The sequence below is a fragment of the Lactuca saligna genome, chromosome 9, assembly GCF_052625555.1.
Source record: "Lactuca saligna cultivar CGN05327 chromosome 9, ASM5262555v1, whole genome shotgun sequence".
Taxonomy (NCBI): Eukaryota; Viridiplantae; Streptophyta; class Magnoliopsida; order Asterales; family Asteraceae; genus Lactuca; species Lactuca saligna.
The window spans coordinates 156,376,734-156,448,822 of NC_136425.1; the positions used below are offsets into that span (position 1 = coordinate 156,376,734).

At 38.7% G+C, this 72,089-nt stretch overlaps 1 protein-coding gene across 1 annotated transcript; it reads right to left on the reverse strand.

Moving 5' to 3' along the window:
• Window positions 1–25,117: 25,117 nt before the first annotated feature.
• Window positions 25,118–26,316, reverse strand: LOC145017308 (uncharacterized). Its single transcript, XM_078975359.1, has 2 exons — window positions 25,979–26,316; window positions 25,118–25,622 (listed from the first exon to the last, which is right to left on the reverse strand). Exons 1-2 carry the CDS (start codon window positions 26,217–26,219, stop codon window positions 25,309–25,311), a joined length of 555 nt encoding a protein of 184 aa, XP_078831485.1. The 5' UTR covers window positions 26,220–26,316; the 3' UTR covers window positions 25,118–25,308.
• Window positions 26,317–72,089: the final 45,773 nt, after the last annotated feature.

Sequence of the window (72,089 nt, forward strand, 5' to 3'; positions counted from 1 at the left end):
ATCATAAAACAGGCAACATTATCATGAAATCCTGAAGATCCCTAGCCTAGTACTAGCATGTTGTTCTATCAAATCTCAAAAACAAATATCATGTATGGTATTTTCGGGTTACTTACTGGCTCCGACTGATCGTACCTCCGCGTTCTCTTTTTACTTAATTTGAAAACCATTTTAATTTCTCTTTTAAAACTATCCTTGATTTGAGACTGGATTCACACGAATGTTCCTCCAATTCACTCAAACCAAGGCTCTGATACCAACTTGTAACGACCAAAATTTCAACAAAATTTGAACTTTTCGAAAACATCCCAATTCATTAAGTTATTACAAAAAGGTTTTCAATACATTTATTATCAGAGTATTCACAGGTCCATATCATAATGCATAAACACGAGGAGCGGTACGATCACGCCTTCGCCTTGTCACGGTCTCCTGAAGAACCTGAAAAACATTTAAACCACAACCGTAAGCCCGGAAGCTTAGTGAGATACCCCCAAAATACCAACCACATATACGCCCTTCCAGGCTACGACCTTCTGGTCCAAAACATATTGCCTTTGGGCCCATAACATAGTACCTTCCGGCCCATAACATAAATAGCATACATAACATAACAGAACATAGAACAGCCATGCATATCGGGTCTACTGTGTGACTGGTCCGCCGTATCGGGCATTCAGTCCACCGGGTCCACCCTCCGAGTCTAGTCATGTCCTTCGAGTCTGCAGTGTGGTTGGTCCGCCCGCACCGGGCCTTCAACCCACCTGGTCCACTCTCTGAGTCTACAGTATGACTGGTCCGCCCGCATCGGGCCTTCAGTCGGCCTGGTCCACTCTCCAAGCCTCGGCACGTCTGGTCCGCCCTCGTGGGGCCTACAGCCTATCCGGACCGCTCGCTGGGCCTTCGGAACAACCGGTCCGCCCTGGGTATCTTGGCCTACAACACAAAGCAGGACCCACCTCAACCCAACTCCAGTCCAAACAACCATGTGCACATAACATACAATCATATAACAGTTCATAGTCAACAAGCCGATCAAGCAGATCACATAACATATCATTACCCTAACCAGAATACCGACCTAACCGGTCACTAGCATAGCATCACCCTACATATCAGGAAACCGACCTTAACCAGGCTCTAACATATACCATCTTAGCTACCAGGATGCAGACATATCAAAGCAATAACATAACAACGAATATCCGAATCTCAATCCGATAAAGGGCCGGCCTTGGTGCCTTAGACCCTGTCGATATAGTGAGGACAACTCACCTCGCAAATGCCGATACTCTGAACTGAAGAAGCAGACTCTCGAATCACCAACTCACCGCCAATCCCGAACTAACCATCATAACAAAATAAACATTAGGCCAATCATACATCCACTTATCGGGCCAAGACCAAAGTCCAAATCTCATACAAAGTCCAATATTGGCCCAATTTACCAAATTAGGCCCACCTCACCAAAAGGGCCTAGATCCAATGACCATAACAATAATTGGGCCCTAAATACTCTATTCATAAATTCCAAGTCATGGCCCATAAACCAACAACCCAAAAGCATCCCAAACTCTAAGGCCCAAAATGAAAGTCCAACAGGAGGAGTACGCTGGGCGTACCTTCCTTGGTACGCGGGGCGTACAACATTGATTCGCAAAGGGAATCGAGGTTCTGGCCCGCTACGCGGGGCTTACTCACTTGTTACGCGAGGCGTAACTGCTCTACTCATAAAATCATATAACTTCTTAATGGTTTAAGCTCTTATGCCCAAACTTCAGATCCCTAGGCCAAATATGCCTAAGATTCATAAAGTCTCAAACTTTATTACTTGGGACGTCCATAAGCTCTTAATCCAAGGTCTTAATCCATTAAGACCCATATATCTCACACATGGAACAACTACAACCCTTGGGACCTCATTTTCTCACTCAAGACCTCTCCAAAGGTCTGAAAGGGCAGGTAATATTGACCAACTCGAAACATGCAACAAGGAGAGGACTTTTGGGACAAGAATGGTGTCAAAGCTTCACAATACTTAGATCTACACAATATGAATGTCAAGCAAGAAGCTTTATACCTCAAACAAGCTCCAAAGGATGGTATCTCTTCAGATCTACAAGCTCCAATCATTCCTCTTCTTCTTTGACAACTTCTCCTTTCTCCTTCTAGCCTTTCTCTTGCCAAAATGGGCTTTCCAAGGTCCAACACACTCAATAATGGAGGAAATACGAGTTCTAGGGTTTCTGAGGTTGAGGATGAGCTTTAAGGAGGCTAGGGTATGAACCAACATATTCCTTTTATAGTGGCTGACCCTAAATTAGGTTTTGGGGTTTCTGAGAGTACGCTGGGCGTACCTCCCTGGTACGCTGGGCGTACTCACCCGGCCACCCGCACACTTCTCGCCCCTTTACGCTGGGCGTACCCAGCCAAACTTCAAAAATGCATGCATGCATGGGACCTTTCCCACTTATTTCACAAAGGGCTATAACAATTATCAACTTCAAAACACCGCAACTCCTCTACTCTAAACCCGCTCCCAAATAACTTTTCATTCATACAAGGGTGACGAGAAGCCCAATGCTTCTAACAACATGCACCAACCCGAAACCTTCTCGGATGAAACCCATTTCCCGAAAAAGAACCAAAATTACCCTTCCTCTTAAATCACAGGGACTCATAGCTAAACATTTTAAGAGCGGGGTGTTACACTTTTCAAGGTATAAAGTCATGAGGTTGATGATTAATCTCTTAGATCTCTCTTAGGATGAGGTTATGGACTCTTTTGGTCCCAAGAATGGATCTTTATGACTCGAACACGTTTCAAGGTCCAGGGTTGCCACCCTTAGTAATACGTAAGTCCCATAAGCAATAAAGTTTCAATCTTTAGGGCTCATTTGTGGCCATGCATGAGATGTAGCCCTTTTTCATGGAAATTTGTTTTCACATTTCAAGTTTTGGCTCATTTGGTGGATTGCAAGCCATCAGGTAATCAACTTTATGGATTAAGATGTCAAAGAGGAATTGGATTTGTAATTGTAGCTGCTGGAATGGAGTATTAAGCACTTAACGGAAAAATAGCTTAACATAGGAGTACATTGGGCGTACATGCAGGTACGCACAATGTACACCACCTTCAGCCAGTATGCTTAGCGTACAAGGGAGTACGTGAAACATCCCAAAAATATAGTCCAAAAATTTCGTTTTAAATCTATAATAAAACCATAATTATTTTTCAACATATAAAAATCATAAATCGTATATCTAAAGAATATCATAACATCCGTCAAATATATCAGAGTATAAACATCCCAGGCTGAACAAATGGTGTGTGCACTGCAATCTTCCCAAGCTCCTCTTTTGAAAAATAAAGCACCTGAAACTGTAAGCACGAAGCTTAGTGAGCTCCCCCAAACTACCACATACCATACTCATAACAAATCACACATAAAACAACTATGGGACACCCCCCCCAGCTGCATCAGGACGAACCCGACATCGGACTCCTGTTCGGCATCAGGCTCACCCCGGCATCCGACCACATCGGGCATTGGGCTCACCCTGATACTCTATCTCAAATCCTCCATTGTTGGTGGTGTTTTGTGAAACATTTTATGCATCACATTTGGGGTGCTAGGCTCTTAAAGGTCCAACTTAACAAGCTACAACAAAAGGTAAATCATCCAACTAGTTTTTGTTGTGCAAGTATCCATGCTTTGTATGCTAGTTAGGATAATGCTTTGGAAAATCAAATTGCATGTATAATTAGAGAAAACACAGATCAAAAGCATTCAGGGTTGCATGTGCACCATAAGGTTGTTAGAGTGCTCAAAACCCTTCAGTGGTATCAGAGCCTAGGATTGTTTTCTATTATACTTGATTATTATTGGTTTTCAAAGTTGAAAAAAACGTTTTTCTGCATTCTGACTGGTGAACTCGTCAAGTCCACTGGCTGACTCAACGAGTCTACTCAGAAACTCACCAACTCGACGAGTCCAGTTCATGTACTCGCCGAGTTGGTGCTCCTGTGTGCAAAATTTCTAGTTTTTGGCCAGAATTGGATTATGATCATTACCCACAAACTGTTTTTTGAACCATGAAATATGTTTTTTGATATGGTAATGATCATGCTTATCAAATTAAAAGATAATTGTCATAATTTCAAGATTTGTATTAGTTTGTATGATTAGGCTAATTTCTTGAAGATTGTTGATATGAATTATCTTGTTCTTATGAATTTATCTAGATCATGGATGAATTATTTGATTATTGTGTTAATTAAAATAATGATCTAAATGGCTTTAATAGACTCCATAACTTGTCCTCAAGTTATGCAAAATGAAAAGTCTTTTCTTTATAAAGTCATTAAACTCATTAGTTATGGAAATGAAAAGTTTTGAAGAGTTTCAAAACTTGCCCTCAAGTTTTGAAATTTGTAAAGTCACACTTATGAATAGTTTAACTCCAAACCCTAGAATTTTAAAAGTTTAAAATTCAACCCTTATACTATTATAATATTAAAAGTTTAATATATATATATATATATATATATATATATATATATATATATAAGACAAGTCAGTCTTACCGTTAGTAGGCCTCATTCACGAAGTCGGTCTATAAGGGGGGTATAAGGTTACTGTCTATAAAATGGTGGTTTAATAAGTGTCCACTCTCACGTACCACTTCCTTGATTGGTGGAGGGGCGTTAGCCGAACTGGTAGGATAGGACATTAATTCTCATTAAAAGTATAATGAAAATTATAATGTAACTAAATGTTTTATTAAATTCCCAATCTTATTTACTTTAGGAAAAAATGTGAAATTGATGCTAATCTATGAAATTGCACTTTGCACCTTGCCAAGTCGTTAATGGAGCGTGTGTGGTTAACCGACACATTAACTTGGACTAGTAAGGGTGGCAAAGGGTAGCTTGATGTTTGTCATAGATCGATGGAGCGTGCGTTGTTAACCGGCACACTAATTAGGTGATAAATGACATCGAGTGTACCAAGCACATTTGCATGGTTATTCATACCTTGTTTGTGATCCTCAGTATCCCAGTCAGAAACTTGAAGGGCATAATTGAGATTTAAACATGTCATTGAAAAGTTCAATGAATCTCAAAGGAATCTAGGAATTTCAATCCAATTAAAACTTAATAATCAATTTCGATTTTCATGGTGGAAATTAGTAAATCGTCATTTACCTACCTTCAAATATTTTGCATTTGGATTACGATATCCTCTTCCTAATTGTAAAATATTGTGTTGGGTCCTAGCCTTAATATTTCATTTTGGGTGTTATATTAAGGATTATTATCTATTCTAAACTTTGTCTTTCTTTTTCAGATGTCTTCCAACACTGCTTCTGGCTCAAACCCTACTAGCTCCTTCTCTCTCATGAACTTGTGTGGGAGATTCATCTTTGATGGTACCAACTTCAATGACTGGATTAGGAACATCAGGATGGCCACTTGTTATGAGGACAACAAATATGTCCTCGATAAGGAGCTTAAGGAAATCGATGAGTCATCTGCTACTCCTGAGGAGATTGCTGAGTTTAGGACTCTTGAGAAGGATGCTACCAAGGTGTCTTGTATCATGTTGGCCACCATGACAGTTGAACTCCAAAAGTTCTATGAGGATTTCTACCCTTTTGAGATGCACTAAGACCTGATGGAAAGATACCATCAGAGTACTCGTCAAGAGAGGTACGAAATCATCGTCTCCATGAAAACAACAAAGATGAAGGATGGTGAACACATCACGACCCACTTACAGAAAATGAAAAGGTTTGTGGACCGCTTGCTGAAGTTGAATGTGAACTTCGATGAGGAGTTGGCCATAAATATCATTCTACACTCCTTACCTCCATGTTATGATCAGTTCCGTATGACCTATCATATGAACAAAGAGGAGGTCACTCTTAGCAAGCTTCAAGGCCTTTTAGGGACTGCTGAAAGTAGTCTCAATGGTAAATTTGTTGTTTCTACTCCTACTGCTACTGCCCCTATCTTGGAAATTGAACATGGGAAAGGGAAAAAGAGGAAGGCTCCTTCTAAGATCCGCAAGGGGAAGTCTCTTGATGGATCCTCTTCAAGTGGGACCAAGGCTGGTTCTGCTACTCCCTCTACCATTCCTAAGGAAGTAGAGTGTTTCTATTGTCATGAGAAAGGGCATTGGAAGCGAAGCTGCCCCAAATACTTGCAGGATGTCAAAGATGGGAAGCTTAAGGCCACCCAAGCAGGTATTTATACCATTATGTCTAATAACTCATCACAGTCTTGTTCTTGGGTCCTTGATACAGATTGTGGATTTCACATTTGTTCTGATTTGTAGGGACTAAGAATAAGTAAGGATACGGAGCACGGTAATATGAGATTGATCATGGGGAATAGGAAGGTTTCACATGTCACCAAGATTAGAGTTTATTCTTTATTGCTTAGTAGTGGGTTAGAATTAGATTTGAATAATTGTTGCTACTCGTCTGAAATGTCGAGAAATATTATTTCCTTTCATGGTTTGTACAAACAAGGTTTTAGTTTTTCATTTGATAATGAAATTGGTGCTATTAATGCTTTTTATAATGGTGTTTTTTATTTTAAAGCATTGCCTTGTAATGGTGTATATGAAACTATGATGGTTATAGACAACATAGGAAATAATGTGTTGCACATTGATTCCTCCAATGATTTGGATAAGGTGTGCTTGTGGCATTGTCATCTTGGACATTACAACAAGAAGCTCATATGACAACTCCAAAACGCTGGAGTTTTGGATTCATTCGACTTAAGGTCGAATGGCACTTGCGAATCTTGTTTACTTGGAAAGATGATCAAGTCACCCTTCATTGGTACTTGTGAAATGTGTGAAGGTTTGTTGGATCTCATATACACCGATGTGTGTGGACCTTTCAGAACCGCCACAAGGGATGCTAACCGCTTCTATGTGACTTTTATTGATGATTGCAGCAGATATGACTATAACTACTTAATCAAACATAAGTTAGAAACCTTTGAGAGATTTAAAGAGTTTAAACAGGAAGTGGAGAATCAGCTGGGCAGGAAGATAAAGATGCTCCGATCTGATCGGGGTAGTGAGTATCTCAGTATCGAGTTCCAAGACTATCTTAAGTAATGTGAGATTGTTTCACAATTGACGCCACCTACGACACCACAACTTAAAGGTGTAGCTGAGAGGCGCAATCGAACCTTGTTGGACATGATTCGTTCCATGTTGAGTCGAGCTTCATTACCTATCTCATTCTGGGGGTATGCCTTAGAGACTGTCGTCCATATCCTTAATCTAGTCCCAACTAAGAAGGTTGCCAAAACACCTCACGAGATGTGGACAGTGAAGGTTCCCTCATTAGCATACATCAAGGTTTGGGGTTGCGAGGATTTCGTGAGACACAAGACTCACGACAAGATCGAACCTCGTAGTGAGCGGTGTATTTTCATCAGCTGCCTACAGAAATCCTTTGGATATCTCTTCTACAGACTGAGTGAGAATGTTGTCTTCATTACGAGGAGAGGAGTCTTTCGCGAGAGAACTCATTGGCCAAGGAGATAGTGGGAGGCAAATTGATCTTGAAGAGCTTCAAGAGTCAAGCAGTGAAGGAACCTCAAACACTAGCAATCAACCTGAGGAGGAAACTCCTGTTGAGCCGATTGATGAGTCCGTACCTATGAGGCGTTCCAGTAGAGTTAGTGTTCCACATGTGTTGTATGGTTTCCATATAACATCTGAGGGTGATACATTTATCAGTGTGTAACGACCCAAAAATCAAGACCAAAAATTTCTTTTAATAAAACATTACTTAAGCAAGATCATCATTCCAAAACATAATCAGAGTAATAATTTTCAAAACACATGTTTGTTATTAGAGTAAACATTCCCAGGCTGTCTAATCTATGGTGTGTGCCATGTGATCACCCCAAGCTCTTCCCTCCTCTACCGGAAGTACCTGAAACCAAAACTGAAAACCGTAAGCACGAAGCTTAGTGAGTTCCCCACCCTACTACATACCATGCATAACCACATATTGCACATACCGGGCCACGCCTGCCATCCTGGGCCTCACCCCCTACCTCGGGCCTCTCCCGCTATAACGGCCCCGCCGCTCCAAGCCCCGCCTGGCTTTGAGCCCCGCTCGGATACAGATCAGTTTCACTTAGGCCTTTCCTGTCAAAGGGCCTCGCCTGCCAACAAATAATAACACATAAACATATCACAACACATAAGCTAAACTCATACGACTGATCCTGTCCTAAGGCCTCGCCTATCCTGGGCCTCGCCCTTGTCCTGCTACTGATGAGTCATGGAACCCCGTCCACGCTCCTACTGGTAGTGAGATACGGGCCCAACCCACTCTCACTCCTTCCCTAACTTGGGCCTCTCCCCTGTTCTGATACTAATGAGATATGGAACCCCATCCACACTCCGCTATTGGTGAGATATGGGACCTCGTCCACACTCACCTCCCTACCAGGCACATACATGTATCACACAGACAACAAGTATAAACTATCATATAAACAAATCCTTGGGCACTCGCCCGCTATTAATGGACCTCATCCTGAATATCATACTAGCATATTGTGCCTAGGGCTAACCCCCGGGCCTTCTACTCATAACTACATGGGCCGGAATTGTGGCCTTAGACCCATTCACACAAAGGGAAACTCACCTGCATTGGCTGAACTTGCTGATGATCTCACTAGCTGCTGCCCGGCAACTCTCTGAGCTCCTGCTCCCCTTGCTCCCCGAACTACCAATATCAATGCAACACTGAGTCTAACTGACCCCCGAGAGACACCCAAGTCAACCTTCCAGGTCAACCCTACTCGCCGAGTAACCCTACTAACTCGCCGAGTCCATATGTTCAGAGTCCTTCCATTCGCGTCTCGACTCGCTGAGTCAGTCCATGACTCGCCAAGTCTACCGATTTTTGAGTCCTGACCTGTCCAACTCACCGAGTCTCCACTCGACTCACTAATTCGAGTCTCAACTCGAAGGGTTTGGGGTTTCGCGACCTGACTCGCCGAGTCTAAGAACAGACTCGCCGAGTACAAGGAAATCTTCATCTGACTCGACGAGCTGTTCATCTCACTTGTCGAATTGCTCCTAATCTTCATGCTACTCGCCGAGTCCATTCAGATCTCCTTACATGTAGAGTACTTTTGAGTCATGCATGGACTCCAAACTGTAGATCTACCCTTCCCAAGCCTATTCCTCATGTAAAGTTGCAAACTTTACATGTAGAGAAGGAGATCTAGGCAAAATACACCATAAACTAGGGTTTACGGAAAAGAGGCTCCATAATCAACTCAAGGGCTGATACTTTATGCTTCTCAAGACCATAATATGCTTAGATCCGAAGTAGCAACTTCAGATCTGGCTTCTAACTCAAAAGAGGTAGCTAATCATGGCTAGAAAACCACCAAAAACTCACAACCATAATAGATCTAAAGGAGGGAAATGACTTAATACCTTCAATAACTCAGAAAGCTTCCCCAAACTTTAGATCTAAGGCCAATCCTTGAAGCTTCAAAGATTCCCCTTCTTCTTCTTCCTTCAAATCACCCAAAAATGGCTTGGAAGCTTGAATGAGCAACAATGGGGCTTAGGGTTCGATGTTCTGGGTGAGAGAGGCAGTAAAGGAACCCTAGGGGAGAGAATGAGACGTTTAAATAGGCTCCAAGTCCTGAATTTAAGGTTTTCCTCGCACAGACCAGACTCGCCGAGTCCCCTTGGCCGACTCGCTGAGTTGGTCACTTACTCCTCGACCCGGATCCCGCTCGGACTCGCCGAGTTCCTCCTTGGACTCGCAGAGTCGCCCTTTAAAATTAGGGTTTTCTTTCCTTTCTTTTCCTTCCAGACTTTGGGTGTTACACAGTGATAGCACACTAGTGAATTTGGATGAACCCAATAACTACAAGGAAGCCATGGCAGGCCCCTAGTCTGCTAAATGGAAAGAGGCTATGTACAGCGAGATTCAGACCATGTATGACAATCAAGTTTGGAACTTGGTTGACAATGTACCAGGTTGAAAGACAGTCGGGTGCAAATGGATCTTCAAGAACAAGACCGACATGGATGGGAAAGTGCACACATATAAGGCGCGACTGGTTGCGAAGGGCTTTACTCAAACTCCAGGAGTTGACTAAGATGAGACCTTCTCACCAGTAGCGAAGATTAAATCTATTAGGTCTATGTTAGCCATAGCTGCATTTCATGACTATGAAACATGGCAAATGGATGTCAAAACCGCTTTCCTTAATGGAAAGTTAGCTGAGGATGTTTAGATGAGTCAGCCAGAGGTTTTTTTCAATGCAAAGTATCCTAATAGAGTGTGAAAGCTTGAGAAATCCATTTATGGATTGAAACAAGCATCTCGTAGATAGAATCTTTGTTTCGATGAGAAGGTAAAAGAGTTTGGTTTTTTGAGAAGCAAGGATGAGTCATGTGTGTATGTCAAGGCTAGTGGGAGTACAATTAGCTTTCTGGTGTTGAATGTGGATGACATACCACTCATATGAAATGACATCCCAACCTTGAAGAAGGTTAAGTCCTGGCTTGGGAAGTGTTTCGCTATGAAGGACCTCGGAGAAGCTGCCTATATTCTGGGGATAAGGATATTGAGAGACATGAGTAAAAGACTAATTGGACTTAGTCAAAGTACCTACTTGGAGAGAGTGTTGAAAAGATTCAACATGATGGATTCCAAGAAAGGTGACTTACCCATCCAAGGCACTACCAAATTGAGTAAAACTCAGGGTCCGAGTACAAAGGCTGAGATAGGTGAGATGATTTGAGTACCATATGTTTCCGCAGTTGGTTCGATCATGTATGCTATGACGTACTCGCCCTGATGTGGCATTTGCTTTGAGCATGGTCAAAAGATATCAAGGGAATCCTGGTAAGGTTCACTGCACTGCGGTAAAGAACATTCTCAAGTACCTGCGGAGGACTAAGGACTGGGTACTTACCCTCGGTGGGAGTGATAACTTGAGAGTAACGGGTTATAGTGATGCCAGCTTTTAGACTGACAGAGATAATTTCCGCTCTCAGTCGGGCTAGGTATTTACCCTGAATAGAGGAGCAATGACTTGGAAAAGTTCCAAACAGGAGACAGTAGCTGATTCAATGTGCGAATAAGAGTACATAGCAACAAGCGAGGCAGCGAAGGAGGCAATATGGCCGAAGAACTTCGTCGGAGACCTTGGAGTTGTACCAGCTATAAAGGAGCCTATGGAGATTTTCTGTGACAGTGAGAGTGTGGTTGACTTAGCCAAGGAACCAATGGATCATGGCAGATCTAGGCACATTGATAGAAAATATCACTTCATAAGACATCGAATAAAAGAAGGACTCCTCGTAGCAAACATGTTATCGTCAGAGGAGAACCCAACAGATCCCCTCACGAAGGGACTGAGTAGGGTTAAACACTTACAACATGCGAGGCACATCGGGCTGAAGGACGATATTAGTTTTAATGATTAGATAGAATTTTAGAAACTTGTAGTAGTTGAAATGTAATTGACATTTGATGATTAAATAAAAGGTGTCTTTTATTTATAAGTAATGTTACTATCTTGTGTCAATCATTTACTATTGTTTCATTTTGCATGTTTTTACTTCCATAATAATTATATTATTCAAACTATCCACAGTCAATCATACATTGGAAGTAGGTATTGAGGCACGACTGCCATGAATTTGGCTTGTAGATTGTCTAAAGTGTATTAGACATAGCAAAGTTTGCTACAACATTCATGAGTGCTCATAAGGTCTGAGTATTGGATTAAGCCCACACTCACTTGTATCACTTCATGGAATTTATCTCGAGTGATCGTGAGACGATAATATCATATAAGTCTTCAAACCAAGATATATAAGTTGTTGACTATGTGTTGGTTGTACATTGATAGTGTGAAACCGCATTAGAAACTTGATGTTATAAAACGCACTATTGTATATGATTTAACAAGTAGTTAGTACAAGCATATATTGTCGAAGTTTATCTGTTCCTTTTAGTCCTTGGAAGATTAAAAGCGATATCTTAGGCCCCTCGATGATTTTGTTTTGACTTATGTGTCGGGCCTGGTTATAACTCAACTGATGTGTTCGATTAAGTTCTATGTCAAACAAATCGGAAATCGAGAAACAAACTGCTGGACAATAAATATGAAGTTGTTCCATGTATTTGTCCGACTGATATCTTGTAGAACAGAGGATTATATGATCCCTTATCTAAATGGCATGTAAGAGTTTGACAGAGGCTTTTAAGAGATATGATTGCTAGTCGGTTCCTGAAGTCATACTGGAAGCTATAGTTATTAGACTTACCCGAGTGGGAGACTGTTGGATAAGGTGTTTAAGTCCATAACTATAATTGGTATGTACTTGACCCGAGAGTAGCACGGTCCATTTGGGTTGCATTTCACCAGAACAATTTGTAAAGATGGACTTTTGAGTAGAGGTTATTTATGATTTATTAATATATTATAAGTTCTAATATATTAATATGAAATCATATTATTTAATTACTATTGATCAAGAATTAATTTTGAATTAATTTAGTGATCAAAAAAGACTAATTAAATGTACGGGGATTGATTTGGTAAATCAATGATTCTTATAGTGTGGGCTTGTGGTTATTTACGATGGACTAAACTAATATGGTAGTCCATAGATAGTCCATGGAGGTTTAACCTATGGATATATAAAAGGTCATCTCCACTAGGGTTTACATGGATGTAACCCTAGACTTTGCCACACTATAAAAGAAACCCCTTAGCTCCTAAAATCAGCACTAGTGGTTCAAGAAAGATCATAAGAGCCGATGTTTATGCAAGTCATTTTCTCTCAAGTCCTCCATTGTTGGTGGTGTTTTGTGAAACATTTGAGGCATCACATTTGGGGTGCTAGTCTCTTAAAAGTCCAACTTAACAAGCTACAACAAAAGGTAAGTCATCCAACTAGTTTTTTTTTGTTCAAGTACCTATGCTTTGTATGCTAGTTAGGATAATGCTTTGGAAAATCAAATTGCATGTATAATTAGAGAAAACATAGATCCAAAACATTTAGTGTTCCATGTGCACCATAAGGTTGTTAGAGTGCTCAAAACCCTTCAAAAAGATCATGTGGAAGATGGAAATGTCGAAATTCACTTTATGAGATCCACTGATCAATTGACTGATATCTTTACGAAAGCCTTACCTGAACAAACCTTTAATCCTATTCTTCAAGGCTTATGAATGATAGAAGCTAAATCTGTTCCGAAACCATCTTCGTAGTTGGTAAAAATTCGCTAGGAATGGGTCTGAACGCTCGGAGCGATTCAGAATCTACTGTTCGCACTACGAATGGGTCCGAATCCTCAGAGCAACTCGAAGTCCACTGTTCATTCGGAGGTTCGAAGCTTCATGTATCCTTTGTATATTTTGTTTGTTATTATTCATCTTGATTTTGTTCTTTCTGGTTTTATTTCTTGTTTGGAAAATCAAAAATACAAAAATATTTTCTTTCTTTCTGTTTTATTTCTTTTTCAGAATATCAAAAATACAAAAATAGTTTCTTTCTTTCTGTTTTTATTTCTTTTTTCGAAAATTTAAAATTTAAAAATATTTTCTTTATTTTCGTGTTTATTTCTTTTCATAATAAAATTTAAAAGACTAAAAATATTTGACATTTGAGAAGGTTTGAAGGTACATACTCTTTATGATCTCAATTCTAAACAATGGGACATGTATAAAATTTTGAATCTTTGCACTAGTTAAGTGTCCCTAGAAGCATGTTGCTGCATGTTGTCCAAAGCCTCTAAGACTCTATGTTCGAAGTCTTAATGAATTGATAACAAATCGTTTCTTCCCAAATAGGCTATTCATTCACATAAGTCATTGAGCTACCTTACTCTTCTCAAATGAGTTAAGAGTTGACTGCTTGGTCATTCGTAATAGCAGAGGTACAATTCATCTTCGAAACCACCTCAAACACTTCTCCATCATTTTCACTTTCATAAACGTAACCCTCGAGACTCTCAACAATTACCACTGAGGTTTATGGTTACACAACATCCGTGTTTATGATCTCGAATTCGTTATCACCACGAATTGAGTGAAACCCAAAATCCAAAACCTATTTATGAATTGACGGTGAACAAATAATATGTTCTACATTATTCACCATGGAATTGACGAGTAACAACCTTCGTGGTTTGTACCAAGAAATCTCATTATTTTTATTTTTGCGAGATCTTAATGAGATGTTCTTGACCTAAGACATTTCTACCTATGAGATCCAATTTTTATTTTTTACTTGAGATTTTCAAATTGTCCAGCCACTTAAATGATCCCACAACATACTTGTTTTTATGGCTACACTGGTCAGACAAGTACTTCTTCCGAATGTTCAGACTTATGTTGAGTTTCGGAGTTTGGTTGAAGACAAAGCCACCCTTAAGCCTTAATAAGAAGAAGTCTTTCACTATTTCTCAACAAACAGATGATCGTAATTCAACAGGATACCACCCAAGTACTTCTGAGTCTCTCTTGATTCCGAAGGAAAAGATCGTCGCCTTGGATCCATCTGCTTTATGTCCATAGTGACATCACTAGAATCCCACATATTTATTTTGATTTATTTCTTTATCTTTGGCACACTCTTGCACGAAAATCTTTGAGATTTTCCAAAAGTCTTGTTTCAATTATTCTGAATGGTTACTTTTAGATTCGGAGAACAAGTATTGGCGAACAGTTACGAACAAGCAGAACCAAAATGGCGAATTTTATAGGATAAGATTTCAAATTGGGCGCGTGAAACATTCAAACCGTTCCTGACATCAAGCTGTCATTTACGCCGCCTGACACACGTCTAGCTGTCATGATTTACAAGGCACCTTTTCAGGGACGTGGGAGTGCTAAGAGGCAAATTTCTCTCTCCTGTCACACCGTATAAAAGGAAATTCGACGCTTTATTATCACTTACCACTTTCAAAGCACTCGAATTCTCTGGCAAGAAAAACTCTCTTCTCTCACGCACTGTTCATCTTCTCCGTCTGCAACAATGGCTGCCTCTTCTGAAACTCCCTCTGTGGCCGAGCAAATGGCTCAATCGACGCTGCTTAACATCAACACCAACCAAAACCTAAACCTCGATCTTGACTCATGCAAATATGATGTATCTCTTCAGCCGATGGTCGAGTGTCTTCGTCACTCTCCTTTGGAACCGATGCTTACCATGGTTGAGAATGTTCCTTTGGTTCAACTCTCTAAAGCATTCTCCACCGCTAGTTATCAAGAAGGTGAGGCTGTCATTACCTTTGAGATTGATACCCAAAAAACCCACATCTCCAAGTCAAGTTTTAGTTGATTGCTAGGGCTTCCTCAAGGTAGGGATCTTGTTAATCCATATTCCATCTCCTCTTCTGCTATTCTAGAGATGTTTTACAAGATGGGTTATTCATACACCCTAACGATCTTGTCCAAGTTCAAGAAGCCCCATCTTCCTCCAATGTGGAATGGGTTGTTCACCCTTATTTTCAAGAGTTTCTCAGAAAGGGTTACAGGTTCAGACAGTGCAAGAAAACTCTTCTGCACTATTCTCTATGACTTATACTACGAAATTAATTTGGATTATGGTTCCGTTCTATAGGCATAACTGGTTCCGAGTTCTATTTCCTTGACACGGCACTCAGAGATTTTGTGTGCTCGTTTCTGGTCCATCATCGTTCAGAGGGCCATTACTAGCCTCAACATTCTTGTGGTTGAAGGTTCTATAATCGCAACCATCCCAATTTTTCACACTTCGAACTTTTTCGTAGCTGATCCTACAAAGTTCGCATTTATTGGATCACTTCCAGAAGCGATGCTCAACTATGCTCCCGCAGACAATGCGATTATAAATGAGTATTGGTCAAGGCCTGCATTTGGACCTCACCCTTTAACTTCTGAAATGCAAAAGGCTTTGGAGGAAGTGAACAAGCCGAAGAAGGGTGGGAAGCGAAAGACAAAAGCAGGTCCCTCTGAACCAGCTCCACTCCTACGAAGCGAGTTAAGCGAGCGGCTCGTAAACAAAGGTCTCCTTCACCTGTCGCTCAGGAGGAGTCACCATCACGAACCCTTTCAGAGGATTTCCAGGCTCGGAATAACAATGAAGACACGGCTGCATCTTCGCAACCCATGGTTTCGGAGCCAGCTCAGACCAATCCGGAGGTAACCTTTACCATGCCAACCTTTGTTCCAATCAATGATGATTTCTTTTAGAGCTTCATTCCTCCACTATCTCCTACTACTTCTACTTCTCCTATCACTATAGCTCCGTGTCTGAATGTATATGTGGGAATTTCGCAACCCCATATCTCTATTGCTCAATCCACTCCTCTTTTCACTAAATCTACAACAACAACAACAACCACCACTAGTACACCTCCAATCACTGGCAACCTATCTGATACGGGGGCAGGTGCTTCGGGTGTTACTGTTGGTCCCAGTTCACCACCCATCTCTCCTTTAAGAACAATTGATCTTGATACAGTTTTTGGGGATGATTGTGATGACTTTCAATACTTCCACTACAACCCTTTCACTGTTCAACAAGAGAGTGATGAAGATGATGCTCCTATGACAAAATGGCAGTTCAAGGCCTTAAATACCAGGTTGGATTCTTTGCTTAAGTCCACCAAAGCCTCATCCAACAATGAGTATTCTCTTGCATCGTTTAAAGCCCTATTTGAAACTATCAACAAGGAGCATACAACGAATCTTGCAAAATCTAACAAAGTTGTTGAGATTTCAGAGAAAACGGTTTGCGAAACGACCGAAAAGGTCGAAAAACTACTTTATGATGTTACAACTTTCATGGGTGATTTCAAAAACTCTTTTGAATCAAACACTGCAATTGCAAACAAAGTGATCACCAGCCTTAGTATAACCCTTCAAACAGAAAGAGATTCACTTTCCAAGGTCTGTACTACTATTCAAGCTGAAAATACTACGTTTCAAACATCCATTTCTTCCAAAATCGACAAGCTTCAAGAACACTTAGCTCTTGAGAACAAGATCATGGATGAGCTCGCTGTCAAAAAAAGAAGATGAAAGTTCTTTCTGTGAAGTTGTCACATGCAAACACACAGATATAAGAGTTAAAATTAGAAAAGGCTGTGATGAAAAGCTACGTTGTAGATATTAATTCCTATCTACAAACTCTCATTGAGACTCATGATTCTCTTCTCACGGTCTCTGTTCGCCTGCATCTGGTTGATAAACATAAGTCAGTATCTTCTATGTTGAACCGACTCGGGGTGTTTCGGAGTCTGGTTCACTTCCGAAACAAGGGGGACAGGTAAAGCAAATAGCTGCAGCTGCCGGTGGTTCTGGTGAACTTGAACAAAAGCCTTAACAGAAAGCAAAAGTCGGTCAGAAGGTTAATGTAGCTTGTGGATCGAAGGGAAAAGAAAAGATAATTGATGATGATGATGAAGAAGAAGAGGATGAAAATGCAAAGTTCAAACGCAAATCTCGTGATGCAAAACATGATGAAAACTTGCGAATTGCAAAGGAGGTTGAAGAAAGTGAAAAAGAGCTTTGTGATGCTCAAATTGCTCTTGAAGCTCAAAATGCTCTATTTCCTCCTTGGACTATGGAGAGGATTTTGAATGAAGCCATTGACAACCCAAGCATTTATTGGTTGGAGTCGGTTGCTTCATTTGATCTAAAGAACAACACCTCAGATTCACAGTTCGATTTTCCTGTTACTCCGAAGGCCTTCTTGTTTCGTAGTTTTGAGAAAATTACGAATGCTCCAGATTAAGATAATAATGTTAATCAGTCTCTTATAGCATTTTATCTCAACCATGGTAATCCCGAACACCAAACATGGAGTTAAAAGAAAATAACCACTGTAAAGGTGGTTGGGCCAATTGAAACTGTCACACCCCCAAACCAAGGATGGCGGAAACGTCCGGGGGTGGAGGACTTCATGTATAGCATCATAACCACAATTTTAATAGTAATTTAAGCAAACACAACCAACATATATATAATTGAAAAAGTTACATCACTTGTATGAATTACATGTTTCAAAATCAATTACAATATGTTGTCAAAATGTGAAAAGTTTGACGCCTTAACGTCCCATCCTCAAAAGCACTTGATAACCTGATTAGTGTTTTCCTGTGAATACAAGTTGTTTGAAAAGTGTCAACACAAAGGTTGGTGAGTTCATAAGCTTTTATTAATAAACTTAGTAGAAGTATTTCACATGTAAATGTCGCGTTCGTTTCAGAAAAATCCGATATTTTCCTTGAAATCCGAAAAATGTAGCCTTATAACCAAAGACTAGAATGTATGAGAAATCATCGTTTCTTAGTAGAAATGTTGTGAGTTTAAAATGTTATGGAAAGTAAATTTCTTTTATCAACCTAAAACCTACTTCGGTTTTATGAAACCCCGTAAACTTCATGAATTGTTATCCCCCTAAGTGAGTCGCTATAATCATACTGTGACTATGTGAACCTGCAACAACGTTTCTCAGGCGTCGCGAAAATGAAATGACATTTGTCACCCGTAGACCTGCAGGTCCCACTGTAGCTAGCAGCAAGGTGTGGGGTGTCAAACCCAATATAGATCTATATACAAGTATCACGTTCTCCCTCAAGGAGATTCTGATTATAACTACCAGGAATTATATCCCGCACTCGGACGTACGGGGAGAGAGAGAGTCTCACAACATAGGTTAACAAGTTTACGTGAAATGTGTGTGAATATAAATCTTTCTTGTATGGATGTACCCTTTTTGTACGAGTGCGTTGAGTGATGTATCATAAACTATACCTATTATAGTTTATCTAAAATGTATGTAATATGTATGATCTCTTTCATGGAAATGTATTAGTGTTATGAATTTATCAAACTATACTTTTTATAGTTAAATAATACGTGTTCTAAAATGAATGAATAATATTTAATATGAATGTCTTAGTTTCAGTTCATAATGATAAACTAACATGGAAACACATTCAAATATTAGAACTTATGATTATACACTTTGCTCAACATAATACAAAGTGTTATGATATTTACATGCTGCTGGCTAACTTTAGCCATTCTGCCCTGTTTTTGGAAAAAATCATAGAAAAATCATACGAAGTCAAAAACTAGATCCGTAAATTCTGAGAGTTCACAAAATGTGTCTAGTTTACTCATAATTTTTATCACAAATTTTAATGACCTCCAACTTGGGTGAAAAAGTCCAAAATCACAGACTGGTCCGCATTGTTGTTTGAAATGATAGGCAGTTTTGTAAAAATCACCATAAATTGTAGAAAAATCGTATGGAGATGTGCAAGTAGCCATTTTAAAGCTAAAAACTTGAACTATTTGCACCTTGTACAGTTTTGAAAACAAAAATGTTTAAGATTCCCAAAACAGTCCGTGACTGGAGTTGAACTTTTCTGATGAAGGCTGTTAGAAAATTTTAGTTATGTTCTTAGTGTTTTAACTTGTATTCCCCCCCTGAAAACTTGAGAAAACATGAAAATGTAGGGGTATGAACTCACCTTAAGTGATTTCAGTAGATGATTGTTGAAGAACGGAAGTGTTTAATTCAAGAACACTTGGAGATGCCTTGAGGTTTTCGAGAATCTAACATTATAGTTAGGGAGTTTGTGTAAGCAATCAAAGACTTGAGTAGAATGAAGTGAAATAATAATAGGGAGGATAAATTTTTACTTACTAAGTGTGGAAGAACACTTGAAATCAGCCTTGGATCTCGAAAATTTGTGTAGAAGAGTTTGAGAGAAAAGTGGTGTTTGTTACTTAGTGGAATGAGAGAAATGAGAGAAAATGAGGAGTGTGGTTGTTTGTTCCAGCTCAAAAACGTGGGAGTGAGTGAAATTTGAGTGTAAGGGAACATTGAAGTGACATAGGTAAGGTGGGGAGGTATGGCTGGTCATAGAGTGGGTGTGGGGTGGTTGCTTGTGTCATAAGTTAAGGCAAAGTCAACACTCTACCTTAAATAAATCCCCCATTAGATCTTTATTATTTAAATAATGATTTTCATCAAAATATGTTTAAATTATGAATATTTAGAGTTTATTATGTTAAAATATAATTTCTGGAGAAAATCCCGCTTTAAAATCACGAAAAACGGGCTTAAAATGTTAAAAATATCAAAATGGGCTGAAAGTGACAAAAATGCGAAATCTGGCCGAGGCTCGGCCCTTTTATGCTGAACCGAGAGAGAGAGGGAGGCAGAACCGAGAAGAGAGAAGAGAAAGGAAGGAACCGAGAGCACGAAGAGACAGAGAGGAGAGAAAGGAACAGAGCGCGCGAAGAGACAGAGAGGAAAGAAGGGAACAGAAGGCGCGAATAGAGACCGAGCGAGAGAAGGAACAGAAGGCGACAGAGCGGCGGAGTAGCGAACAGAGACCAAGAGGAGCAGAGCGTGAGCGACAGAGGCAGAGGCTCGGTCTCTGGTCTCTTAGCCACCAGAGGCTCGGTCTCTGGTCTCTAAGCCACCAGAGGCTCGGTCTCTGGTCTCTTAGCCACCAGAGGCTCGGTCTCTGGTCCTAAGAGGCCTCTCACTCCGGTTTCGGTTCCTAAAGCCTATTTTTCTCGTTTTCGCCCCGTTTCAAGCCGTTTTTGACCCGGTTAAGGGCCGGAATGACCCGAATGATTCCAAAAAGTTACGGGAAACTTTTGAGAGAGATTTGGGAGAGATTTCTCACACTTGGAGAGATTTGGGAGAGATTTGACATTCTTGGAGAGATTTCTCATACAAAGAGATATTTGAGAGAGGTTTCACATACTTGGAGAGATTTGAGAGAGATTTGACATTCTTGGAGAGATTTCTCATACGGAGAGATATTTGAGAGAGATTTCACATACTTGGAGAGATTTGAGAGAGATTTGACATTCTTGGAGAGATTTCTCATACGGAGAGATATTTGAGAGAGATTTCACATACTTGGAGAGATTTGAGAGAGATTTGACATTCTTGGAGAGATTCCTCATACAAAGAGATATTTGAGAGAGGTTTCACATACTTGGAGAGATTTGAGAGAGATTTGACATTCTTGGGGAGATTTCTCATACAAAGAGATATTTGAGAGAGGTTTCACATACTTGGAGAGATTTGAGAGAGATTTGACATTCTTGGGGAGGTTTCTCATACAGAGAGATATTTGAGAGAGATTTCACATACTTGGAGAGATTTGAGAGAGATTTGACATTCTTGGAGAGATTCCTCATACAAAGAGATATTTGAGAGAGATTTCAAGTGTGGCATTTGTGAGTGTTTGGTTCCGTAATGCGAGTCTCTTGAGCCCCGTTAAGTCATGATTAAGGATCCCACGCACTCCTAATGAGTATGCAACATGGTTTTCATCAGTTTAGTTCATTGATTAGTACTAGGGCTTAGGAAATTTTTAACACAAGACTTTTCTCAAGTGATGTTTTCCCATAAATATAGCAAGTTATACAGTATGAACATAACACAAACCCTAATACACAAGGTTTAATAGGGTTGACCGGCTTGACCTGATGACTTGACTTGACTCAAGATTGACGATTGTCACAGAAACTGAAAGCTTTGTCAATGCTCGGTTTAAAACTGCTCGAGGTGATGTAAGTTCGGTGTTTGAATTTACACTCGCAGACCTGCCGTGCCTTAACCCTTTTTGATTGGATATCTCTATTACATCTCTTGCTAAAGGATAAACATAAATATGAACCTAGTGACACATCTCAAAAGGATGTTGGTCTCGTACATCCTCGAAGTCAGCAAAATGGATGTAGAGATTGTGGTTGTATTACGAAAGAAGCCTATTGTCAAACCAAAAGAAGCTTCGTATGATGTCTCAAAAGTGAAGCTCGGAAGAATCCACAAAGACAATTGGAGTATGATTTTTCAACAGAGTGCTAGAGATGGTTCGAATACTCAGAGGTGTTTCTTCTCCCTTTCAAACAAGCATCTTTACTCCACTTCTTGCTTGAACTACATTCTGGAGTTAATCGGGCAATGCAAAGCGAACGATGTTGCAAGTAAGAAATGCTTTGCAGATATGACAAGATGGTATATAGCAGTTCGCAACACCCTGCTCAGTCTTATGCCCAAACTCTTCAAGACTCGGAAATGCCAACAACAATGAAGAGCCTCCTTCCTTAATTGGCACAAAGGAGGAGATTGTTGGATTATTTTGTGTTGTGTCAAATGTAATGTTCTATAGAATAGTCCATTGGCTAACGGGTTGGGCATGTCCACTCGGTTTTTAATGATGTTAGGGTTAAACTATTTATAGTGCATGCATGCACTGTAATTAGGTATCAATTGTATTCTGCCCTACTATGCCTTTACAGTAGAAGTTCTTCATCGAGCTCTTCTAAGCCATTGATTTTAATCATTAAGTACTATTTCGATCATAATTCTTTGTGTTTTGATTCCTATTCCTGTTCTTGAATCTATCGATCTTATTTTATTGTCACAACAAATACATAACCACCACTAGAAATCTACATAACCACCACCTATTTTTTTGAAAAAATAACCACAACCCACCACCTCCTTCACCATCACCACTCTTGTATACAAACACCATCCGACAAACACCCCATTCGAACACCACCTGTCACTGCTCCATCATCAGTACCATTGGAGGATCTAGCCTCTTGTTGGAATGCAAATCTGAACGATAAGATAAAAGCTTGTGCAGGAGTGTAGACAACTACCCTTTAGCTGGAAAAAAAAAATGAGAGGCGGTTAGGATTTTTTGTGGCGATGGATCACCCATATTTTCTAGCCCGCTAATTAAACACTCCCTTTTCTCGTGCAATGGTGAAACCTTCCTTTATCTTTTCACTTCGATCAACAACCACAATTCGAGAACATGGAAACCAATTATCTTGTTCTGAATCAAACGCACCCTAGCAGGTGGTGGAGCACCACACATCCTAGCCGGTGGTGGAGTTGGTGCTTGTTGGAGCTATGTGTGTGTGAGAGAGATAGATAGATAGAGAGAGAGAGAGAGAGAGAGTTGTTTATAGTGGCAATGGATGATTGTTTATGATGGTTTCAATAGATCTGTTACCCTCTTGCTGGAAAAACAATAGGCGATTATGGTTTGTTTTCGACAAATGTTGTTCTTTTAGGTAATGATCTTTGTAGCTTGCTACCCTTTATCCGTAAAAAACATGATTTTCTTGCTTTGTGTCATTCATGTTCCTTATCAATTTTCATTTTTCTTCAAACTTTCTCTCTAGGGGGAAGAATTATAGTAGAAGGGGAAAGAAATAAACAGCGGTAATGATGTTTTGGACTTTTGGTCTCGCTGGAGAGTTACGGAGTCAGGGAGATGAAAGGAGACCGTAGAAAGAAAAGTGGGGAGGATGAAGATATATTTTTCTTTTTGTTTAATCTAAAAACAATAAATTTTAAAAAATTAAAAAAGAAATTGTTAAGGGCAAAATATTCTTTTTGTGTTCGGATGGATGAAGTGTGAAAGTTTAAACAAACGAGGGATGGATAATTTTTTAAAATAGAGACCGAACCTGCATTTTGACATATGTACGAGAGACAATTAATGTAATTTACCCTATGAATTATTATTTTACTTCTCGTATTTATTAATTATTATTTTTATATTTAATTTAAATTTAAATAAAAAATTAAAAATATTCCTATAGGTTGAACGATCCACATTAGATGACCAAATCTTTGTATTCAACACCTCCCCTATCTTCATGCAATCACCGACACTCTCACTTATTTAATGGCCATCAACGACAACCCTATTACGCATTACACATGCTCTAATCACCAAGACCACCATTTTCATCCACTCTCCACTATCCTCCACTTCTACCACCTTCTATCAAACCTATTAAACCTAAACACCCCACCCTCATTCAATTTCCATTTCTTTTCTTCAACCCTGTTGAAAACCAAAACCTTATCACCTTTGTCGGAAAATCAAAACCTCCATTGACCCATAAACACATGCTCCAAACTCCCTATAAATAATATCCTATATTCTAGTCAACCTCATTCATTTTCGACTATCACTCAATAGAGCACTAAATTGATGCCCCAAAATAATTTGATAGTAAAGGATATATGTTTTTGCAAGTGGTGTACTTTGGAATCTAGCCATATATGGAGGTTTTATAGGTAGTTATGTCGATTGTTTTGGATCTCGATTTTTATCAAAGTCATAAGTTGTTTGGTACAATCCAGTTAAAGAGAAGCAACACCGTTAATGCAAGGCATGTTTCGACAACTTCATATTCATAAGGTGTATCATGGTTGGTTGTCTGTGAAGGAGGCATGGAGGACGTGAGAGGTGATTTAAAGGTGTGAAGTGGTTTGAGGGTTGAGACATTAAATTTGTTCAGAAAAATGAAGATAAATATTGTTTACGGATGTTATAACTATCTACAAAAGAATATGAAGTTTAATTTTAATATTTTTGATATTTATTCTTTATAAATTAATCTTTTATGTATAAATATTTTTGTATAACGCCCTACAATTAAATTAGTTATTTCAGTTTGATAAAAAAAAAAAAAAAAAAAAAAAAAATTATAGTCAAACATGCCCATAAACACATTTCTTGCAACATTTTTCTAATGGACCAAATCTTTTTTTTTTTTTTTTTTTTTCTTTTCGCTAAACACATGGCCAATTCTTAATTCTCACAACTTAATTAAAATTAAAATAAGGGAAAATTACATATTTGGTCCTTGTTGTCTATCAAAACATATGAATTTCATCCCAAAAAGTCCTTGTAGTTTTACTTTATTCGGTGGTGTTTGCTAAATTGGATTTCGTTAAAGTTTTGACAGTTAAAGAGTGTGAAATGATAATTTTATCCTAATTTAATCTTTTTGTAAATATTTGGTATTTGTTTATTATATTATCATATTATTGATACTTTTATATTAATCTTCATTTTCAATTTCATCATCCTTGTCAGTTTGTCACTATCCCAACACCACCACCTAGTTTCTTCTACTCTTTCCTAATTGCAAAATAATGTTATCTCTTTCAAAATAAGTCTGATTTCCTCAGCAAACCACTTGAAGAAGATGTCAAATGGTTTTGACTTTGAGCAAGAGTAAAAGAAAACAATAAACATGTCAAATGGTTTTTTTTGCAGTTTGGCTTCAGAAAATACATTAAGATCCAACTATACGGGGAAATTATTGATGATGCTCAAAGGCCAATGACATCAAAAGGTAGACATCATGAAACAGATTATAGAACTAAATAAGAACAAATCTAGAACTGTATATACATAACAATACCTCTACAAGAACTTCTCTATGCAGCTACACAGGGTTGATTTAGGAACTGCACCAATGACAGCATCTTTCTTCTCTCCATCTTTGAATATAATGACAGTTGGAATGCTTCTTATCCCATATCGGCTTGCAATTGAAGGGCTCTCATCAGTATTTACCTTGTAACAAGTGAGCTTCCCATTGTATTCCTTTGCAAGTTCATCTATCACTGGGTGAATCATACGACATGGCCCACACCATGGAGCCCAGAATTCAACCATTACAGGGAGACCAGATTCAAGGACTAGTGATTGCCATGTTGCATCAGTGACAGGAAGCACTGCAAGATTATACTGATGTTAGATTTGAAACAAAATGTAAATTGTAAACCATTTCTTTTGTTTGAAAAGAAGTAGGTGTTACATGGAAATTCTACGAATCAGTACACTGAACAACTTTAATTCTACAAATCAGCACGCTGTCTAGTTGAATCGATTTACAGCGCCTAATTTCAATCTAATATTGCTAACATAATCTGATGATTCGTCTTCCGAGCATAAACAGAGTTTTTACGAATTACAGATATAGAAATTGATATAACGATAACTAATAAAACAGATAGCTACAGAAAAAAACTAGGTCAAAAGAGTATAACATGATTCGATTTGGAACAAGTGCACAGTGTACGATTCTAACCTTGGACGGCTTCTTGAGCCTCGCATACGATACGTGCTCCACGGCGACCAGATTTAGCTCTCAAGCTCACCGATCCGGAAGAACCAAACGACTGGATTCTCAAACCTCTTGATTCCGGCAGTTTTATAATATTCCGGCGACCAGAGAGCCGAGAAAGAGGAGAAGAAACGATCGGAGACAAAGACGCCGACGGAAAGCCGGAAGTTCGGGGAACAGTAAGAGTTTCGAGGACACCAGCCATCTACTGATCTATGAACAACTCGATTGAACCAAAGAGGAAAAAATGGAGAGAGTGTGTGTTTGTGTGGATGGCTGTTTGTTTCAGTTAAAAGATTAGATAATTGGGTGGTGGAGTATGATGGATGAGGTGCCACGTGCTTTGCACACGTTTCGTGTTGTTGGGTTGGATCTTAGATAATTGGGCCTTGTCTTTTATTGACATAGTTGGGCCCACTACTTTGGAATTTGGATAATATTGATTTAAGTAATTTAGCCACCACCACATAAAAATAAAAACTAAAAAAAAAAAAAAAAAGAAATACCATATTTGCTTTCAACTTTGTAGGCATTGCACCCATTAACCCATATATGTTCGATTTTGACTTATGTATAGTTTTATTTTCATAAGAACTAGAAATTGTTTGGTTCTCGTTTCGCAGGGGTGCATGCAAGATCGAAATTACGTAACTACAAAAATATTGGTAGCAAACCTGCAAATATATAAAATTTATGTGGGCAAAAGGGTGAGAACAAAAAAGTATAGAAACAAAACAAGTAATTTGCAAATTTTGTATCAGGATAGACTATTTTTATAATTTGTTTAAACATATAAATCGTTGATATCTTCTCTATAATATAGAGTTTGTTTCTGCTAAAAAAACTCATAAGTACCTTTTGCTGCAAATTATATAATAGAATATGATTTTATACATTAAAATTATAATGGTCTATTTGATTTTATATAAAACTTAGATAATTAGGGGTTAATATGTTACAGTATCGATTCTTTTTTCTTTAAACCGTGTACTGTACCAACTATAGTTGGTATAAAATTTTGCTACCAATACCATACTAAACATAATTGGTACCAATATGCTTGACTACCAACAAGTTTGGTCGGTACAAATCAATAATAGTATATACCAATTCTATTAATTTTCTCATGTAAGATTTAAAAATAAGCAAAAATACCGGATAATTTTGAAATTTAGTAAAAAAAAATTTAGTTACATGGTTCTTTTAATTTACTAACAAATTCTATTTAAGTAACACTAAAGTAATATTTTAAAGTTGTAATTTAACGTAATAATAACTATTGACTAATATTACCAAATAACGTATATGTTTTTAATGTTAGATTTAATTTTGACTTTAATCAAAACTGGTGACTGGATTTTTGGGAAATAAATGGATGTTGTGTTTTCCTTAGAAGTAATTCATTCATGGGTTATTATTTAGTAGAAAAATTAACTTACTAGGGTAATCATTCATATCGCTTTGTTCAGATTTAGATAGTTTTTTTTTTTTTTTTTTTTTTTACATATTTGACAATTTAATTTGTTATATGTGTTCACATATTACTATTGTCATAACTATAGCATGTGACAACGATAATATGTGACCACATATAACAAGTTAAATGGTCAAATGTATAAAAAAATTGTCTAAGTATGAACAAAATGAAAAGTTATTTACCCTGATAAGTCATTTTCCCCACTTTTAATGGCGATCTTGTTTTTCGTATTTGTTTGTATTTTTTTTCAAACGTTATTTTTAAAATATCCATAATGTCCTAAATATTAATTAAATATTAATCAATTCTAAATTTTATTTTTAATTAATAAATATGATTTTGTTTTGTGAAATATTTTTTATGGCCTCTTATATTTTTTTTTCTTTTGTTTTTAAGCATATACAATATTTTTAAAATAAATAGTATCAAACAATAAAATTAAATATGTAACAATAAGTATAGATGATCTTTTAAATAATGAAAAAGAAAATATTACGTAGCAAATAAAAACCAAAAAATCTATATAAATAAATGTTCTAAAATTATTACTACTTTTTAATTGGAATTTTATAAAATTTTTATGTTTTTAATACAATGTCTTAAACTAGTATTTAACGAAAGTATTTTAAAATGTTATAAAAAAATATTAAATTGTCATATAAAATCTGTGAACACTTTAAAAATGTATAAAATGAAGTTTAGAAATAATTGTATGAAAGTTATAAAAAAATGTATGAAAATATAATAAAAAAAGGTTAAAAACTTGTACGAAAAATTTAAAACATTTATAAAATATTTGGTTTAAAAACACTTGTATTAAAACTACATAAAGGTATAAAAAAGTTTTAAAAAAATTATAAGAAAAGTTTAAAACATTGCATTAAAAAAATCTATAGGAAAAAAATATCATAGAAATATTGTAAGAAATTATAAAAAAGTCTTAAGAAATTTGTAAAAAAAATGTGCACATTTAGGCAATTTTCTTTTTTTGTACACATCTGATCATTTAACTTGTTAAAGTTTTCATATTATCAGTGTCACCTGCTATGGTAATATGTGAATACATTTAACAAGATAAATGATCAAATGTGTATAAAAAAATTGTCTAAACATGAACAAGGCGAAAATGTAATTACCATGTCAAGTCATTTTCCCTTATTTAGTATTTAAAGTTGTGTTTGTTTTTCCTTTTACCGAGTCTTTAGTAAATGTGGAGTGTTGGTGACTTAGTCTTTTGTAAGTTGGTTGGATGTTAGCCTATTTAAGGCACTTTTGGATGATGAATAAAGTAATCTGCACACTTTCCGTCTTTCCTTTGTTTCTTCTTTCTCTGAAAAATCAGTCACTTTTATTATCTCAACAGTTCGTTTATTCAAAAAAAAAAGAATGTAACATTCAAAAATCATAAAAAATTTAAACTTTTCAAAAACGACCAATTTACTCAAAAAATGTTTACATAACCATTGTTCCCAAATACAATTTTTTTTTAAACTCAGAGTCTCCCAAGATCCAACAACATAAAACCAAGGATGTGTACAGTCACGCCTTCGCTTTGTCACGGTCGTCAGAAGTACCTGAAACAAAACTAAAACTATAAGCCAACTCTTAGTGAGTTTCCCCCAAAGTACCACTATATAAACATAACAAACAACAGCATGTATAGAGAGCCTTCAACATGACTGGACCACTTCACCGGGCCTTCAGCCTATTTAGACCGCTCTTTGGGCCTTCAGCCTGACTGGAACGCCTCGCAAGCCTTCGGTCTATCCGGACCGCCCTGGGTGTCTTGGCCTTCAGTATCAACTTGACCGCCTCAACCCAATAAACCACAACCATAACATATCGCTATAAACATTATCATAATAATCAACAACATAGGTAGTCCTACAGATCTACCAGTCTAATCACATAACCAGTTGATGATGTATCCCACCAAGAATACATCGAAATTAACGGAACCATCCGTCTGGTAGATGTTTTGGGCAAAGGACAATGTTTGTCTAATGTCGCGTCCTCTCCCTCGCCCTCGCGATCTCGTACTCGTTCCTTGGCGCTCAAGCGCCAAGGTCAGCATTAGGATAAAATAGTACCAATTTCCTCCCAGAGCGACAGGTGTAGCGGTCAGGGCGTCGCTCCTGGCGAACCTACACCAATAGCAAACAACAACTCACGGGGCACAATCTACCAATCAAAGGCCACCTGGCTTTGGCAAATTTGAAAAGGTCGAGGATATTGTTGGGGATCTGTCCCCTTGACCACAAGTATAAAAGGGTCACTTCTTCTCCAAGAGAAGGGATCGAAAAAACAAAACCCTTTCACTTTAACCCTATTTCCCATCACCTTCTAAGAAACCTACTAACTTGATCGTCGGAGCCTCGTTCCGGTATTGCCTCCTAGATGACAACTAATGATCTTGTTTCATTTGTTGTGATTCTCAGACCCTTCGTTCCTTTGTTCAAGGAGACGAAGTCAAGCCAGAGACTTATCACAACAGTTGGCACCATCCGGACGTGCACCCAGTATGACACAACCCACTTCGCAACATTTGGCGCCGAAGATGACGGATAAAGGATCGATACGGCAGGAAGGTGAAGACAATAACCCGTCGAGCAGGGGAAAGACTCGACGCATCATGTGAGACTAGAGGGATAGTGGACACGCATAGACTCGGCGAGTCGGGTCAAAGTTTGACTGTTGACTTTGAGGGTTTGGTCAACAATGGGGTCTTTGTGTCAAGAGAGGGGTAAAATGGTCTTTTACCCTTCTGAGGGTGCCAAGAGAGAGTTGATTCTAGTCTCGAGAGTTATATTTATGAGAGTATTTACTTTATGTTATTAGGTGGAGGCTATACCATATTTCTACCGAGTCAGAGATTTACCGAGACATCTGAGGTGAGTCTTGTCACTATACTTTACCTAGAGTGGTAACATAGTTATGTGCTAGTGTACTGTTGAGTTATGTACCAGTGTAATTGTATGTTATTTATGTGTTATTGTGATATGTGATACGCATGATTCAGAGTTTCCAGAGATAGGACCAGTGGGTCCATAGAGTTAAGGCTAGAGGGCCCACATAGAGTTGGGACTGGAGGGTCCCACTGAGACACACTGACCAGAGGGTCAGCAGATTTATAGCCTTGAGTGGCTAGTATGTGTTAGAGTGGTATTTTGGGGAACTCACTAAGCTTCGTGCTTACAGTGTTTTGTGTTATGTGTCTTAGGTACTAATGAGGAGCGCGGGAAGGCGCCGACATGATTCGGACACACACATGAAGTTTTATGTATTTCGATCTTGGGAAATGTTTTGTGGAACATAGTTATGATACAATGAGATTTTATTAATAATCGTGAATGAAAAATGTGTTTTGAAAATGTGAAAAATTGTTTTAATTTTTACGGTGTGACAAGTTGGTATCAGAGCCTTGGTTTGAGGCATTCAGATACATCTTCGGGCGTATCTGAACTCAAACTGAGGATTTGAGAAAATTTTTGATAACAAAACAATTTTAAAAGAGTAAAAAGAGTTTTGAGACAAACATAGCAGAGCCGTGTGTACGATCAGCCAACGCCCGAACGGTGATTTCCCAAAATACCCTTGCAATAAGTGTTATGAGATATATTATGTTATGTTATATGATTAGTTATATTATGCATGATAGAGTAGACTAGGTATTCTTATTAGGACTAGAGTGGTCTGATATGTGATGCCTTAGTCTAGGAGTTTTGCTGCTAGGGATGCTTGAGAGTGTTTAGATAGTAGCGAGGAGCTTATGAGAGATCTGCTAGTGAGTAGCATATGATTAAAGAAAGTAGAGTACTTGGGATTTAGGACTCTGGGAGGAGGACTTGCGATGAATGCTGATGCGGTGTGGACAGTAGTATTGGTCCCGTACTACTGAAGACACCGGGTCAATGCGCAGTCCAAGTAAGAATCCTTAGAATACTAAGGAACAAGTAGGGTGGAGTCATCGAGTGTGGGTATACTCGAGCAAGTCCCTAATATTCTTATGTCATATTTCAGAGGGAAATCATGGTTAGGACACGCCACACACCAGGGAGCAGCGGTACTAGTGATGAGGAGATCTATAAGATCATTCATGAGGAGGTGGCTGCGGCCATCAGGGCAGAGATACCAGAGATGTTCGGGTCTATCAAGACCACACTGATAGAGACATTTGACGAGAGATATGCTGCTATTTCTGAGGCTGCGGTTTCTGCGGCCACTATAGCTGTAGCTGCGGCTAGACCGCAGGGTGGTGATGCGTTGCTATTCCGGGAGTTCAGCAACACAGAACCACCAGAGTTTGATGGGAGGCAGGATCCGATTGCGGCGATGAGGTGGATTTCAGACATCGATGGGTGTTTCTTTACATGTTCTTGTCCAGAGCATTTGAGAGTCCGATTCGCGCTGAACCAACTTCGCTTGGGAGTGAAGGACTGGTGGAAGTTTGTGACGATGCACTATTCACCTGCTGAGCTTGCTGCAGTGACCTGGGAGAGGTTCACCGCTATGTTCCGAGATGAGTACGTTCCCCATGTGGATAGGGAGCATTTGGCCCAGGAGTTTCTGACCCTCAAGAAGGGTACTAAGTCTTTTACAGTGATTACGAGGATGTTCCATGAGCGGGCGATGTTCTCCCCAGAGCACGTGTCCTCCGAGCACGCATGTATGAGCCGATATTTGAGTGTGTTGAGGAGGGATATACGAGACTTCGTGGAGAACTCGACGTACCATACATTTGCTGAGCTTTAGCAAAATACCCGGAAGAGGGAGATAGAGCTGGAGAGCCAAGCTAGGGAGGAGGTTGAGTCTCAGGGGAGAGATCAGCGACCGGCGCAGTCTCAGCCGACAGCCAAGCGGGCCAAGCCCGCTGATTCGAGATCTGGGAGTCAGAGGGGCCGCATTTGTGGCAAGTGCGGCAAGAGCCATGATGAGGTGTGCAGAGCAGGGTCTTACTACAAATGTGGCGAGGAGGGGCATATGGACAAGGATTGCCCCAAGGGGTTTGTAGTATGTTTTCACTACAACCAGACCGGACAGCGAAAGGCAGAGTGTCCACAGCTGCGGGGATCAGCACAGGGAGCACCTCAGGGATCTGCCCCTGCTACTATCAGAGCTATCGAGAGCCGGTCAGTGAAGGTCGAGGCACCGAAGGCACGAGGGAGAGCCTTCCAGTTGACCGCGGAGGAGGTCTGCGCAACGCCCGATGTCGTGGCTGGTATGTATTCTTTCATGTATTTCTTTTGATGTTTGAGATATTGTGTTTATATTATGTTATGTGTAGGTACTTTTCTTGTGAGTTATGTACCTGCCGTGGTGTTATTTGACTCGGGTGCGAGTCGGTCGTTTGTATCTTTGGCTTTTAGTCGGCACATCAGTATTAGCCGAGAGGCGTTCAGTTGACCTATGAGAGTTTCCATAGTTGACAAGAGGGCGGTGTATGCCACAGAGGTGATCCGGGGGTGTGTACTCAAGATTTTCGACGTTGAGTTTCCGATTGATTTAGTTCCTATTGCGATGGGAGATGTATGTGTCATCGTGGGCATGGACTGGTTGAGCAAATTTGGAGCAGTTATCGACTGCGAGAGATAGCTGGTAACCATACGAGACCCTAGTGGGGGAGTTCTTACGGTGTACGGAGAGGGTACACGTTCTGGGTCAGCATTTTGTTCGGCTGCTAGAGCGAGACAGAGTCTACAGCAGGGCTGTAGTGGGTTTGTGGCATATGTGATGGATACGAGGGTTGATTCAGGGAGGCCGAGGTTAGTTGATGAGGTTCCGATAGTGCGAGAGTTCCCGAATGTTTTCCTGGAGGAGTTGTCGGGCGTGCCTTCTGAGAGGCAAGTAGAGTTTCATATCGATTTGGTTCCGGGGGTAGCACCTATCGCCAAGGCGCCCTATCGCCTTACACCTCTAGAGATGCAGGAGTTATCCTCGTAGCTTTAGGAGTTACTAGGGAAGGGATTTATTCGGCCGAGCAGTTCGCCGTGGGGAGCACCTATCCTCTTTGTCAAGAAAAAGGATGGTTCACACCGGATGTACATTGATTACCGGGAGTTGAACAAGTTGATGGTCAAGAACCGTTACCCGTTGCCGAGGATCGACGATTTGTTCGATCAGTTACAGGAGCATCTTGGTTCTCCAAGATCGACTTGAGGTCTGGATATCATCAAATGAGGATGCGAGATGAGGATATCTAGAAGACAACGTTCAAGACTCGTTACGGGCATTACGAGTTCGTGGTGATGCTTTCGGGCTCACCAATGCACCGGCGGCATTCATGGATCTCATGAACAGAGTGTGCAGGCCGATGTTGGATCGCTCGGTGATCGTGTTCATCAACGATGTATTGGTGTATTCAAAATCCAGAGAGCAGCATGAGGAGCATTTGAGGGAGATCCTTGGAGTTTTGTGATCGGAGAGGCTTTATGCCAAATTCTCCAAGTGTGATTTTTGGTTATGAGAGGTCCAGTTCCTTGGGCACCTCGTTAACCAAAATAGGATATTGGTCGATCCAGCCAAGATTGAGGCAGTGATGAGTTGGGAGGTGCCGAGATCCCCCACCGAGATCAGGAGTTTCCTAGGGTTGGCTGGCTATTATAGGAGATTAATCAGGTATTTCTCCAAGATCGTCGTGCCACTCACTAGATTGACCCGGAAGGGTGTTTCTTTTTCATAGGGCCCAGAGCAGCAGGCCTCCTTCGAGACACTCCGCCAGAGACTATACGAAGCCCCGGTGTTAGCCCTTCCGGAGGGAATAGAGGACTTCGTAGTGTATTGCGACGCATTGAGCGGTGCTTATGCAGAGGGGGCATGTGACAGTATATGCATCGAGGCAGCTGAAACCTCATGAGTCGAGGTATCCCACCCACGATCTGGAGTTTGGGCAGTAGTGTTCGCCCTTAAGAGCTGGCGTCACTATCTATATGGGGTTCGGTGTACCATATACACGGACCACAAGAGCTTGAAGTATTTAATGGATCAGCCTAATCTGAACATGCGCCAGAGGAGATGGTTGGATATGGTGAAGGATTATGATTGTGAGATCCTGTACCACTCGGGCCAGGCTAACATTGTAGCCGATGCCCTGAGTCGTAGGGCAGAGGGCGCCTCGGTACGAGACGTTTGTATGAGACTGATAGTGATGACTCCAGTGTTTGACACCATTCGAGGGGCCCAGGATGAGGTTGTGAGACCAGAGAGCCGTAAGAGAGAGTGGGTTATCGGGCAAGTATCGAAGTTCGTCACTAATAGTCGAGCGCTTATGAACTTTTAGAGTCGGATTTGGGTACTGTTTGTGGGCGGAACACGTACCATCTTGATGGAGGAGGCGCATAGATCGAGGTTTTCGATCCATCCGGGGCCACTAAGATGTATTTGGACCTGAAGAGAGAGTATTGGTGGCCCTGTATGAAGATGGATGTTGCATGGTTCGTTGAGAGGTGTTTGACCTATCGCAAGGTTAAGGCCGAGCAACAGAGACCGCATGGTAAGTTGTAGCCGTTGGAGGTTCCCAAGTGGAAGTGGGAACATATTACCATGGATTTTATCACCAAATTGCTGAGGACTGCAAGGGGCGTCGATGCAATTTGGGTGATTGTGGATAGGTTGATGAAGAGCGCTCACTTCCTTACTATCAGTGAGAGCTCTTCCGCTGAGAGGTTGGCAGAGTTGTACATGAAGGAGGTGGTATCACGGCATGGAGTTCCGATCTCTATCGTCTCAGATCGAGATGTGCGTTTCACTTCCAGGTTCTAGAAGAAATTTCATGAGGAGTTGGGTACGAGGCTGCATTTTAGCACCGCATACCACCCACAGACCGACGGGCAGAGCGAGCGAACGATTCAGACGCTCGAGGATATGCTTCGGGCATGTGTACCAGACTTCGGAGGGAGTTGGGACACATATTTACCTTTGGATGACTTTTCCTATAACAAAAGCCATCATTCGAGCATCTGTATGCCACCCTTTAAGTTGTTGTATGGGAGGAGTTTTCGGACTCCCATTTGCTAGGGTGAGGCTGGTCAATGTGTGATGGGTAGTGCGGAGATAGTACTTCAGATGATTAAGCATATACAACAGGTCAGGCAGAGATTACTAACGGCTCAAAGTCGTCAGAAGAGCTACGCAGACAGGCATCACTCGGAGCTCGAGTTCCAAGCTGGTGACTTCATACTCCAGAAGGTATCTTCTTAGAAAGGAGTGATCCGATTCAGGAAGAGAGGCAAGTTGGGGCCTCGGTATATTGGTCCTTTTAGGGTGACCGCTAGGGTAGGCAGAGTAGCGTACCGTTTGGAGCTACCTGCGGAGTTGAGTCCGATTCATGATACCTTCCACGTGTCTCAGTTGAGGAAGTGTATCGTCGATGAGTCGGTAGTGGTTCCATTAGAGGACATTCAGGTGGATGCGAGCCTGAACTATGTTGAGAGGCCGATCGCGATTCGGGATAGAAGAATCAAGGTTATGAGAAACAAGGATGTTCCATTGGTTCAGGTCCAGTGGCGACATCGGAAGGGTTCCGAGCTGACCTGGGTGCCGGAGTTAGAGATGCGTGAGCAGTATCCAGAGTTATTTGTAGAAAGAGACTTCGAGGCCGAAGTCTGATTTTAGTGGGGGAGAATTGTAACATGCAAATTTCCAGGTACATTATTTATTCATTTATTTTGGAGATTTTGGAGGGACTCGACGAGTTGACTCTTAGACTCGCCGAGTAGGATCGCGAATTCTATCCGGTTTAATGACCAGACTTGGCGAGTCGAGTAGTGGACTCGGGGAGTCCGCGCTGTTTAATAAAACCCTAATCCCCGGGGTTTAAGACCTATTTAACGGGGCTTATAGCCACCAATTGCGGCTACCAGAACCCTGAGTGAAACCCTATGCGATCTAGAGCATTTGTGAGGAAGGAGAGGCCATTTTTGATCCTTGTGTGTGTGTTTTTTCTAGAAGAAGGTGACCAAGGCAAGAGGGAGCTAAAGAGGGTGCTATTCTGCGGATTTTAGAGCCTAAGATCTTCATATTGAGGTATATATTCGATCCTTTTTCAGTTTTGGGTGTTAATCCTTGAGAGTTAGGGTTTCTAGCCCATTTAGGGTGTGAATGATGGTGTAATTGGTCCCTTCTTGTGTTGAGGCTTCGAATCTGGATCCAAAGAGGTCCAGAGACCTTAACCCCCTAATCTTTATGGGGTGATATTGGGTAATATGAGCTTAGGGTGACATATTGAGGCCATTTCTTCAAATAGAGCCATTGGGTCTTTGCATGGGCATCAAGATCCAGACTTTACGTGTTTATATTGCTTAAGGAGGCAAGATCTATGGGTTAGAGGAACGGATCTGACCTCAGGAGGTCATTTGAGCTTGAGCTTGGCATGAACTCGCCGAGTCCCAAGAACAGACTCGACGAGTAGGGCTAGGGTTTTCCATAGTTCACTCAGTGAGTAACTTGTCGAGTTAGGGGAACGACTAGGTGAGTTAGAGGGAAATAGTTCGCCGATTTCACAATAGGACTCGGCGAGTTGAGTCGGGGTGGCCCCGCGATTCATGCCATGTCTAACCTGTCGAGCAGTGGAAAGACTCGATGCATCATGCGAGACTAGAGGGATAGCGGACACGCGTAAACTCGCCGAGTCACCCAAGTGCACTCGGCGAGTCGGGTCAAAGTTTGACCGTTGACTTTGTTGACTTTGAGGGTTTGGTCAACAATGGCGTCTTTGTGTCAAGAGAGGGGTAAAATGGTCTTTTACCCTTCTGAGGGTGCCAAGAGTGGGTTGATTCTAGTCTCGAGAGTTATATTTATGAGAGTATTTACTTTATGTGATTAGGCGGAGGCTAGACCATATTTCTACCGATTCAGAGATTTACCGTGACATCTGAGGTGAGTCTTCTCACTATACTTTACCTAGAGTGGTAACAGAGTTATGTGCTAGTGTACTATTGAGTTATGTGTCAGTGTAATTGTATGCTATTTATGTGTTATTGTGGTATGTGATATGCATGATTCAGAGTTTCCAGAGATAGGATCAGTGGGTTTATAGAGTTAAGGCTAGAGGGCCCACAGAGAGTTGGGACAGGAGGGTCCCACTGAGACACACTGACCAGAGGGTCAGCAGAGTTATAGCCTTGAGTGGCTAATATGTGTTAGAGTGGTATTTTGGGGAACTCACTAAGCTTCATGCTTACAGTGTTTTGTGTTATGTGTCTCAGGTACTAATGAGGAGCGTGGGAAGGCGCCGACATGATTCGTACACACACATGGAGTTTTATGTATTCGATCTTGGGAAATGTTTTGTGGAACAAAGTTATGATACAATGAGATTTTATTAATAATTGTGAATGAAAAATGTGTTTTGAAAATGTGAAAAATTGTTTTAATTTTTACGGTGTTACATAAATGGCAGGAGGCTATGGACCACGAGATTCAGTCCATGTATGACAATCAAGTGTGGAACTTGGTTGACAATGTACCAGGTTGTAAGACAGTTGGGTGTAAATTGATCTTCAAAAAGAAGACCGACATGGATGGGAAGGTACACACCTACAAAGCAAGACTGGTGGCAAATGGCTTTACTCAAACTCCAAGAGTTGACTACGATGAGACCTTCTCACCAGTAGCAAAGATTAAGTCCATTAGAGTTTTGCTGGCCATAGCTAGATTTCGTGATTATGAAATATGGCAAATGGATGTCAAAATCCCTTTCCCTAATGAGAGGTTGGCAAAGGATGTTAACATGGCTCAGTCAGAGGGTTTTGTCGATGCAAAGTACCCTAATAGGGTGTGTAAGCTTGAGAAATCCATTTATGGATTGAAACAAGCATCTCACAGATGGAATCTTTGCTTCGATGAGAAATTCAAAGAGTTTGGTTTTTCAAGGAGCGAAGATGAGTCATGTGTGTATGTTAGGGCTAGTGGGAATATAAGTAGCTTTCTAGTGTTGTATGTGGATGACATACTACTCATAGGAAATGACCTCCCAACTTTGCAGGAGGTAAAGTCCTGGCTTGGGAAGTGTTTCTCTATGAAGGACCTTGGAGAAGCTGCCTATATCCTAGGGATAAGAATATTGAGAGACATGAGTAAGGGACTAATTGGACTTAGTCAGAGTACTTACTTGGATAAGGTGTTGAAAAGATTCAATATGCAGAATTCCAAGAAAGGGGACTTACCGATCCAGCACAATGCAAAACTGAGTAAGGCTCAGAGTCCGATTACAGAGGCTGAGATAGCTGAGATGATTCGATTTACATATGCTTCCGCTTTTGGCTCGATCATGTATGCTATAACTTGTACTCACCCTGATGTGGCCTTTGTTTTGAGCATGGTTAGCAGATTTCAGGGAAATCCTAGCATTGCACACTGGATTGCGGTAAAGAATATTCTCAAATACCTACGGAGGACTAAGGACTGGATCCTTACCCTTGGTGGGAGTGATGACTTGAGAGTGATTGGGTATAGTGATGCTAGCTTTCAGACTGATAGGGATAATTTCCGCTCTCAGTCAAGCGCGGTCTTTACCCTAAATGGAGGAGCAATTACTTGGAAAAGTTCCAAGCAGGAGACAGTAGTTGATTCTACTTGTGAATCAGAGTACATAGCAGTGAGTGAAGCGGCAAAGGAGGCGATATGGATGAAGAACTTCATTGGAGATCTTGGAGTTGTGCCAGCTATACAAGAGCCTATGGAGATTTTCTATGACAACAATAGTGCGGTTGCCTTAGCCAAGGAGCCAAGACATCACGGTAGATCTAAACATATTGACAGAAAATACCAATTCATAAGACACAAGATAGATGAAGGACTCCTCGTGGCAAAGAGGGTATCCTCAGAAGAGAATCCTGCAGATCCCCTCATGAAGGGACTGACTAGGGTTAGGTATTTGCAGCATGCAAGAAGCATCGGGCTGAGGGACGATATTAGTTTTAATAATTAGATTTTTGTTGGTGCATGTAAATGCTCCACAAATAATGAGTGTTTATTAGGTTGTCTTTTCCCTTTATTTTGTATTGTTGGTGTAAATACTCCCCCTCCTATATAAAGGGAGAGTTGGTCATATCTTAAAAAAATCTAACTTATCTTTTCCTTAGTTAGAGTTACACTTCTTACAATGTAATCTCTAGAGAGAGAAAGTTGGTGGGTTCTCCCACCCAGGGAGAAGTTTCTCTCCCACCATGTTCTTCATGCTTCATTAATATTATTATTCTCTCTTGTTCTTAGTCTTTTTCATGAATTCATATTATGTTATTCGTGTTCATACTTACAAAAACACGATTAATCTCGAGATATCTTTCTTCTGCACTCACCGTTCGTTATAAAACTGGGTTCCTACAATTGGTATCAAAGTCGTACCTTGAAGATCTCATGATTAGTTCAAGGGAACGACTCCCGTTCGGTGATTATCTTGTGATTTTTCCGTGTTTCTGCAAGAATTTTTTTTTGGGTTTCTTACCGGAATTTTTTTATGAGTTCGTTCTTAGTTCTATTTTCTGGGTGATTCTTACTCAATAAAATAAATTGTTGTTGCTTCTGCTCGTTCTATTTATTGCTGGAAGAAGATGTTCTTAAAAGTTTATTATTTTTGCTGTTGAAGAAATGAAGAAATTTGGTGAAGAAATTAAATTTGTGGTCTCCAAATTGTTGAAGAATTTGTTCTAGGGAGTTCTCTTATTCTTGGATGAGAAGACACAATTAATGAGCTTATTTTCTTTGAAGTGGTGCTCTTTTTTTTACCCAGCAGCTTGGAAATCTTCTTGAGGTATAAAGACTTTTATTCCTCATTTTTCTTGTTGTAGATCTTTAATTGAAGAAATATTGGACGTATATTGTGTTTGCGAAAAGCACTTTGTCCTTTTTGCTTCTTTGGGAAAAGAGTAATTCACTTTTATTTGCTTTCCCAAGCAAAAACCATGTGACATTGACCTTTTCCATCACCTTTTGTCCCCTAAAAACCCCCTGTACACTCTTCCTTTTTCCTTCCCAAGACCACATGTTGACTTAAAATGCTTTATAAAAAGATCCCATTATTAAAATATGAATAAATGGCCTTTGCGGTACCATTTTTCATGACGAAATAACATTTTTCGTCACTTGTTCAGCCCTTCTCGGAGCCCCGAACCGCAGACAAAAACTGCCTACCGGAGCTTCCTAAGAAGCCTCCCCACAGCCCTTCTTGGCCCTTGATCTGAAGTCTTCTCAGCACTTGGTCCGTAGGCTCTCAGCTATGGCTTGGTCCGCAACCTCATAGACTAGCCGAGAAGACTGCAACCTTCTTAACCCTCTAACCGCAATTTCGGATTAGCAGCCTTGGATCCACAGTCTCTCACTTGCAGTTCGGACCGCAGCTTTCTTGTCTCCGGTTCGGACCGCAACATCCTTCTTCGCACCGCAGCCTAGCTGCTCCTCAGCTACCGCAACCATCTATACCCCATCAATAGCCTTGACCCATTCGCACCCAAGACCACCTTCATCCGCAATCACCTCCCACCCGCAACCCTCCTAACTTCGGATCCCCTCAGCTCCGCCCCATCTCCTCCTTCAGCCTCCCTCCTTCTTCCTTCTCCTTCCTTCTTCCTCCTCCCCCACCTTTTCCTCCCTTCCCCTCCTTTTTTCCTTTCCTTTTTTTTAAACCTTTTTTTTTTCAAACTTCATTTTTTTTATTCGGCCATTTTATTATTATTATTTTTTTTAAAAAAAATTTTAACGACAATTATTTTTTTATTCAACCAATTATTTTTTTAACACCGTTTTTTTTATTTTAGCTATTTTTTATTATAACCAATTTTTTTATTAAAACCAATTATTTTTTTTAATACCAATTTTTGCCACCACCTACCCATGGATTGTCACATTGGTTATTTACTTCATGTCGATTATTATTATTATTGGAAGAATACTCCTATCGTAGTCGGACTTCATATTATCTTTTTGTGATGCTTGCACCGCAACGACGATTGATCAACAAAGTTGTTTCGCATTCTTCACTTTATGGGATATTATGACTTGGCGCTCTTGATTTTTGGTTGACTAATCATATATCTTGAGCATGTGGACTTTATTCTCTATTGAAGACCACTTCAAGTGTTCCAGCACCGCAGTTTGGATATTTTGATATTATTTTTGGCACAGCAAATTATTCTCAGCACATCTTCAGCAACTATGTCACCCGCCTCCTCATGACCGCAAGAGTATTTATTTTACTCTTTCTCGTTTCTTATCAAGACCCTTCATACATTTAGGGAGAGCTTCTCTTAGCTCTTGGTATCCGACACTCTCCATCCGATGATTTGTTGATTTTTGATATCCGGTCATTGGTTATCAAAAATAGGGAGAGATTATCATCCAGATTTGGTTATTATGATTGTTTGAGTTTGGATTTTGAAGACTTCTAAAGACGATTATTTATTTAGTGATGCGATGTTTCACTTATTTTTGGTCTTCACGGATCAAAATTTTGGCATTACTTTATGTTTTCCGATTCATATTATTTATTATTTGGACTCTACCACAGGATGATTTTGTGTTCGCATCTGGTTCAGATCTTATGGTTTCACGAGTTTGGATTTGTGATATGTTAAAGACGAAGATTATTTCGGTAATGTGACGTGACACTTATTTTTTATCCTCGGATCAAATTTTCGGCATTGTTGGACCATGTTTTTGGACTCACATCATCTTTATCCGGACTACATTTTATGGATGCTTCACATTTTTAGCAGGTTATTCTTTGAAGAATTTCGGTGTATTATGATTCGAGAACTCGAGATATTTTTCAGACTTTTGAAGCCAAAGTGTTAATTTTTATTGGATCTTCTACTTGCTCATGGTGACCTCCTTCTGCGGGTGATTATGACTGGTTTGAAGATTTGGATCTTATCTTTTCTGCTTCATTGGTTGTGCTTTGAAGCCGAAGACCTTCATTGTTAGAGATTCATGGCCAGTTTCAGACTTCACAGACACTTCAGAGTTTCAGAGATATTTCAGCACTTGATCTCATTTTATTACCACACTTGCTAGTCGGATTACTGTATTATATCCTTGTATCACTTATTGTATCTCTCATCATTTGTAAGCATTTAGGGAGAGAATGTTGGTGCATGTAAATGCTCCACAAATAATGAGTGTTTATTAGGTTGTATTTTCCCTTTATTTTGTATTGTTGGTGTAAATACTCTCCCTCTTATATAAAGGGAGAGTTGGTCAAATCTTAAAAAAAGCTAGCTTATCTTTTCCTTAGTTAGAGTTACACTTCTTACAATGTAATCTCTAGAGAGAGAAAGTTGGTGGGTTCTCCCACCCAGGGAGAAGTTTCTCTCCCACCATGTTCTTCATGATTCATTATTATTATTATTATTCTATCTTATTCTTAGTCTTTTTCATGAATGCATATTATGTTCTTCATGTTCATACTTACAAAAACACGATTAATCTCTAGATATCTTTCTTCCGCACTCACCGTTCGTTATAAAACTGGGTTCCTACAATTTCTGAAACTTGTAAAATGTAATTGACATTTGATGATTAAATAAAAGTTGTTATTTATTTATGAGCAAAGTGTTACTATCCTATGTTGATCGTTTACTATTGTGTAACACCCAAAGTTTCAAAGGCCAAGAAAGGAAAGAAAAGCCCTAATTTAAGGGTCGACTCGGCGAGTCCAAGGAAGAACTCGACGAGTCCGAGCGGGATCCGAGTCAAGGAGTAAGTGACCGACTCGGTGAGTCGGCCAAAGGGGCTCGACGAGTCTGGTCTATGCGGGGGAAAACCCTAAAATCAGGACTTAGAGCCTATTTAAACGTCCCATTCTCTCCCCTAGGGTTCCTTTACTGCCCCTTTCACCCATAACGCCGCACCCTAAGCCCCCATTGTGCTCATTCATGCTTTTGGCCATTTTTGAGTGATTTAAAGGAAGAAGAAGAAGTGGGAATAGTTGAAGCATCAAGGAGTGGCATTGGATCCGAAGTTTGGGGATCATTTCAGAGCATTTGAAGGTATTAAGTCGTTTCTCTCCTGCAGATTTTCCTTGGTTATGAGTTTTGGGGCTTTTAAGCCATGTTTGAAATCAATATCGAGCTTGAGGTCCAGATCTGAGGTTGCTACCTCAGATCCATGCTTGTTTTGGTCTATAATTCCGTAAAGTATCGGCCCTTGAGTGGATCATGGGGTCTTTTTGCCTTAAGCCCTAGTTTTTGACATGTTTTGCTTAGATCTCCTTCTCTACACGTAAAGTTTGCAACTTTACATGTAGAATAGGCTTGGGAAGGGTATATCTACAGTTTGGAGTCCATGCATGACTCTAAAATCCTCTACATGTAAGGAGAACTGAAGGGACTCGACGAGTCCTTTGAGTGGACTCGACGAGTAGCATGAAGTTGTGGAGAAACTCGACGAGTGGGATGAACAACTCGTCGAGTCGTATGAAGATTGCCTTGTACTTGGCGAGTCTGTTCTTGGACTCGGCGAGTCAGGTCGCGAAACCCCAAACCCTTCGAGTTGAGGCTCAAATCAGTGAGTCGGGTGGAGACTCAGTGAGTTGGACAGGTCTGGACTCAGAAATCGGTAGACTCGGCGAGTCATGGACTGACTCGGCGAGTCGAGTCACGAATGGAAGGAATCTGAATATTATGAACTCGGCGAGTCAGTAGGGTGACTCGGCGAGTAGGGTTGACCTGGAAGGTTGACTTTGGCCAGGACTTTGACTTTGGACCAGGGTGGACTTGGTTGTCTTTCGGGGGTCAGTTAGACTCAGTGTTGCATTGATATTAGTAGTTCGGGGAGCAAGAGGAGCAGGAGTTATGTGAGTTGTCAGGCAGCAACTAGTGAGATCATCAGCAAGTTCAGCCAGTGCAGGTGAGTTTCCCTTGTGTGAATGGGTCTAAGGCCACAATGCCGGCCCATGTAGTTATGAGTAGAAGACCCGGGGGTTAGCCCTAGGCACAGTATGCTAGTATTATTTTCAGGACGAGGTCCAGTAATAGCGGGCGGGTGCCCAAGGAATTGTTTATATGATAGTTTATACTTGTTGTCTGTGTGATACATGTATGTGCCTGGTATGGAGGTGAGTGTGGGCGAGGTCCCGTATCTCACCAGTAGCAGAGTGTGGATGGGGTTCCATATCTCACTAGTAGCAGAATAGGGCGAGGCCCGAACTAGAACAGGAGTGAGAGTGGGCTAGGCCCGTACCTCACTACCATTAGGAGCGTGGACAGGGTTCCATGACTCGTCAGTAGCAGGACATGGGCGAGGCCCAGGATAAGTGAGGACTTAGGACAGAACCAGTTGCATGTGCTAGTTATGTGTTGTGAAATGTTTATGTGTTATTATTTGTTGACGGGCGAGGCCCTGTGACAGGTGAGGCCTAAGTAAAACAGATCTGTATCCGAGCGGGGCTCGAAGCCAGGCGGGGCCTGGAGCGGCGGGGCCGTTGTAGCAGGCGAGGCCCGAGGTAGGGGCGAGGCCCAAGATAGGGGGCGTGGCCCAGTATGTGCAGTATGTGGTTATGCATGGTATGTGGTAGGGTGGGGAACTCACTAAGCTTCGTGCTTACGGTTTTCAGTTTTGGTTTCAGGTACTTCCGGTAGCGAAGAGAAGAGCTCGGGGTGATGGCATGGCACACACCATAGATTAGAAAGCCTGGGAATGTTTACTCTGATAATGAACATGTGTTTTGAAAACTTATACTCATATTATGTTTTAGAATGATGGCTTTACTTTAAGTAATGATTTATTAAAAGAAATTTTTGGTCTTAAATTTGGGTCGTTACAAGTTGGTATCAGAGCCTTGGTTTGAGGGATTCGGACATGCTCTCAGGGTGTGTCTGAACTCAAACTTAGGAATTCGTAAGGAAGTTTTCAAAATGAAAAGGCAGTTTTGTAAAAAGATTTTTGAGAAACGAAATGGTTTTAGAAAAGTAAAAAGAATTAAGAAAGAAAAGAACTTTGAAAAGAGAAAAGAGGTGTGGTGCATGCAATCAACTGAGCTCAAGTATGTACCCCAAAATACCCATACAAGTTTATGTTTTGATTATCAGTTAATAGAACAGCATGCTAGATTAGGACTAAGGATCTAGGGAGGATGCCTTATGTGCCTGTTATATGTGCTTTTGATCTACATGATAGTGCTGAATAGTCAGTAGTAGGATAGCCTGATTAGGTTATGCCTGAATTTATGAGTTGTGTTGCATGCTAGTTCAGATTCATGCTATGTGGATATGATTGCTTGAGTATGATATGGTTAGATTTTCCCTTGTCTGAATGCTGCTTCCTTTGTGCATTGTGGGATTCTAAGTGATGGGAGTTAGCCATTAGGTGGATACGTCACGTCACATGTGATCAGGGTTGAATAATCTCAGAGTGTTGGATTTGGTCCTATTGCACAACTCTTGTTTGAGTCCAACCGTTGTAGGAACGGGTCTTTTACTTGAAGGATTATCTGAGCCTCGTCACATGTGATGGTATCCAGGTGAGGGCTAATTGGCATTGCGAGGAGGCCTTCAGCAGCTGAGGACTGGTTTGAGTTGAGTCAAGGTTTCCCTAGGTTAAGCCTAGGATGAGGTAGTGCTAGGAGCAGTAGAAGTAGAAAAGGGACCTGGTGGAGTCAAAGCAGTTCCTGAGGAAAGTACAGATAGATGTGGAAGGTAGATGGGCCCGTACTACTGAAAGCAGAGGATCCGTACTTGATTCGGGAAAGGCCGAGACAAGACCGGGAACCTGGTAGTGAGTATGTTTGGTCTCGCAGTAGTAAGGAGTATTCTGATAGTGGTTATGTTATATGTTTCAGTATGGTGACATTGCAAGAGGGACCAACAGGCGGATCAGGTGCTGGAGAGGGATTGGGCTCAGGTTTAGGGGCCGATCAGCTCGAGGAGCGGATGAGAGAGTTGATATCATCGGAGGTTACGCGCAGTATTCTAGCTCAGACTCTTGTGATCTTTGGCACGGTCAAGGAGGGTATATTGGAGATTTTGGATGAGAGGCTGGGAGCCTTCCCTACTGAGATGATGGCTTTGTTGGGAGCGCGTACCTTGACATTTCGGGAGTTCAGGGCTTGCGGGGCACCAGATTATCATGGGGCTAGGGACCCCATCGCTAGCAGCAGATGGTTGGCTGATGTTGCCAACGCATTCCGTACGAGCCGGTGTCCTGAGGAGGACAAGGTCAGACTCGCTTCCTGTCTTCTAAAGGACAGAGTGAGGGATTGGTGGGAGGAGATTGGTCACGCTTTGGGTGATGATGCCGCGTTGGACGCGATGACTTGGAGTGATTTCTCAGCGAGATTTAGAGCGGAGTTTTCGCCGATTATTGAGGTGCAACAGTTGGCCCGGGAGTTTCAGGATTTGACGCAGACTACGGAGACTGTGGCGGAGATCACCACCAAGTTCAGAGAGAGAGCCCTTCTTGTTCTGCAGTATGTCGCAGATGAGGAGATGAAGAAGGCACGATATCACGAGATGCTGAGGGATGACATCAGGGAGTTCGTGAGCAGGTCCGGTTGTAAGACGCTGGAGGATATGATTTCTCGGGCCAGATAGAGGGAAATTGATTTGGAGCAGATTCGGAAGAGGAAGTCGGATGAGGTTCAGGTAGCCGCGAGTTCGGGCAAAATGCCCAAGGGATCGGATTCGAGGTCGAGGGATTATCAGGACCACAGTCGATGCGGAAGGTGTGGCAGGACGCACGAGGGCGCGTGCAGGAGTGGTAGTGGTGGTGAGTCTGGCTGTTTTAGGTGCGGTCGGAGTGGTCATTTTAGCAGAGATTGTACTACTACCATCACTCAGGGATCAGACTTGATATGTTTTCACTGCAATCAGCGGGGCCACAAGAAGGCCCAGTGCCCCAGTTTGCTTTCAGCAGGACGGGTGATGGCACCTGCCCCTGCAACTTTGAGGATCACAGACGGCCGTCAGGGCCGTGCGGAGGCGCCTGCGGTAGGAGGCAGGGCTTTTCAGATGGCTACTTTGGAGATGCGAGCAGCACCGGACATTGCAGGTATGCGACTTCCGTTTTCAGTTCTTTTATTTTGTGCATGATTATATTGTTATGGTTCTGCATCATTAGCGGTTGAGCATTTTATTTTCGAGCGGGTTCATTGTGATCGAGTTATATGCCATTTGCATACCTTGGATATTGGTTAGTAATTAAGGGATGGGTTATATCGAAGAAGGTTACTTTGAGTGCAGTATCCATAGCATGCCTTGGAGAGACTCGGTATGCCTTGCTAGTTCGGAGCCGTATAAGTTTTAGTATGGACAGGTTAGATCCTTAGCTATGGTAAGCTTGGGATTCCTCAGCGGATTGATTATGGTAGCAAAGATTGGGGTTTCTTCTCATCGAGCATCGAGGTGTGAGCAGGATCGAAGTGGGGGAGAATCCTTCGAGTGTATAGGGTAAGGGCACGCAAATCCAGATCGGGTATATGATTTCTGAGAAGGAAAGGAAGTAGTTCAGCGTTTGACGGATTGAGAAGTTCAGGGATGGGAGTTTGAGAACTTCCCATCAGTGCGTGCATGTAAAGGGTAATGTGGTTCGAATTCAGGTTAAAGGACCGCATGTAGAACTCGTATGAGTTGGAATGGAGATCTTGAGGTCAAATAGCAGGAGATGTTTTCGTGTTAGCAGTCAGTGGTGGAAGTGTTGTCAGACTACGAGGAAGCCGTAGCATTTTGTAGTAGTGTTATTGGCGGAGTCGGGGCGAGGCCCTTATCTCCTAGCATTCAGATAGGGATCGGGAATGGGGAATGGATGAGAATAGTATGGAGTTGCCTGTATAGCCATTGAGAGATGAGACCTTAGAAGAGGCCGCTTTAGGATATAGTCGGTTGAGACTCGTGGGCGAGGCCCGTATGAGGATAGCAGTATAGGTGAGACCTGAGAGCAGGGTGGCTCAGTAGTATGGTTGGGTGAGACCCGTGGGCGAGGCCCATGAGTTTTAGCTGCACAGGTGGGACCTGGTAAGGATCTTAGCGTCTAGGCAAGGGGATCGGGGATCCCAGGAAATTGTAGTGCCAGCATGGTAGAATAGATTGAGCAGTATAGGTGGCGGAAGTATCTTCGAATGTCGCTAGGAGAGACTAGTGGTTGTGCTGGGTCAGTAAGCGGTGAGAGTCAGTGATCCAGATATTGATAGGTTGGTAGGGACCAGGATGGTCACAGTTCATTCGGAAGCCAGATAAGAATAGCAGGATTTCTAGTCAGTAGCAATGCGGGGATGCAGAGTATGGTGGAATTTAGTTAGTCGATCGTGGGGTGCTCGACACCGAATGATAGTAGGAAGAATGCCCAGTGGGTTCTGGCAACGATGACCCATACTGGGAGTGGCGGGAGTAATAGATTTGGTGAGGAAAGGGTCTTCACAGCGGCAGAAGGGATAGATGGTTATGGAGCGTTGCCTTGGGAAGGTAGGGAAACCGCGCAAGGAAAGAAGGGGTGAACCCCTATGTTGCAGTACTCGGAGATTACCAGAAAGATTGACGGTTGAGTAAGTTGTGTTTCCAGGATGTTCAGGGTCAGGATGCATCCGAAGTTATTATCTGTAAGGTTTGGCGTTGGTCTGAATGATTAAACGGAAGGCCAACAAAGTTAGGCAGCTGGTGCTAGAATGGATGGTGGGGCTTTGGAGGCTGATTCGTCAGCAGTAGAGTATAGTAAACTTCGAGGATGAAGTTTAGTTTAAGTGGAGGAGAGTTGTAACACCCAAAGTTTCAAAGGCCAAGAAAGGAAAGAAAAGCCCTAATTTAAGGGTCAACTCGACGAGTCCAAGGAAGAACTCGACGAGTCCGAGCGGGAACCGAGTCAAGGAGTAAGTGACCGACTCGGCGAGTCGGCCAAAGGGACTCGACGAGTCTGGTCTGTGCGGGGGAAAACCCTAAAATCGGGACTTAGAGCCTATTTAAACGTCCCATTCTCTCCCCTAGGGTTCCTTTACTGCCCCTTTCACCCAGAACGCCGCACCCTAAGCCCCCATTGTGCTCATTCATGCTTTTGGCCATTTTTGAGTGATTTAAAAGAAGAAGAAGAAGTGGGAGTCGTTAAAGCATTAAGGAGTGGCATTGGATCCGAAGTTTGGGGATTATTTCAGAGCATTTGAAGGTATTAAGTCGTTTTTCTCCTCCAGATTTTCCTTGGTTATGAGTTTTGGGGCTTTTAAGCCTTGTTTGAAATCAATCTCGAGCTTGAGGTCCAGATCTGAGGTTGCTACCTCAGATCCATGCTTGTTTTGGTCTATAATTCCGTAAAGTATCAGCCCTTGAGTGGATCATGGAGTCTTTTTGCCTTAAGCCCTAGTTTTTGACATGTTTTGCTTAGATCTCCTTCTCTACACGTAAAGTTTGCAACTTTACATGTGGAATAGGCTTGGGAAGGGTAGATCTATAGTTTGGAGTCCATGCATGACTCAAAAATTCTCTGCATGTAAGGAGAACTGAAGGGACTCGGCAAGTCCTTTGAGTGGACTCGGCGAGTAGCATGAAGTTGTGGAGAAACTCGACGAGTGGGATGAACAACTCGTCGAGTCGTATGAAGATTGCCTTGTACTCGGCGAGTCTGTTCTTGGACTCGGCGAGTCAGGTCGCGAAATCCCAAACCCTTCAAGTTGAGGCTCGAATCAGTGAGTCGGGTGGAGACTCAGTGAGTTGGACAGGTCTGGACTCAGAAATCGGTAGACTCGGCGAGTCATGGACTGACTCGGCGAGTCGAGTCACGAATGGAAGGAATCTGAATATTATGAACTCGGCGAGTCAGTAGGGTGACTCGGTGAGTAGGGTTGAGCTGGAAGGTTGACTTTGGCAAGGACTTTGACTTTGGACCAGGGTGGACTAGGTTGTCTTTTGGGGGTCAGTTAGACTCAGTGTTGCATTGATATTGGTAGTTCGGGGAGCAAGAGGAGCAGGAGTTCCGTGAGTTGTCAGGTAGTAACTAGTGAGATCATCAGCAAGTTCAGCCAGTGCAGGTGAGTTTCCCTTGTGTGAATGGGTCTAAGGCCACAATGCCGGCCCATGTAGTTATGAGTAGAAGACCCGGGGGTTAGCCCTAGGCACAATATGCTAGTATTATTTTCAGGAAGAGGTCCAATAATAGCGGGCGGGTGCCCAAGGAATTGTTTATATGATAGTTTATACTTGTTGTCTGTGTGATACATGTATGTGCCTGGTAGGGAGGTGAGTGTGGGCGAGGTCCCGTATGTCACCAGTAGCAGAGTGTGGATGGGGTTCCATATCTCACTAGTAGCAGAATAGGGGCGAGGCCCGAACTAGAACAAGAGTGAGAGTGGGCTAGTCCCATACCTCACTACCATTAGGAGCGTGGACGGGGTTCCATGACTCGTCAGTAGCAGGACATGGGCGAGGCCCAGGATAGGCGAGGCCTTAGGACAGAACCAGTTGCATGTGTTAGTTATGTGTTGTGAAATGTTTATGTGTTATTATTTGTTGACGGGCGAGGCCCTGTGACAGGCGAGGCCCTGTGACAGGCGAGGCCTAAGTAAAACAGATCTGTATCCGAGTGGGGCTCGAAGCCAGGGGGCGAGGCCCAAGATAGGGGGCGTGGCCCAGTATGTGCAGTATGTGGTTATGCATGGTATGTGGTAGGGTGGGGAACTCACTAAGCTTCGTGCTTACGGTTTTCAGTTTTGGTTTCAGGTACTTCCGGTAGCGGAGGGAAGAGCTCGGGGTGATCGCATGGCACACACCATAGATTAGACAGCCTGGGAATGTTTACTCTGATAATGAACATGTGTTATGAAAACTTATACTCATATTATGTTTTGGAATGATGGCTTTACTTTAAGTAATGATTTATTAAAAGAAATTTTTGGTCTTAAATTTGGGTCGTTACATATTGTTTCAATTTTGCATGTTTTGACTTCCATAATAATTATTTTGTTCAAACTCTCCACAGTCGGTCGTATGTTGGAAGTAGTTATGAATCAAGACTGTCATGAATTTGGATTGTAAGATTTGTCTAAGGTGCATTAGACATAGCAATGGTTGCTACAACATTCATGAGTGCTCATCAGGTCTGAGTATTGGATTAAACCCACGCTCGCTTGAATCACTTCATGGAATTTATCTCGAGTGATTGCGAGACGGTAATATCATATATATCTTCAAACCTAGAGATATGAGTTGTTGACTATGAGTTGGTTATCCATTGATTATACGAAAACACATCAGTAACTTGATGTCATAAAATTTGCTTTTGTGAATAATTCAACAAGTAGTTACTAAAAGCATACGAAGAAGTTTATCTGTTCCTTCTAGCAATAGAAGAGATATTTGGGCCCCTTGATGATTTGGTTTTGACTTATGTTTCGGGCCCGGTCAGAACCTAATTGATGTGTTCAATTTAGTTGTATGTCAAACAAATCAGAGATCGAGAAACAAATGTTGGACAATAAGTTAGACCATGTTCCATGTGTTTTTCCGGCTGATATCTTGAGAACAGAAGAATATATGATCACTTATATAAATGGCGCTTCATAGTTCAACAGAGTTATAAAGAGCTACGATTGTTGGTTGGTTCCTGAGGTTACACTTGTAACTATATTTAACAGACTTATCCAAGTGGGAGACTATTGGATAAGGTGTCTAAGTCCATAACTATATTTGGTAGTTACTTGACCCGACCCGGCATGGTCCATTTGGGTTGCACTTCACCTAACAACTTTCATGGGTATACTTTTGAGAATAAGATGTTTATGATATATTAATATATTATTAGTTATAATATATTAATATGAATTCATAATTATTTAATTAGTATTGATAAAAAGTTAATTTAGAATTAATTTAGTGATCAAAATGGAGCTAATTAAATATGGACTCTTATTTATATATGGATTGGGCTAAGATTTATTTAGGATGAGCTAAGAGTATATGAGGTCCATGGATAGTCCATGGACCTTTTAACCCATGTATCTTAGGTAATTGAAGAGTCATGGGTATTAGGGTTTACCCTAATCCTCCATACTATATAAAGGAGTCCTTGGTGCTAGAACCGGCACTAGTGTGTGTGAGCATAAGAGTGAGCCAATTTCTATGAACTATAAATTTAAGCGACCGTTAGAAAATCGTGTATACTGAGATATGGTGGTGGATGGTAGGGATTTTTTACTTGAGGTTGGATGTTATAAAAAGTTGTTTGGGTGATGAAACCCATACACAAATCCCATATTCCAGCATAAGTTTATGACGCATATAAGTTGTTTGATGAAATGCTTGAGAGAGAAGTCAGCCTATATTTGTACTTTACAATTATCAAATGAGTATTTGTAACATCCTGAAATTCAAGGCCAAAAATTTCGTTTTAAATGAGTTATTACATAAAATCAAAGTGTTAATAATCAAAATATAGTATCATGAAACCATATCAGAGTATAATCCCATGGATCTTGTGTACGGAAAACATAGTCTGATGCGCTGCGACCAAGCCGGCTCCTTTCCTTTGAAAACAAAGCACCTGAAACCAAAACTATAAACCGTAAGCATGAAGCTTAGTGACTTCCCCCATCATACCACATACCACATAATACCAACGGTATCTTTCAGCCGGTAACTGCCATCGATATCTTTCAACCAGTAACCGGGGACTATTTCACCCCTACCACTATCAAATAATAATATGTCATAAACATATTGATCACGTACTAACATCATAAACATGCTAATCATATACTAACATATCATAAATAGACAAATAAGCATTGCATAGGTTCTGTGTACCCATTCGATATCTTTCAACAGATAACCGCCATCAGTATCTTTCAACTAGTATCCGCCATCGGTATCTTTCAACCGGTATCTGTCATTGGTATCTTTCAACCGGTAACCGGGGACTATTTCACCCTTACCACTATCATATAATAACAGGATATAATCATACAGTCAGACATATCTGGGGTACCGACCTACCCTTCGATCCTAACGACCGAATCAGGGAAGAACTATTCCCTGCTACTACCACCTACACACGGAGCATATCACATAAGCATATCTCATAAGCATATCACATAAGCATACCAAGATAATTATCATAAAGACAATTATCTACCAATTACCCCTATTGGTGGGCCGGCATTGTGGCCTTAGACCCACCCCTACTGGAAGGTAACTCATCTCGCATTGCTGAAGTCCCGTAGACTCAACCCCACACTGCTGAAGTCCCGCATACTCAACCCTAACTACTGAAGTCCCGCAGACTCAACCCCAACTGCTGGATGAAAGATTTCGAATCTGTCAACATCATAATAACACCCAATTAATAATTGGTTCCCTGCACGTAATCGTAAATATATACTCGGATAATTACTACACTAACCAAAGGTTGGATTTATTCAAGCCTAAGGCCCAATCCATAGGCCCATAAGTCCAATTATGGCTCAAAGCCCAACATGTGGAAAATTAGGCCCAACCTTCACATGGTCTCATTCTAAGGCCCAACAAAAACTCCAGTCCAAACAATTGGCATCTCAATGGCCCAATGTCTCATAATCATCTACGCCCAACTATGGCCCAGTTTTCCAAATTGGGCCCACACCCCTTACATGGGCCTTACCCCAAGCCCATTAAATTACTCTAGTCCATTTTCTTGACTTTAGATGGCCCATTAATAACCCGATCATCAAGGCCCAATAATAAACCCAAATGAGATTTAGGTTTCACATAAAATGACAATTAGGGTTAGGTTTCCTACTTAACCCATTAAGGACTTAATCCTCAAAGGACTTAATCCATTAAGTCCACTATCGCTTAGATTAATCTTGCCAATGTTTATTACTTAATATTTCAAGTTATTGAATAATTCTCGTGTGTCCAGATTAATTCCCCAAATTAAGGTTTTATTGAAAACCCTAATTAGGGTTTCCAACCCATATACTAGCCCATTAATCAATTTGTTGGGCTTTTTGGTCAATTAGAGCTTTATTGGGCCTATCGAGCCCGCTAGAATATCATTGAGCCCATTAGGATTTTATTAGGGTCCATTAAACTTCATTGGGCCCATTTGAGCTTCTTTGGACCCATTAGGGTTTCAAGCACCCCCAAACGAATCAAAATCACAAGGCAAACACACCGCCACCCGACACGATGGCCGGTGGCGGCAGGAGGCGGTAGCCACCACCTTAAGGTGGTGGTTTTTAATTCCTTTTCATTATTTTCTTTCCGGTTACATTTTACAATGCTAAAACCCCAAATAGTCACTCTCACACACACACACTAATACAAACACATGTACACCACAACCTAATGGCGGTCGGCGGCAGCACGTGGTGGCAGCCACCACCTCACGGTGGTGTGGTGGACTCTCCGGCCACACAAACACACATACAACCCCATCGAAACTAGTAGCAGCAATTACACACGGACATACACCCATAACACTCCCATACTCTTTTTTTTTTTGCAAATGAGTCCAGCCACCCTCCTGGTGGCGGTTGGCGACGGCAACACCATAGAGAGGTGGCAGCGGCGGTCTTGACAGTGTTAGGCAGTAGCGCACACGAAGGGTGGTCTTCAGGAGCTCGCTCCTGGTGACAGCAAGCCAATAGTCACACGAATATCGAAGCAACGTCACACATCCACCCAAATTCGCAGCCACCACCCATGATGGCTGGTGGTGACGAGATAAAGCAGTGACAGCAGGCAGAGTAAGAAGAAGGAGGCATGGAGGGACTATGGAACCTTAACGAACTGAGGGAGAAAAAAGAGTGGGGTGAAGCAGGTGTGACGGGGATGAACTGCTCCTCCGTCACCGACTAACGCGACACCGACAACAATCACGACCTCCACAATCTTCACTCTCCCACTCCTCCTGAATAACACGACGTCGATGCATGGATCTTCTCTTCGCCGGTACACTGATCGTTGACAACGGAGGGGAGATGGCAGCGCTGGGCCGGAGATGAAGGAGGTGAATGGCGCCTGGAGGGAGGCATAAGGGTGGGTGACGGCTGCCTCTCATATTAGGGTTAGGGTTTGATGACTAAAGGAGTTATATACCCGATCTATATACATCTTTCCCATAATTACAATTCTGATCCCTTCCCTTGGGATATTTTCAAATCTAATCCAATAATTACCCTTTAGACCCCGACTTTTAAAATTCTTTTCATAATAAACCCCAAAATTACTAAACTACACCTCCTCCATGATTTAGTCTCAAATTGAATCCAATACTTACACTTTAACCCCTTCCTTCATGATTTTATTTCAAATTAAACCCAGAATTACCAAATCACTCTCAACTTCCAACATTCTTTACAAACTAATCCGTGAATTACAATTCATCCCCCAACTTTTATAATTATAACTTTTAACTCCTCGAGCTAACGACTTCCTCATTTATTCTTGATTTTAGGGATTCTATACATTTATTTATTTATTTTATAACGCGGTGTTACAACATTGTTGCTCGTATTAGATGATAATCCTTACTGTAATTTGTGATTTTGTTAGCGGGAAGCTCTGATATGCCTATTTCTTGAAAGAAAGTAAACCTACCTTCGGTGTTGACATTGAAATCAGAGCTGCAAGGTTTGAATTTTAAGACTTTTTTTTTCTTTCAACCTAATTAGTTGATAATTTATTACACTTATGATAAGTCTTTTATAAAATTACAATGGGAGAGAAGCAAACAACTTTGCACCAGGTTCATATAAGGACAAAATGACTCTTTTGATTGGTAGTGGAGGTACTAAATTACTAATTAACCCCTTCATTTATTGGTTTGTCTTGATTACCATCTATCTTGATTCCAAACTAAATCTTATAGATTTTGGATCGAGTAGAAAACTAACTGACACATATTGAATGGCAAAAATATTTCATTTTTTTGTTGTCAATCCTTTTTGTAACTTAACTACGGCAGCGGGCCTGTGAGGATAGCTTTTATTAACAGAATATATGATGGGCCTATCAACCCAAGCATGGCAGCTTATATGTTTTAATAGAGAAAATAAAAAGATGCTAATAGAAGTATGCCTTTATTTTCACTTTTGCCACTATATGTTATGAATTCCTTGTTATTAATTGATATTGGACATGTTGTGTTGGTTTATCAAATTTATTTTAAATCATTTGAGTCCTATGGATTATAAAGACAATAATTTTGAAGTTCTTAAAATTTTGAAATTATACAATTGACTATCATATGGTGCTATAGCAGTTGCAAGCAAAGACCAGCTACAATTCAGTTTGTCTTTGTTAACTGGTAATTCAGATAGTAATAAAAAAATGGATTCAAATGTGATTACACTTGGAACTGAGTTTATGGATTTATTGTCTTCTTGCTCGAGAAAATGTCTCAAAGAATGTTTGAAGCAAGTTTACCTACGTGAAAGGTATTATAAATGGATTTTCACAAATAAGAGCTCATCTTTTTACCTATTTTGGTTTTTTTATATGTTATCTGGATGCTTCAATAATGGGTATGCCATCTGAAAACTGAAGAATGTTTGAAATTTGTTACATATGTGTAGAAATTCATGTGCTTGTTGCATCCTTTTAAAGTGTTTGGGGGCTAAAGATGTTTATTTCAAGTTTTGTGTGACAACCCGAAAATTTTCTCCTATGTACAACATTTCAATTCAATAGAAGTAAGAACAACTCCTGCTAACCTTCAAGCTTTTTGGAATAAGTTTGAGTATTTTAGTATTTACACCTTAGGAGATATCAGGAGACAGGATGCTCTAGCGTTTATTGTGCAACAATAATACCCCAAAGCTCCAATAGTTGGAGTTTATAGCCTAAACAAGGGTGTTTACGGCCGTAAACCCTATATAGGGGGTATATAAGTGACACTTAGTCATTATTTGCCATTTTTCCCAAAATCAAGATCCAAACTCTATTCTCTCTCAAGTATCATCCACCATTTGTTCAATATCTTTAACTAGTAAGTATTTCTAAGCCTTATTAAGTTGATATATAACTTAATCTAGTGTTTTAACACACTTCCATCTGTGAAATCATTCCAAAAGGTTAGATCTTCAAGTTTTACAAAGAACACCAAGAACACACACTAGTGTTCTTAGACTTTTAGCTCATTTCAAGCCTCTATCTTGTAAGTAATTCTATCCTGGAGTATATAAAGGCTTGTTACACTTCCATATATCAAGAAATCAACCAAGAAATACCAATATCAAGGTGTTTACGATCCAAGATGTTCTTGGACCATAAACCCTATAAAGGGTGCCAATGTGTGCCTTATTCCTTCCTAAGCCTTGGAAACTAGCATGAATCCTTCCTTGATATGTTTAGGACTTGAAAACATCAAAATACCATAGTCCATAAGGGTTTATGATTGTAAACCCAAAAGGAAATGGTCTTTGGGCCGTAAACTCCAATTAGGAGTGAAAAGGTGCCCAAATCATTTCCATAGACTTATACTTCATGTGGAAACACTTCTAAGGACTTGAATAGCTTCAAATCAAAAAATAGTCAAAGAAGTATGAGTTTACGGCCGTAAACTCATGGGTTTACAACCGTAAACTCAATGAGTAGAGGTCACAAAACCGTAAAATCATGAAAGGGGTTCCCTTGAACCCTAAACTCAATAGCTTTGTCCTACAACACTTAGATGCAATCCTTATGACTTGTAGCACTTAAATAAGTGTTTTACATGCCTTAGGATGTCTTACCTTTGTTAATTAGTTGTTTAAAGTCTAACTGGATACATATATGTGTGATTATATGTTAACTAGGATCATAGTGTGGTTACAAGTCTTCACTTGACACCTAGCAATCACGTTTCATCAATACCACTCACTACAGGTGAGTTCATACCCCCTTAATCAACCTTTTAAATGTTTTTAAATGCTTTTATGGGGGGGGGGGGGGAATACAAGTTCAATCATGCTAGTTATCATATCAATCACATGTGATTAATAACCAACATACAAATGGATTTACTACACGTTTAGCTGTTTTATCAAACAGATTACTGCAAATGGCTTTCCAAAATGTTTTTACTTATTTAAAAACTCTTTATTAAATTGTATTACGTTCTGTATGTTTTCTTTCAAACTCTGTTATACTTTGTTTTCAAAGGAATTACATTTGAAATGCTTTATAGAATGACATCAAGTCATTATTATTTATTTATGGTTCAAAACCCTTAAATGTTTTACAAAACTTCTTTTATACTTTTAAATTGTTAAAAGCATGCCTATATATGTATAGTTATATAAGTAATGTTTGAAGGACTTAGGAAGGCTAGCTCGCCTTATTTCCTTTTCCTCGTTGGGATGTGGCTTTAGGGTATCAGTTATCCATCCGAAGGTCATCCAAATATTAGTTATATATCATGTATACATATATAGACATAAAAGTACCATCAGTCAGTTCAGTACCTTTGGTTAGCAAAGGTATACCTTTGTTTATGCTTGTACATTGCTAGTAACTATAATAGGTATAATTAGGAGATACTACTTGCTATTCCTATTACAAGGAATTACACCAGAGTCAGTTCATTCATGAGTCTATACTAAATGCAATATGAATAGATACACTTACATGGATACACTTACATAGATATCTCGTTAAATGCATGCATGTATATGTATAGTTATATAAGTAATGTTTAAAGGACTTAGGAAGGTTAACCTGTTGAAACTCCTTTTCCTCGTTGGGAAGTGGTTTAAGGTTTCGGTTATCCATCCGAAGGTCGTTTAACTATTAGTTATATATATCATGTATACGTATATAGTCATAATAGTTCTAATCAGTCAGTTCAGTACCTTTGGGTAGCAAGGGTATACGTTCATATAATTCTAGTAAGCTATTATAGGTATAGTTTTGGGCTTATATATGATTTGGAAATAAATATGGATTTTGACCTAACGATTCGTTGCGGAAGTCACCTTTAGTTCCAAAATCTCTTTTAAGGAGAACTTGTAGAATAGGGACTACCAATCATATTATTACTTACTTACAGCGGGTCTCGTGAGAAGACTACTTACTTTTAGCGGGTCTCGTGAGAAGACTACTTACTTGTTTACTTACTTTCATTCAAGTCTTGGTAGAAGTCTACTTTCAAAACAGTCTAGTCGTGGTAGAGGACTACTTTTATACTAGTAGGAAATATGGGATTTTCTAGGGTTTTCACACTTATATCAAATGTTTTCATTCAAAGATTTACATGGCAATCATAACAACTTTCCAAATCAGAGTAATGACATTAAAATACTTATGAATTCACCAGCTTTATGCTGATCTATCTACACTTTCAAAATAACTTGTATTCTCATGTCACCAGTAGACAGGTACGATGACCAGGTTTTGAGAAGACAGAGCACAGTCAAGACTCGTCTTTTATTTTGATTACATATTTTGGTGTCTTCTTACTATGAAAGAACACACATGTATTAAAACTTTACTTTTAATGCAATGAATGATGTTGTTGCTTGTTTACTACTTTGCACTGTTATGATACTTCACATGACGTCCTCCACCCCTGAACGTTTTCGCCGTTCTTGGTTCTGAGGTGTGACATTTTGCTTCTTATCCACAAGGAATATATGGTATGTATTTTTAAATTAGTTAGTTTTTATTGAAAACTAAAGCTTCTCTTCTTGTCCTTGAAAAAAAAATTCTTAGTATTTGTGTGCATTTTTATGGATAAATGTCATCAATAGCTAATTTTGAACTTGGACGAAATTATTGATAGATTTTTTTTGCACGGGATCAAATGTTTCAGGGAGAATTTGATTGGACTTGTATGAATGGAATTTTCTACTTTTATCTTATTTGGGTTTGGTTATAACTTGTAATTGATTTTCATGTCACTTATGAAACTCTCCAAACCATTATCTCATGAACTTGTCACCAAATATCCTTTGTTTATGATAGCTTTGTGTTACAAATGTTGTAGGATCTAATGAACCGAAATTTCCAGAGGCTCTATCAGTTTATGTATATGGTAACAAAAGAGTGAGAAACTGAAGATGCAAATTAAGTTTTTATTCTTTCTTTATACTTTTTTTTCTGTTGACAAATTCAAGTTCATGTCTTTATTAAGTTTCTTTTTGGGGAAGTTGAAATTGACATAGTGGCTCCAACTATCCTCCTACACCCTCTTCTTTCTCAACCTCATAAGAGGAAAACGAATTCCAATTATTTTTTTCTCTTTTTTCCTCTTTGTTTTATTTATGCAATGTTTTTTTTATTATACTGATATATCATTATTTAGCTCACATAAATCGTATTTAAAGATTTTTTTACTACCATCTCGCCATCTCCCCACCTCTGTTTCACACATATAAAGTAAGGGTATCTACAACTCAGAATTTTACTAAATAGTATTATAAATAAATTTACTTATGTGTTCCAAGAAAATCACTATGTTGAGCTTTTGGTTGTTGATTACTTTTTACAAATTATCACATATTATATTCACTTGATTTTTCAACTATTTATATAGGATTAGTTCATCTGGGAAGATGAAAATTGCACAACATGATTTGACAAGGCACAAATTTGCTATAAAGATCCTCAAGCGCTGTAAGATCAAAGACATGACCATGGAAGAAAAGGGTAGTGAACTAATATTCACTACAACAACTGTAATATATTACACAAATATACAGTTATAATTAAACAAAATAGTTGAGTATAGGAAATAGAATTGTCCTTTTCCATTTCGTGAATTGTTTAAGCATTTAACACCTAGAAAACAAATAAGCAAATATCCTCATCAAATGCAACAGAAGAATAGTTTAGCATAAATAAAAAAAAGGATTGAGAAATGGTTGCATTGAAATTTTAATTTAACTGATAATAGTCGTGTCATGTGTGATTTATACATCATCGCAAATGATAAGAAAGAAAATTTTGTTAAAGCTTACATAGTAAATGATCCTGCTGCTATGTCAAACGAGTTTGATAACATGTTTGATGCTCCTTAGATCAAACATCGGTGAATGACACATCAACAACCAAAAATGTGTCTTCTCTTGTAGCCACAATTCCTTTGTCATCAGCTAGAGAAATTGAAAAACATGTTAAAGTTAAGAACTTGCAAAGAATAAGCCATAACCAATTCCAATGACGAAGCATATTGTTTAAGAAATTCCAAGTTTCATCTCCTCCAAATTGAAGGAAAAGTTTCGGAATTTGTCCTACCTTTAGCATTTCCTGTGACACACAAGATGTTCCTCGGGCAAGCAATCCAAGGCCCACCAAAAAAAAGTAAACATGGTCTGTTAAACGATGGTAACTATCTTGTACATATTTTTTGCAAATAGATTACAAAAGTCTATTCGGTATGTAAATAATAGGTAACTACAGTTGACGACCATCTTTGAGTGGTTTCTTTTGGCGTATAGATCATTCAGATCTATGTATATACACCTCAAGTTTCTATATGAAATATCGACCTACTTCTACTTTTATTATGAAGTTTGCAAACTGAAATTACTACTTTATAATCATACATGTTTACTTTTCTTATTAATTTGTCTGTGTATATGAGCATTACTATATAAACCAACTTTCTTATACTATTAAGAAAAATATGTACATTAAAAAATGCAACTAACTTTTTGATAACTCTTTTACAGGATTGGATTATTTTTTTTTAATAAAATTATATTTACTTTTATTTTATAACAAAATTGTCATTGGATATGTATGTATGGTAATTCTATTATTACATTTATATACTTTACATTTTTGTGTAGATAGAAAAACTGTATTATTTGTCAAAGTCAAACCAATACGAAACATAAATGAAACAGTCATAGATTGCTAAACATTGATCATCTTACAAATAGAAAATAAATAAAATGTGGAATGACAAAATTAAAGACAATAAAATCATTTAAAATAAGAATTATCGAAGAATATGGTAGTTACGCTAAGCACTAAATTAATACAATTGTGCAGGAATCAATATGATAAAAGTGACAAAAATAAAAATAAGATGGGGAGAACGAGGATAGTCGTTCATAAAGATTCAAATAGAAACCAAAAAGCGAAAACGTAAAATTCCCAAACCACCCTTTAATAAGAGAAAAAATTGAAATTACAATGTTCCAAAAGAATGAAAGAACAATAGGATGTTTTAATAAACTAATAAACGAAAGTATGTTGTCATTTTTGCATTTAACTTATGTTGTTTCATCATTGTGTAGGACTTGCATTAGTGATAACAAAATACACAGGGGATGCCATCATACATTGCTTCAGTCGCTAGGTGAATCAACATTTGACAATACCTAAACGTTTGTGGGTTATGAAAATATAAATGAATCAAGATTACCACTTTTGATATATAAACATACAACACTTACTTAAGATGCATTCAAGAAAACATCAAAGATATTTTTAATGTTGAAAGAAAATAAAACATACCAATCAGGATGAAAATGTCAGACGGTATATTATCAAGAGTGAGTTTTGAGTCTTCTAATAGTGATGAACTTTATATGAGTATACTAGAGGATGTCGACATTAATTCGAGTATAGCTCTAATACAACAACTTTGTTATTTTGTATTCCAATATGCAAGAAATAACAATGTACTTCAATTGTATCTTTTGTTTCACATTCAAGGGTGAGTTTTGAGCCTTTAGTTAACTTGTGCTTTAAGGCAATATTTTTTTAAAAGCAATCCCAAAAACCCCCATTATGAAAATAAATTGTTTTTCATTTTTTTTTCACTACGTTTTATACTTTCAACATAATTTCATATTGTTCCTTCGGACTCTGAACCTTTGCAGTAACAACATCCATAAAATATTTAAGAATATTTATTGTCATTTGCAATATAAGATATACCGGTCAACGTCATTAAAAACGTATTTTTACCTAAACTCATTTAAAAATGTAGCTTGTTGAACAGTTCAGTAGGACCGTGATATATATATATATATATATATATATATATATATATATATATATATATATATATATATATATATATATATATATATATATATATATGTTTAGGTTCATTTGAAACCATTCTAATTTTGTATGACCGTGAGATAAAATCTAAAAATAATTTTAAAATGCAAAATAAATGGAAAAATACAAAAATAAAAAAATTTAAATATTATTTTCGGAACTTGAATTAACTAAAAAAAATAAAAAAAAATCCCGTTTTTTTTTTTTTTTTTTGAAAAATAAGTGAAATATTCTAATAGAATATTACACTGTACATATTTTAAAAAAATAATTTTAAAATGCAAAATAAATGGAAAAATCCAAAAATTCTTTTTTTAAATCTTATTTTCGGAACTTAAATTAACTAAAAAAAATAAACAAAAAAAATATCCCATTTTTTTTTTTAAATATGTGAAATATTCTAATAGAATATTACACTGTACATATTCTAAAAAATAATTTTAAAATGCAAAATAAATGGAAAAATCCAAAAAAAAAAATTAAATATTATTTTCAGAACTTGAATTAACTAAAAAAAATAAAGAAAATAAAAAAATACGTCTTACAGTCTCACAAAATTAGGCCGTCTCACATTAACCTCTAATATATATATATATATATATATATATATATATATATATATATATATATATATATATATATATATATATATATATATATATATATATATATATATGGGGATAAGGAATATACATTACAGCCCCACCTAAGCTCAGGTACTAAACCTCTAAAATATGTCGTTTTAACTTAGTAATTATACTCGATTTAGTTTTCACTTGGTAAATATATCGTCTCCAATAACATTTCTTCCCTCCAATATCGTTTTACCGTCCTTGTTTTCTTTCCTCTATTATCGTTTATTATTTCACCCTACTGAACAGTATTGTTTTCCATTGTCATGAAGGTCGAAAATAATCAATGTTCTTGCTTCCTTACCAAAACAATTATGTACATCATGAATCTATACATTCAAATGTTAATCGTGAATCCCCTAATCACAATCTTTATATAGTAAAACAACGTATTTTCATTAGGTTTAGTACCTAAGCTTAGGTGAGGCTGTAATGTATATTAATTTTTCCATATATATATATATATATATATATATATATATATATATATATATATATATATATATATATATATATATAGATCCGGTAAGAAATTTTTTTTGATAGGAAGGTAAGAAGTTTTTTTTCTACATATTTTTTGACGAACAAAATAAATGAATCACTAGATGATTCATTTGTAAGATGATTAATAAGAAAAAATTCCCAAAAAAACATCTTTATGATTCATTTTTAAGTAAATTAAGAAAAATTTATTTTTATAACAATTTTAGTGAATAACAACAAAATCATTGTATAAATGAATCCTCGAGATGTTTTTTTTGAGAATTTTTTCTTGTGAATCATCTTACAAATGAATAATCTAATGATTCATTTTGTTTGTTCGCGAAAAAAATATGTAGAAAAAAATTTCTTACCTTCCTACCATAATTTTTCTTTTTATTTGATATATATATATATATATATATATATATATATATATATATATATATATATATATATAAATATACCCTTAAGGGTATATAAGATTAGGTACCAAAACTCACCATACTATGTTGTTTTGTATCATATGTGTACATTGTAATTGTCCAATGTTCTTATAATTCAACTTCTAACTTTATTTACTTCTAAGATTTTTATAAATTTTACCTTTATCTTCCTCTTACATAATTTTCATTTTCAACTCTAATATATATAACCTAATAGGTGTTCGGCAAAAAGAAGTCATATAAGAGGAAAACAATAGTGAAATTTCGAAAATCTTCAAAGTAAATCAAGTTAAAGTTGAAGTTTTATAACATTATAATGAATATATCAAACAAAACAACTAATTATAGTGAATTTGGGTACCTAAGCTTATATACCTTAAGGGTATATTCACTTTTCCCATATATATATATATATATATATATATATATATATATATATATATATATATATATATATATATATATATATATATATATATATATATATATATATATATATATAGGTTCAGGTTCATTTGAGACCATTCTAATTTTGTGAAACCGTGAGACCAAATCTAAAAATAATTTTAAAATACAAAATAAATGGAAAAATCCAATTTTTTTTTAAATATTATTTTCGGAACTTGAATTAACTAAAAAAAAAAAAAAATTCCGTTTTTTTTTTTTTTTGAAAAATACGTGAAATATTCTAAATAGAATATTACACTGACATATTCTAAAAAATAATTTTGAAATGCAAAATAAATGGAAAAATATAAAAATTCTTTTTTTTTAAATATTATTTTCGGAACTTGAATTAACTAAAAAAAATAAAAAAAAATTCTATTTTTTTTGAAAAATACGTGAAATATTCTAAATAGAATATTACACTGTACATATTCTAAAAATAATTTTAAAATGCAAAATAAATGGAAAAATAAAAAAAAAATTTAAATATTATTTTCGGAACATGAATTAACTAAAAAAAAAAAATGTGTCTCACGGTATCACAAAATATAGGTGGTCTCAAATGAACCTAACCTTCTATATATATATATATATATATATATATATATATATATATATATATATATATATATATATATATATATATATATATATATATAGGGTTAGGTTATTTTGTTTTTACTAACTATTGTGTGCCAGAATGCACAGATCTGGACCACCGGATGGAATAAAATCAAAGGTCATGATCTGAGGGTCTATGATATTACAATAGGGTAACATATACCATATAATCACACAAATTTCAGCATAAGGGCATTTTAGTCAATTAAGACAAATTTAAAAAAGGAAAAATCGTGAATTATGGGATAATAAATGATTTTGATTTAAAAAAATCTGATTTTTTTTTTCAAATTAATTCAATTTCAAATGTAATTTGTAAGCATATACGATTTTATTCTATCAGAATGTCATTTTGTTAGAATGATATTCTGTAATTCTGTCAGAATGGTATACAACTATGAACATAATATTATAAACACATATTATCAAGATCAATAATTTTTAATGAATACAAATGTTATATAAGACGAAGTTTAGTAGTTTAGAATAAATAATTACATTCATTCTTAAAGAATACAACTATGAACATAAATTACATTCATTCTTGAAATCTCTTAAAAAAATATTGGCATTCTTGAAAGAATCCTCATTCACTTTCTTGTTTCGTTCCTAGATGTCTTGTGTATGTTTGACCTCTAAGCTACTTCAAAATATCTAGCATTCTATGAGATTGACATTTTGTAAGATTTGCATTCTGTCATAATTGTATTGCATGAGAATGATTTTATAGGAGCTACAAAAGGAGATAAACTCGAGGATGGTAAGTGATCCCTTGGCAAAACTTCAAACATCTGAAAAACATAAAAAACAAAAATCATGTAAAAACATCAGCTAATTGCAATACAACCCTTGCAGAATCATTCTTATGTGATTATACCGGAATTACAATTCTGGCAGAATCATTCATATGTGATTTCCAAGATGATAATACTCTCCACAGAATATTCTTAAAAAATAAAATAATTATTCTTACATAACGAAAAAATTGAAGATAAGAATAAACACCCAATAATTATTCTACAGAAATATTCTTATGTGATTTCCAGCACTTTATTTCATAATCGAAAAATGATTCCCTCTCTTTCAATATTGAAAGAAAATGAGAGTATTTCTAAATTTAAAGTATGATAGAATAACATAATTCACTGTTTTTATTTGGTTTACCTTGGGAGATTAGATGCACAACAATAAACATTTCATCGCTAACCATGAATACAATATGAGATTGTCATATTTCTCATTGGCATTTCATCAAACACTTTAAGGACACCCCCTAAATCACCACATTTTCTATGAATCATGCATGAAAAAAAAAATCCAATTAAGAACCATCAACATCAAATTCATATGAACAACAATATATTTCAACACCATTATAAAAATCTAAAACTAAAAGTTGAAATTCTAGAAATTGGCTAGTTGGAAGAACGAAGAAAAAAACCTGTTTTCTATGGAATGGAATTGTAAGTCTGGTAAATTAAATTGTAGAAATCTATTTGACCAACTATTGGAGATAGAAGCTAGCTTCGATTGGAGATGGATTCCTCGAGAATAACATCTTCATCTTGTCAACGGAATGGGAAAATAGATTTGCAGCTTCTGATCCACAGCTTCTTCTTCATTCGTCAATAAGAAAAGAAATTGGGAGGAGGTAGAAATAGAATACGTATCATATGAGAGGCTAGGGTTAAATAATTGGTCAAAGAGATTTTTATGGTAATTTCCATGAATTAAGGGATTTTATTTTAATTGTTATGCTAAAGTTACATAATTACCCTTATAACAATTTTTATTTATTTAATTATTCCTAAATTCCTATTGGTGCATTCATGCACACAATAGTTGCTAGAAATATTTGAACCTATATATATATATATATATATATATATATATATATATATATATATATATATATATATATATATATATATATATATATATATATATATATATATATATATATATATCACGGAAATGCATTCTTATCAACCGTACAACCAGTCAAAGTTCCAAACTTCGTGTTCCAACAACTCCTCCTTTCTCTCTCTCTCTTTCGCTTTCACAGGCATACAAATACACAAACTGCCGACTTGTTTTCATCAAATTCTCTTTCATTGACTCCATTTAAGTTAAACTCTGTTTCTCTCTCTCTCTCTCTCTCTCTCTCTCTCTCTCTCTCTCTCTCCGTGGAATTAATGGAGAAAACCGGAGGTGACTGGAAAGAAAAACAGGTAATACAATATCACTCCTTATTGGAACGGAAAACTCCACCGGAAGACGTCAAGCTCGCTGCAATCGCCGTTAGCCTGAATATACGTTTGAGATCAGCCGACATGGCTATCCCTATGCAAGAGCGTGCCCTTTGTCTCACCAGATCGCTCATCGATTCTTCCTCTTCGCGTCGTCCTAATCTCACTCTTCTCGCTCGTTCTCTCAAAAAGGTAATCAATCTCTCTCTCTCTCTCTCTCTCTCTCTGTATAATTCGATGAAGTATTTCGTGAACTGAATGTGAAAAACGGTAGGAGTTTGATCGGTGGTACGGACCGGCATGGCACTGTGTAGCGGGGAAGAGTTTCGGGTCGTTTGTGACGCACTCGCCGGGAGGATTTTTGTATTTCTCTGTGGATTCCTACTCTTTTCTTCTATTCAAAACAGAGGTTCATTTGATTTGCAACGATCTTCCGCCGCCTTGCCGTCGGTGAATTTCTCCGTTTTACATTCGGAACACTCGAAAATCGTATCAAATTAACCGATAGCTTCAGGTGAACTTTTTTTGAAAATTGACAAAACATTTGCCGCTTTGAGTTCGATTACTTTATAAATCTCCTTTCCACTTCCATTATTACGCCAGATTCTGCTTGTAATTAATGATCATACACGCTACAGTTGTGATTCATGTAAATGGAAAAAAAAACATAATTACTATTTTCTAATGGAGATGTTAGGGTTTGAATTTGAACTTCCGTTGATGATCCTTGGTACGATGTCACCGGAGCGCTTGCGCAAAATCGTGCCGGTGTCGGTGTAGGCCACCGGCCACCCGTAGTTTCTGTGGAAGTTGACTTTTTGTTTGTCGCTGGTCGGTGAAACCCCTGCTTTGATTTTCGAATATTTAATTTGGCATTTATTTTGTTGATACGTTTTAATTTAATTATTATATATTGTTGGTGTGTTTTAAATTGATTATTATGTATAAAAATCACCTTAAAAAAACGTGAGTTTATTCGAGGCCAAAACGTGTGGATTACTTTAATATAAAAATTAGGCAAACTATAGAAATTTAGTTAATTAAATTTTGTACTAAATGTGATCTCTATAATTTCGATTAAATTTTTTTTATTAGATATAATTTTGCTCATAATTTTTTTGGACAGATTTTAATCAGCAGACTTGAGCATTCAATTCTCAATTTTTGTATTCTTTATCAATCTAGTATAAACCTTTTAGTAATAATCCTATTATTACTAATATGATTATTTTGTTAAGATACAAATGCAAACGAAAATTATGATAATAAATCCCAAATAACATAAATATTTAAATTTCGTTCGTAGAAAAAGTATATTGGAACGCCACTAATTTTAACAAATATTTTGTAACGTCCAATTGCTTGTTTTATCTTTTCTTTTAGAAACGACGATTTTATAAACAACGAGCACCCCGCCAAAGAGAACGGCGATTTTATAAACAATGAGCACCCCGCCAAAGAGAAAGAGACGGGAAAAAAAAGAGAGACGGAAAAACAAAACAAACAAGAAACTTACAAGATATTAAAAGAACAACATGCTTAATCGTTCCAAATACAAACACCAAAATTACCCTTATATTTAACCTAATTGTACAGTGAACTGATAATGTAATCCGTCGTTTTGGAAGGGGGAGTGAACATGTTGTCATTTTTTGCTCTCTACACGCTCAAAAAAGACGATATATGATCATGATGATAATCATTCTCTTTTTAGCGCAATGACCCCAATTGGCAGCAAAATCAATGACCACCTTAACCGAGATGAAGCTTCGATTGTGAATGTTACACCATTTAAAGATCCAAAAAATGACCTCCTGGGCATAAGGACAGTCAACAAGATATGATCGCAAGAGTCGGTGCTAGTAGAGCAAAGGTGACAAGAAGAAGAGGAGATAAAGACACCTCTACAGGTAAGAGCAGTGGTGAAAGGAATACGATCCAAACAAGCTCTCCAAATGAAACAGGTAACTTTAAGGGGCACCACATTCAAATAGTTGGGTTGTCGACTCCGCAGGTAAGCTTAGAATCAATGGTATATTTGAGATTATTTACATAGAAATTTTCATCAGTGGCAAGAATGGAAATCCACCTATCTGCAAAGTTAGAGAGCTTAATATTACCAAGGACGCTGCAGACCGATCGTCAAGCCATAAACGAGTTTTAGACCCACACCCAACCTTGAATTTAATAACATGCTCGAGTTTAATATCAATTCTGTCAAGGTCATGGATGGTCTTGATAATGCTACCCCAAGTTCCAGGGATCGAGAGTTTAGCAGGCTTATCAACGTGTTTTCTTGCAAGATTATGGATATTGCTAATCACATGGCTCCAAAAACATGGTTGTTCGGATTTAAGCCGCCAAATCCACTTAAATAAGAGAGCGAGGTTTAAACTTCTCAAGGAACCAACCCCCAAGCCACCTTTTTCCTTGCTCGCCATAACAGTATCCCAATTAACCCAACAAAATTAATTTTTCTCAACGATCCCACCCTATAAAAAGGGCCTGCAAATTTTTTCCATATCATTTATAACATAAACGAGAGCTTTGAATTTAGAAAAATAATAAAGTGGCATACTCTCTAAAACAGATTTAACTAGGGTGAGTTGACCCCCGAAGGAGAGGGTCTTTGATTTCCAAGTAGAAAGCCTGTTATGAACCTGATTTTGTAAAATTGTCATTGGACAAGTCCCTGGCGACGTAGCATCGTTGGCATAGAAAAGGTGAGAAATAGATGGATCATTGTTAGGTGTTTGAATGCCCCGAAAGAAAGATGTATGGCAAGCACATCTCATAGTTGTGTTCAACCCCTCTATAGCAAGGATAAACAGGAAGGGGGGAAAGAGGTTCCCCTTGACGAACTCCCCTATAGATGGAGATTCGGTAGCCAGTGACTTGTTGATTAAAACCGAAGCTTACGAAGAGGCAAGACAACCACTAACCGAAAACCTCCAATGATTCCTAAAACTGGTTTGCTCGAGGATGGAGTCAAGGAAATGTCAATTAACATAGTGGAATGCTTTGTCAAAATCGACCTTGAAGAGAAATGTTTTCCATTTATTCTTTTTTTCCCAAGAGTAGATTTCGTTGATGATTAAAGGGCCATCCAGAATATTATGGCATGTTAGGTTCCGGAAGTTGTTGTGTCAATGTTGTAGTTTTTTTGAATTGGATTAGTCTTTGTTTTAATTTCGAATTCGTATGTTGTTTTCGGAATTTATATATCCTTTCAGGCTCTCTTTTCATGCCCTATATATAGAGAACTTGTTAGTAGAATAAGCATGGTTCTTAGGTGCATTTTTACAGAATAGTTTCGAACTGTTCTTCGGTGCATATTAATCAAATCAGATCTTATTTACTCGATGTTGTTTAAATCCTTTATCTCAGCTCTTTTGTTGACATTTTCGTTATATAAGCTTTCGTTCCTTAAATTCTATCAAGTGGTATCAGAGCTGGAGATCATGTGAACTTGTTTCAAATCGATTTTGAGTTAGGTGTTCTTCGTTTTTCTCATATTTACTTTTATTTCTAAATCGATTCCACAATTTCCAATTTCTCATATGCAAATTGATCTTAGATTTTAAATCTAACTCTTTCATATTCCCTTTTTACTCGATTTAAGTTTACAAATCTGATTCTATAAACTTTTCTTGTTAAAATGTCAAAAGAAGATTCTCATTCGTTCTCTTTCGATCTTCCAAGTAGTGTTGGTTCAATCACAAGGAATCTTATTCTCTTTTCAGAAGATTATGAAGTATGAGCTCTTCACTTTGAAGATTATGTGTTAGGAATTGAAACACATGGATCTAGCATTTGGCATGCAATCACAGAAGAAATATAC

Excerpts from the sequence above, each read along its gene's own strand:
- LOC145017308 (XM_078975359.1), bottom strand. The coding sequence starts at position 26,219 with ATGGCTGGTGTCCTCGAAACTCTTACTGTTCCCCGAACTTCCGGCTTT. Across the intron at positions 25,623-25,978 it reads GGCTCAAGAAGCCGTCCAAG|TGCTTCCTGTCACTGATGCA; the intron begins GTTAGAATCGTA and ends ATAATCTTGCAG.